Source organism: Sturnus vulgaris, chromosome 1, assembly GCF_052056855.1.
Source record: "Sturnus vulgaris isolate bStuVul1 chromosome 1, bStuVul1.hap1, whole genome shotgun sequence".
NCBI classification, from domain to species: domain Eukaryota; kingdom Metazoa; phylum Chordata; class Aves; order Passeriformes; family Sturnidae; genus Sturnus; species Sturnus vulgaris.
The window spans coordinates 70333851-70405231 of record NC_142243.1 but is presented as its reverse complement, the minus strand read 5'-3'; the positions used below and the strand labels follow the sequence as shown (position 1 = coordinate 70405231).

At 40.9% G+C, this 71381-nt stretch overlaps 2 protein-coding genes and 1 long non-coding RNA gene across 3 annotated transcripts in view; 1 reads left to right on the top strand and 2 right to left on the bottom strand.

Moving 5' to 3' along the window:
• SYCP2L (synaptonemal complex protein 2 like) overlaps positions 1-8824 on the top strand; it is a 25743-nt gene extending 16919 nt beyond the window's left edge. The window contains exons 21-32 of the mRNA XM_088169537.1: positions 301-457; positions 1117-1166; positions 1314-1410; positions 1844-1935; positions 2094-2157; positions 3691-3822; positions 4517-4641; positions 5130-5224; positions 6525-6624; positions 6705-6763; positions 7226-7295; positions 8469-8824. Of these exons, the coding sequence (XP_088025663.1) occupies positions 301-457; positions 1117-1166; positions 1314-1410; positions 1844-1935; positions 2094-2157; positions 3691-3822; positions 4517-4641; positions 5130-5224; positions 6525-6624; positions 6705-6763; positions 7226-7295; positions 8469-8525 (1098 nt within the window). The 3' untranslated portion in view covers positions 8526-8824. The remainder of the gene's footprint in view (positions 1-300; positions 458-1116; positions 1167-1313; positions 1411-1843; positions 1936-2093; positions 2158-3690; positions 3823-4516; positions 4642-5129; positions 5225-6524; positions 6625-6704; positions 6764-7225; positions 7296-8468) is intronic.
• Positions 8825-12459: 3635 nt separating this feature from the next.
• Positions 12460-63597, bottom strand: ELOVL2 (ELOVL fatty acid elongase 2). The gene is made up of 8 exons (XM_014878743.2): positions 63499-63597; positions 39243-39306; positions 33881-34068; positions 20755-20832; positions 20029-20200; positions 18214-18338; positions 16120-16254; positions 12460-15478 (listed from the first exon to the last, which is right to left on the bottom strand). Exons 1-8 carry the CDS (start codon positions 63499-63501, stop codon positions 15350-15352), a joined length of 894 nt encoding a protein of 297 aa, XP_014734229.1. The 5' UTR covers positions 63502-63597; the 3' UTR covers positions 12460-15349.
• Positions 63598-71347: 7750 nt separating this feature from the next.
• LOC148225290 (uncharacterized) overlaps positions 71348-71381 on the bottom strand; it is a 564-nt gene continuing 530 nt past the window's right edge. The window contains exon 2 of the long non-coding RNA XR_015801260.1: positions 71348-71381. This exon is cut by the window's right edge and continues 211 nt beyond it. This is a non-coding gene — a long non-coding RNA (uncharacterized LOC148225290).

The window sequence follows — 71381 nt, the reverse complement described above, 5'->3', positions numbered from 1 at the left end:
GCTGGATGCAGCTCAGACATACTGAGGCTTTCCTCCTTGCAAGAGTGCTCTTATTTTAGGCACAGGTGAGAGGGAAAGACAAGGAAGGAGGATACTGTAAAGACCCCATGCTGGCAAAAGGCAAGCATCTGCCTCTTGGTGTTTTGATACAGCTGTTTCAGCAGCTGGCTGCAGCTGTTTTGTCAGATTTCACAGCTTTACATGTTGTGTTGTGGGGAGGGAGAAATAGGATAACTTGGTAGCAGCTGAAATGGAATGGCTGAGGGGCTTCTGATGGACAGGACTTAACAGTGTTTTTAGTCCAGCTACAGGAAACATCTTTTCTCTGAAAGTAACAATGAGAATACAAGTCCTGCTCAGAGTGAGAAAAGTTGGATCCTTGACTCTCAGATACAGTCGGTGCCAAAACCTGTTGACTATACCCGAAAAAGACCCAGGGTGAGAAGTAAATTAAAAGGTAAGCTTAGTCCCCTACTGACACTTAGCTATGCATGATGTACTGTGCTGCAGAAAAGCAAATGCTTATGATAGTTGGGGAAAGGAAAGTTTGGCCAAATACTGGCTCCCCTGAGTGGGAGACCTGACCAACAGCAGACATCCCCTGCAGCCATGCTCCAGGGCTGTCTGCTGCTGTCACCACCAAATGGAAACCAAGTTATCCTGAATGAGATGGAATGTTTCTCTCCCACTCATGGAGAAATGATGCTTGCTCAGGGAGCTGTTTGATTCTGTACATATTAAAAAGCAAAAGAAAGTTGAGCTTCTAATTATTCTTTATACCATGTTTCCAGGGCAGTTGTTCTCACTCCAGTGTCAGCTCACATGTCTTGCCTGGGACTTGGGGACTGTCAGACAGGATGCTGAGCCTGTCTTTTGGGGTTTTTAAAATTTTTTTGGCTGCCCTGGATGCAGTGAGTTGTGTATGTCTGCATCATTGCATCTGCCTTTGTTAGAGAAAGGTGTTTTTTTGAAACTTAATGAAAGTGTTATGAAATTTTATTTTGTAAATGTCTAGAAAATCAAAACTGAAAAGATTTGTATTGTGGCTAACTCTGTTAACTGGGTAAAGCACACACTTTACATTGCCAGTAATCAGGGAAGCTTTTCTTCTTGCAGTGCTTCCAGTATCTTCTGCAAGTAGTGGCAGTGACTATGAGTCAAAGAAGGTAAGAAGGTGTTATGCTTTAGTGTCTCAGATTAAAAAACGTTATGGATGTTAATACCAACCATCCAAAACTCTCTCTCCAAAACAACACCCCAACCCCTACTACTGTAGTAATGTTTAAATAATGCTTAGGTTTGTTTTGTTTCAGGAGGGAGAATCAAGGCAAAGACCTCAAAAGGAGATGCTAAGGAAACAAAGCACATTTAGCTCCAAGGGAGATGATTTACCCACAGTGGATCTTGCTGGTATTTTTATTTTAATTGTCTTCAGTGCATTAGAAGAGTTTTGATATGTGTGGATCTGTACTTTTTGGATGAGGTTGTTTTTTGTGGTGGGTTTTTCTTTTTGATTTTGCCACTTTTCTTTCACATTTTTTCCATAAATATTTGCCTCACGATATCTCTTTGTAATGGCTCTGAGGGGTAGATACTGTCTGTGTTGATTAGTCTCTTGTACAAGGGGATAATAAACCGGTGCTACTGAGAGGCAAAGGAATGAACTTGACTGACAACCACCAAGAAAACAGCCTTTGGACTGAGTCTGAGCCACCACCTCTTCCCTGTGTGCTAGGATAAGAGGGTAGAGGGCTTGGGTTTTATTTTGTCATTAAACAGAGGTTTCCAGTCAATACAGGAGTCAAACTCTGTTGCCTGGGTCATTTATTAATCTCTCACACAGATGAAACGCTCTCAGAGGACATTGGAGGGAGTCCCCTGCTACTGAGTGTGCCTGCTGGGAGCCCTTCCAGTGACGTGGAGAAGCCCACACAGGTACAGAATGCAGTGCTTAGCCTCCTTCCAGTCTGCTGTCAGGCTACCTCTACCTGAAACCCGTGTATTGTGTCCCTTTGCTTCCCTTAACAAGACAAGTCCCTGGCGGCTTGTCTGCAGGGTGAGTAGCCTTCTTATTTTATTCTTTCTCTCCTTAGATGTTTCATGGTACACCGGGCAAATTATCGAGAGAGGAAGAAAGTACCAAGCGGAAGGACTCAGGTTTGCTACTCTTGATAACCCCAAAGAGTTGGTTAAAAGTAGAAAGAGGAGGTGCCAAAGCTGTTATTTTCTTTCAAAGACAAATTAACACTGACTTTTTTGAGATTACTTTTCTCTTTTTCTTTTTTTTTTTTTTTTTGCTAAATTCTGTTTCTCTGTTTTGTATATCGTGACAGATGCTTTTACATGCATTCCTGAATTCATTGCTAACTCTTAAAATCTGTCCTGGATTATAGGGGAACTTGTAGTGTAGGTGGGATTTTACAAGAGACACACAAGATAATTTCTAATGTTTCAAAAGTGGACTGGAACTTCAATTTAAACAAAACAAGCATCCCTTCAAGTTGTTGATTTTCCTTATGCCTAAGAACATAGATGTAAACCATTGCTATAAGCATTTGTTAAATGGGGACTTGGATAATGTTTATTACTGCTGTAGCTTTTTAATAGGTAAGTGGCACTTCAGGATCCTTTTTATAAATGAAACTGAACTTTCATAAACTAACTCGAAAGTGCAAGCACAGTCTTTGTTGTTGAAAACAACTGAACTTCAAGCAAGCCAAGCAGCAATAGGGTTGTTTTCATCCTAATAATTCTCAGTGCTGATGTAGTTCTAAGAGTCTGAGTTACTGTTGTGACTATGAAGTGAGTCGCTGAAGTTTTGGTCTTGGACAAAAGCATCCCTTTTCTCATGAGCTGGTTCTGTTTGTGTTCCCAGTTTATCTTTTACCTGTCCAGCATTTTCTGAATACACCTTCACTGCAATAACACATCTGTTTAATTTTGGGGGAAGGTAGGTGCTGAGGACTTCATTTTTGTGACTGTTTGCTGTATAGCCTTACAGTTGAAGAGGAGTTGTTGCCATGCAAAGGCCCAAGCAGGGTTCTGCTCAAAAATTTCAGATGTAGTCTCTGACTGCATTTGAACTCTCTGTGAACCCTAAATCCACTCCAGTGTGCTTCTCTTGGTCTGACTGCCCCCCTTGTTCTAGGCCCCATCACCTTCCATTCTGCCCTACGGGAGATGATTTGCCAAACAGACAACTTGTTGAATTCAGAAAAAGTGCACAATGAGACAATAGGATGGAAGTCTAGTTTATTTCTTTGGTTTTTAGGAGATTTGCCTTAAAGTAGAGGCTGCAGCTTTGATTTGGATTGTTTGGATTGAATCAATTTTATTTTCTAAAAATTTCTTCATAAGCAGTTTGAGAACTTGGGCTGGGAAAGGGAATGGGAAGAAGCTGGACATCAGAGATTTTTGATTAGAGTAGAAGGCCAAGAAAGGAATTTATGTTTAAGATGGAGATGTGGAAGGTTTCCAAATACCTGTATAACACTAGGCAGGCTAGTTCCCTGCTTTTGCAGGGAAGATGCTTGCAGGTGAAGTCTTATCCTGTCATGTGTGATGCCAGACCAAAAAATGAGGCTGCCTCCTTTTCTGAAGCATTGGTAATTCAAATGGTGAGCAGGCACTGTCATGTACCTCATGCAAAAGAACAGATTTCTTCTGAAGTATCTTCTGTTTTCTTTCTAGATATATTGAGTAGCACGATCATAAAAAAGCCTAAATTTTCTAGTTTGGAGAAAAATCACTTGCCCTCTGAGATTAACCATGCATTAAAGAAAATTTCTGATTCAGTAGAAGAGGAAGTGGAGATCCAGAAAGGTAAAATCTAGTGCTTAAATGCTTTCAGCTTTTCTTCTCTTGTGGCAGAAATCATAGTCATATGGAAGCTTGAAGAGATGTATTTGTAGAGAGGCCAACTTCTCCAAAGTCCAAAAGTCAAAATTAGCAGGAGGTATTGCAGAACTGCCAATGACAGTGGATACTGTGCATGTAGAAGTGCGAATAAGGAAATTTAGGTTCCATTTAGTCAGCTGCTTCGTGACATCCATACTTTCTAGTCTATCTGAATAGTGATTTTCCAGAGCTATTAAAAAACCATCAAACACAGCAGCTGAAAAGAGGCACGCAGGTAATGGACAAAGTAACTGCAAACTACTGCTAACTCTGAGTACAAGAGGATCAGGCTTTCCCTGCAATGCATAAGTAGAATATAGAAAGCAGTGGTGGCCTGACTATTTTTTGCCTTTATTCTGTTCATTTGCCTTAGTATCTGTAAATAGCTCTTTGTGTTGCTCTGTTGTGCCTATCCTTCCCTGCTGCTCTCTAATAAATATTTCTCCTGGGATTTTTGAGCCGGTTTCCCTCCTGGTTGTGAGCTCTGGAATAAGCAGCACCAAATTCCACCTCTGTAACAGTTGTTGACACATGAATGACAGTCCCTTCAATAGCAGGAAGGTTTATATTCCAGGAAGTCTTCCAGCATGATGCTGACTGGGCATGTGCTTCCTCCTAGGTCAGGAAATGGATGCTAGCACAGATGATGTATTCTTTTCCAAGATGCTTCATGAAGACTTGAGTGATTCAGGAGTGATTTCTGCCTTTGAAAGCTTTATTGGCCAACTGAAGAAATTGTTCTGGGTAATGTAAACTCTTTAAAAACGTGTGGCAATCGATCATGTTATGTGAAATTACCTCTTTATCTCAGGGAGAGTTAGTGCAAATATCCCATCTTAATTTGTGTTCAAGAGTAGGGCTTTGGTGTCAGTGCCTGTTAGTCTGGATTTCTTAGAAGTATTCTACAGAACTTGTATATTCTGAGAAGTGTTACAGGGAAGGTGAAAATGAAATTTCGATTAGGTTCTTCCAAATACAACACTGCCCTGAAAGTGGCATGGGTTACATCAAGTCTTGTTGGTGTAACTATTGTGACTGAATTAATTCAGATCATATCTGCAGCACCAATATGTGTCACCTTACTGGAGATTAAATTTGATTTAATATGGTTTCTGCTAAGATGAATGGCTACCTGCAGAGGAACTTGTTTTCCAGGGGAAGGTTTTGCAAGCTAGACTTCTAGGTTTTGGCTTGGGCCATTGCCTATCCCTAACTGTGCATCCCATGGCTAGTCCCGCTACAAAAGGATTGAGATCAACACACAGGATGCCCTGAGATCTTCAGAGAAGAACTTGTCTGCCCTTCTGAACCAGATACACAGGTGCAGGTAAGTGGTCTGGTGCTGGCTGAAAACAGCTTCAGTTTTGTGTCAATTTTGTTTACTAGGGAAGCCAACCTGACAGCTGGTTATTGTCCTTATAGTTTGTGTGGCAAAATAGCTTATGTGTGGTGGTTCTTTTTTTTCTTCTATGCAAGAAGAATTTCAGAAGTATAAGTCCTGTGATTGGTCCTAATTTTCCTGTAGGAGACGAAGATGGGTTAATTCATGCAAAGCAAGCTTGATTTACAAGCAGTTGATGGAGCAGTCCTTGGACTGTCTTCTGGTTGTCATCAACTTAGTAGCTTCTATTTCTAAATCTTTCAAGAAAGAAGACAGACCATGACTTGCTTAATGAAGTGGAGGAGAAGAAAAGGGATCTCTCAGATCCTGGATTTCTTAAATAGGAGCTAGATAAAAAATCAATTCTAATACTTATGGATTTGGTAAAAGTGAGATACTTACTTACATCTTGTACTGTACTTGTAAGTCTATCAGGCCTCTGTATCTATTACAAATTCACTTCTTTGGATTTAGATCAAATGTAGTATGAAATAGTAGTCGTTAAAATGAAAAATCCCTGGTGTCAATGGGACCTCTATGAGCAGAATTTGTTGTCATTAAGGTATATGGGGACGTTTGAGTTCCAAAGGAAAAAAATGCCATGTTTTGTGGTGGAAGATAAGGGTAGATGGTAGTGAGATGCTTCAGTGCTTGGTTGCCAAGTAAATAACTTGGATCTAACCAGGGTCACAGGATAGTGGATGCAAGGCTGTGCCAAATTTTTTCTAACTCAGTGAGGCTGAGAATGGTGGAAAAGTCAATAAAGGTGTTGCAACCACCGCCTTTCTTAAGATTTAGAAATTGCTGACATGCTGTGACAACACTGTACATATCAAATTCGTGGCAGGAAAATCCATAGAAACTGTTTGTGTCAAGATGGAATCATAGAATGGTTTGGATTGGAAGGGACCTTAAAGAGGTCTTCAGCACAAGAAATCTGTGCTGAACTCCCTGGAGGCTGGGAGAGCACACACTGCAAGTATTGTGCTGGGAATTAATTTATGTTCTCTGTCCCAGACCTCTGTTACTGGCTGCTTTTTGGGACAGGCTATTGAGCCATATTTATCTGCAGTGTGACTTTGCAGCTATTCACATGCTCTGTGACATATCTGAGAACAAATCTGCCCCATGTAGTTCAGCAGTGAATTTCTCCTCTGCCTCAAGGTAGGTTTGCTGCTGGAGGTGTTGTCCACCTTGTGTGACTGCACATTGAGGTGGCAAAATTGTTTCTGCTCTCCATCACTAGGCTGAATAAATTTGAGACCTTCCAGAAGATTGTTGTTGAAGAGCTTGCCAGCCTTGAGAAGGAAACTCAAATTCTAGCAGCTATGGAGAAGGATGCACTGGTGTGTACAACTTCTTGTGTGCTAGCCCGAGAAGGTGCTCCTTCACAGGTAACAGAGGTTTTCTCTGGGGATCTTTTTAGGATTTCTGGAATGCACAGCTGATCAAACTGAATACTTTCTGTACCCAGCAAAAGCAAAGGTATGTCTCTGCCAGCTGTCCTGCATGCTCACAGGTCCTCTGATGGTCACAGAGGGCACTGGTTAGACTGGTGGCACTCTTGCTGATAGAGGGGAAAGGATTCTAAACCTAGTATGGCATTTTCACTTGGTGTCCACTGATTGAGCTTTTGCAGCCTTGTGAGAGTTTTCAATTGGAATTAGAGTGTAATTCTGTATGGGAAGTTGTGCAGGAGAGGAGAGGAACTTTGCTCAGGAGAGCTGTACCAGGATCTGGAATGCAGATGTCAACATGACTGTGTCTGGGGTTCAGGAGAGGTGGAAGGAGGTGATAATTTCCTGTATAAAAGACACTGTTGGCATAAATGCTGAGCAAAAACCTGCTATTCTCAGGTTTATTTTTGGTGGCAAATATATCTGTTCGAGCTTCACCAGTAAGTGCTTAGTGAAAAACCAGCTAAGATCACTTTTCTTCACTTTTCAGAATTGAATCTGTTGACTCAGCCCTGGGTGAAACAGCCAAGAGTTTTGCCAACTCTGTCCAGAATACAACGGTATGTGACAGAAGCAGCTCCCTGTGGACAGGGACTGAGCTCTGGCCTGACTGACTGGTGTTGGAAGTGAGAAAATGAAACTGAAATCCTGGGAAGGGAAGCCTTTGGATGATTTGTGGGGCTGGTTCTTTGTGGGACTTCTGGTCCTGATGCATGGAAAGCATTGAGAAAGAAATGTTTGACAAGGGGAAGAGGTCAAACAGTACTTACCTAGGGGAGAAGACAAAGACAAGAGCCATCAGGTAGTGGTGTTTCTCCTGGGTTCACAGTCTGGGACAGCTTCTGTGTAGTTTGTGACCCTCAATGCATTTGCCCTTGGACTTGTGCATCCATGACAACCTGTGGCTAAGGGCTCTGCAGTCTAACAGCACCTTGCATGTTTTCTCTCATCTGATCCTTAGGTCTGATAAGTTCTAGTCTTGATGCATTCAAGTTGGATTTTTAAAAAACAATTTTTTTAATAAGACTTACATCCTGGTTAAATATTCTGTTAAAGTTCTTAAGCTCTCCAGAGTCTAATCTCTATTTTATGCTCTAGTTCTAATTTGTAAATTAGGACGAATACTCTGCTAACTTTGATACAATGCTTAGTTTCCCTCTGATTCACTCCATCAAAGGGATGTGTATTTTTGCTACTGCTGCTGTTTCAGTTCTATGTGCAGATCTAATGGCTTTGAGAGTTGAGCATTTCTGCAATAAAACTGATGGATTACTGCCATGTGTGGGATGCCAAGTGCACTCAGTGGCACTTCACAGGGCTGAGAAAGCTCCCTGTGTTGAAGGAGCAGCTATGCCTGTGGTCACCACAGTGGACTGGGCCTGGGATTTTAGAAAAGAATGTTGAAAACCAAGGGCTTGTATATTTTAGCAGTCAAAATTGGAATCCTGAGCTTTTCCAAACGGAAAAGTTTCCATTATGAGCATTGAGTTGCTGAGGGACACAGGTGCTCCTGAATAAGGACACTTAAAGAGCAGCAGGGCTGAGAAAGGAGCACTTGTGTCACAGGAGTTGTTCATCCTGCAGCACTTATTCCAGGTAGGTGCTTGAAAATTAAGAGCCGAGTCTAAACATGCTTCTGGTATCTTTGCAATTTCTTATCTTGAACAGTTTCAATGCTTGTATGAATTTTTGTGATGTTTTCTCTTACCTTTTTTTTTTGTTCTTCCCTGCAGTATGAACATCCAACGAAGAAGGAAGAAGAAAACGTGTTCATTGTTCCTTCTGACTAGAAAACCCCTGAATTCATTATTCCTCATGACATTTGAACACTTTGTGTGCAGCATAGAGAAGATGGTTCTGTGAAGGATGTTAGTCTATTTCAAATGAAAAGAAAAAAGAGGAGGAAAAAGCATTATGTTGAGCCCTTGTTTTGCCTAAAAAGGATATATAGTGGTAAGTGGTCCAGTTGTGACCCTTGTGTGGATAACAAGTTTTTCTGAAAAATTGCAAGATTAGATCCATTATATATCAAAGAAATTTTAAAAAATGAAGTAAAGATAATGATATAGCCATCAAACTGATGGATATATTGGCTTACTTTGTCTGTTCTGCTAACACCTTTATCAAGTGTAAAAGTGTTTAACAATTGATTCAAAGTAAAAGGTTGTTTGCATATGATAACAATCTCACTCTTTCCTTTAAATTGATGCACTGGGAGTGTCTGGGAAGGTACTCCAGAGTCCTGCATACCTTGCACAGGATGTGTTAGGTATAGCCTCTCCTGTGTGCACGTAAGTGTGGGAGCTGCTGGCTTGACAACATTTCCACTCAATTCTGGCTTGCAGAGTGGAAGGCAGAGCAGGATCTATTGGCCAGATGCCTGACAGCAAGCTGGAGACTGTAGAGGGCAAGAAATTTGGAGAACTGAACAGAAAATGGCAAGTGAAGCAGGAGAAATTACTTTTGCAGCCAGTGACTTTTGCCTCCAAGGAGAGTTCAGAATATCATGAACAATACTAGGATTAGACAAAACAGCATCACAGGTGTCTGGAAAGTAAGCATGAGATAACCCATGCTATTTAATATTGTCCTCTGCTGTGGCAGAACTTGACAGAGTTCCCCAGATTATAGTTGCTCTTCACAAGAGACTGTGTTCTTGCAAAACCAGTATTAGTGCTAATGCACCTTAATGAATTTGTGGGAACATAGCAGATTTCCAGGCTTTGAGTTTCTCCTTAACTTATAGAGCCAGCCTCAGATTGCTGTATGGGTTAGAGTTGAGGGAACCCTCCCTGCACAAAATGTACCTTTGTAACAAAATCCCAAGCCCTGACAGGGTTTGTCTCATAACTGAAATATGGCTGATGCTGTTCCTGCTTGAGAAGGTCACACAGGGTAGCACCAGCACAGAGAAGAGCAAGAAGCTGCTGTTGCCATTGCTTTACCATTTTATGCTTATTCCTTTATCTTAAGTAGTCCTGAGTAGGGTTGGCATGAGCTGAAGTTTGTTCATCCCCATCAAGATGCATTTGGCGCTTTCCTCCTGGAGTTGTTTAGAAGAAAATACCTCTTCAACCCTGCCCTTTCCAAAGGTCAGATCTACTGGTCTGCCCCCTCCTATTCTTAAAGTGAAGGGCTGAAATGCTGATTTCACATCCCCTGGTTTGTGCTTGTTTCTTTGAGGGCTGGCCCTGGTGACCTGGCTACACTGCATCCTCCTGCTACTCTTTAGTGTCCCTACAGCTGCTGTTTGATTCTAGGCTCTCAAAGTACTCAGCTGAAGCAGCTGTGACTTTTGGGAGATGAAGTTGTAACCTCTGTGAGCAGCTGTTCTTGAGTCCGGTAAAACTAGTTTTGCATCTTGGCAACAGAGTTTTTGGCATGCTCTGGTCCCATCAGTATGGTGATATACTCAGATGACCTCAGCAGTGCCATTAACCAAAACAGACTTTAAGATATCAGCCTGGATTATTTGATTTTATCACTATCCTGTTGCCTGGATGTGCCAGGTCCTACATTTGGGGCTTTTACTACCTGAGTGGTAGCCCAAGGCTTGGGCTGTAGGAGTGTGATAAGGCTTGAACTACCCTGTTGCTTCTTATTGTGACCCAGAGCTCACAATGGCGAATGTAAAGTGGTGCCTTGTTCTGTGATGCTCCAATTCCACGATGAGCCTTCCAGTAATTCCCACATAAACACCTATATTCTGTGGTTTTATTGTCCACTACCTGGCCAAATATGATGATGCAACCTGGGCTGTCAAGGCTCTTGATGTGAAGCAGACCTAAGAATTGAGATGAACTGCCTGCACTGTGGCTGTTCCTGTGCACTGAATTCTGCAAAGCCACAGAAACAGCGCCGAGAATTTGCACCCTCAGGGCACGTGTCATCTCCTTTGGGATGGGTGTTGCATTATTTAGGTTTGCTCATCTTCATCTCCAAGCAGTTTGCTGCCGAAAGGGAAGATTTGAAATAGGAAGAGGATGAGATGGGTGTCTCTCTCTGGTTTAAGGTGTTTTATGGTTGGTTGTGTGGTTGTTTTTTTTTTTCAAACTTTGACAGTAGTGGTTGATATTTCTTTTATTTTTATTTTTTTTATATCTGAGGTTTTTGATGGATTCATTGATCTCTTAAGTTCAAGCTGTTGAGCATTTATGCTTTGTCAGCACTGTGAAGTAGATGTATAGGAACATTTGTTTTGCTACATTTCCTTAGCCTTCATGTGTGCTGCCAGAAGGCTCTCTTGGTGTCTCCTGTAACTGTAAGAAATTAGGAATGCTTTTCATCCAAGCATCTTGGCTAGATAACAACTTAGAGTGCATCAATCTTATTTCTGTATCTTATTGTTGCATCTCTGCATAACCTATAACTATAAAGCTTGGAAGGTGAGTGTTGAGGACTTCAGAGGGCAAGGATAAAGGAGAAATCAAGGTTCCTTACTTAGTAAAAATTGCCATAATACTGTATGTACCTACACTTGGTTTTAACTGTTCTAAACTGCTGGTTGACAAGTTTGGACCCGAAAAGGCTGTTTTAATGATGGAAATGGGAGAGCAGAAAGGGATGTCACACTGCTACTCTCTATCCCTTCATATGAAACACTTTAGCTTTTGAGAAGCCCCGTGTGTCGCAGCTTGATAACCTGTGAACTACCTAAAGTGAAAATTTTGGACTTTACTAATGGCCTTTCCATCTGTAGGCAGTAGAAGTGTTTGGAGACAACATCTGGGACAGAAATGACATTTTCTGACCTTAGACAGCCTGTCTCATACCACTTCCTGCACTGCTGGGTCAATTAAACATGTTTGAGCTTAAACCTCCTGAAGGTCTTAAGTCCATTTGGTTTCTGCAACAGATATGTAATTGGGTTATCCTAAAGTTACTTTTTGGAAGGTAGGCAGCTGACCTTGGCAGGTTTCCTTTGTCTTTCCCACTTCATGCTTTTCAAAGTGCTCTTAATCCAGGTATTTATTTTCCTCCTTTCAGTGCAAATAGAGCTCAATTGTCAAACTGTTCAGTTTCCTTGACACTTCTGAGCCGGAACAACAAAGATTTAGTGTGCATGGGTCCCAGTGCAGTGGCCCATCCAAGGGCTACAGCTGCCTTGTGTCAAGGCTGCATAAAGCCAGAGAAAAAGATGTCCACTGTGGCTGGAAATGGGCAGAGGAGCTGTGTGTGTTTACCCTGGCCTGGAGACAGCCCACCCTGCTCAGTAAGGTGTGCTCAGGTCAGCTGGAGCACACAGGGACAGCTCCTGCTTCTGCAGGCAGTAGAACCACATCTAAGAGAGCAATGCACTGGAAAATAGACATGTTTCTAGGAATAAGTGAGAGCTATTGTGTATTTTCAATCTGAAAGAAATTTTATTTTTGAGATCTTGAGATTTGTGAGATTTTGATTTCTCCATTCGTTTTCTACCATTGTGTTCCAACTGAAAACAATCCAATGATCAAATGAGGACTTGATGGGCAAGTATAAGCTTTGAACAAACAAGTTACTTCAATATTACCTTTAAAAGCCCAAGTTTTTATAGGTAGAAACCTATAAAAATCACATGTAAGCTTTACACCAACACCAGTGAAAGTGTTGTATAAAATTATGGAGATTGTTTTTGAATCTGATGTGAATGCCCTAAAAGGCTTCTTTAAAAGTTGGAGAACAAAAGTAGCCTCAAGTAACCAGTTGCCAGCCCAATTTGATGCCTTAAAGAGGAGTGGAGACAGCTGATAGTAAAATTTGTTTATTTACAGTGTTATGTATTACAGGAAAATCAGTTTAAAAAGTCAATGCTTCTCTTTCTTCAAAGTTGCAGCATTTTGAAGATGTTAAGACATATCTGAAGAATTTTAAACATACCTGATTCCAGCCTTCCTGGCTGATCTGGATCTGCAAGGTCTGACACCATCTGTTTCTTTTTCCTTTTTCCTTTTTTTTTTTTTCTTTTTCTTTTTTTTTTTTTTCCCCAGCCCTTTGAATTTCAAGTAAGGCATTTATTTATTTCCTTTTATTTTGAACGAGGTTTCAACAAAACAAAAGACAATATCTGTGGGTTTGATTGCTGTAGTAAACTTTAACACAGCACAGCTGACGCTTTCCACCTTGATAGTCAAATGCATGCTTGGCCATCAAAAGATTACGGACTCCACTCGGCCTAAAATCCATGCTGGGACACACAACCCTTTTGTTGCCTGCCTTAGATGAATGGTCCAGCTCATTGCTTTGTTCACTGTCTTATCAGCTTTTTCTAATTCCTCTGCCTTTACCTTGGCTTCCAGTATCAAGCTGATTTCTAGAGAGCTCTGAAGCTCTCCCTTTACTTAGGGGTATGTAAAATATCCTCAGTCAAGCCCTAATGTAAACTAATTTCTTACATCTTGGGTTTTTTAGTATCAATCAGAAGTACCTGTAAAGGTTCTGGAAGAACCAATGAGAAATATTTTATGCATACAGTGTCTAGGCTTTGTGAATGCAGGGTTCTTGGATTTTTTTGGGGGGGTTTTTTCTTTTGGGTTGCTGCTTTCTCCCTTTGAGTGTTAAATAAAACAAAACACTGACTTTCAGTAATTGAGGTTTTGTGACCAGGATCATGAAGAGGGGAGCAAATATGAATATGCACCAGTTAGATCTAGGTTGGTGTGGTGGTGTGAAAGTGTTTGAATGTTGCAGTTATTTTGGTTACCCGGTTCACAATGATGTAGTTCAGCAGTCAGCCTGCTAAGAGGTACTGCTTCTGTTGTAGCATTTTGGGAATTTCAGTTTTCTGCTGGAGCAGATAAGTTTTGTCCCTGTTGCAATGGAACTGGAACTGTCTGGAGACAGATGGCATCCAATGGGACTTTCAAACACACTGTCAAGCAGAATTCTTGACACAGAACACCCTTCATCATGCCATTTTCTCCTCTTACTTTTGCTGGACAACCCCATCTGTTCTTCCCCTACTGCACCTCTTCCTCAGCCACTTCCCTTCCTATCCATGAATCCTCATGGCTGTGGTATCTCAGGCTGCTCCAGGTGAGGCTGGCTGCCCTGTGTCCATACTGCTGCTCCTCTGGCAGATCATCTAAATGGGGATAACTGACCTTCTAGAGGTGGAGAAGAATTGGACAGCAGGATTTGGGACAGTCTCCTCTACATATGAGCCTTCTGTGCTGGCCGAGTGTGTGTTTTGTCCTCCTGCCCTGGGGCTCTGCAAGGTGACAGGAGTGAGAGGACATGTTTCCTTTACAGAACTGCTTCAGTCCAAGGGACTTGCTGGACTGGAGTGACTCCAGAAGTTGTTTTTGTTGAGAGAATTTTGTATGTGAGAATGGAAGAGATCAGACCTACTTCACTGTGAGGAAAAAAGTCTGTGTCTACTTTTAGTAGAGGAAATTTACCGGGCTAAATGAGAAAAGGGTGAGGGCAGACCCATACAGTTAAACCTGGAAGTATTCTTCATTTCTAACTATTTAAGTGGGAGTAAATGCAGTGAACTGAAGCAACAAAAACGGTGATGGACTGAGAGAGAGACTTTATACCTGCAGACAACAGATATCTCCTTGCTTCCCCTCCAGAGGATTGTGCCTCAGTCCCATCTGTTTCTCTAGCCAGAGACTAGTCTGAGTAAGGTCCACCTGCCACAGAAATGCCTGTATAACCTGCTTTGCTCATTGCTTAACTCACTTTTCAAATTTTCTGCATCTTCCATCTATTAATATGTGGCATGACAGTTTGCTTTGAGTTAGCAATGTTTGTATAGGATTAACTTTACACACATTTACACTCAACGGATTTATCTTCGTTAAGTTGCTAAGACCCTATTTCTTTCAAAATCCATTTACCTAGAACTCCTATTAATTAGTAAGCTCAAAGTGACTTCTTTTGCTCTGTGTTCAGAATGCCATTCTGGACAGTACCAGGGGCTATCAGCACAGCCCCCTGAAACAGAAAGTCCTGCCACCCTTTTAGGCATTTGAATCAGGTTGTACTTGTGTAAAGCAAGTGAGCATGGTGCACAGCTGCCTACAAACTATGGGATGGTGCACCTGGGCTCTGCCCTCTGTCATGTCCTTCCCCAGGGCTGCCACAGGATCAAAGGGTACCTTGCTGGTGTCCATGGGGAAGGAGCATGCTTTGGGGAATTGCTGAGAAGAAGAAAAGAGGGGTATGGTGATGGAAAATGTATGATTGTCACCTTTCCCTCTCTCCTCCTTTATTTTCCTGGCCTTAGCCACAGTTTAGCTGGATGTACTGGGTGCACTGTGAAGCCTTGCCTCAAGACCTCTTGCATGCACTGAAAGTGCTCACTGTGTTAGTCTGAACAGAGTCCTAACCTTTTGAAGGCATTGATGGCTTTATCCATCAAGTGTTTCATAAGGCGTTTTTGTGTCAGCATTAGAAATCAGAAAGGTTTTCATTTTCATATGAGAAAGATCTTGGCTTTCTTTGTTCTGATGGTGATCTTTGACAAGACAAGTAATTCTACTCGTTTTGTTAAAACCTAAATAGCAGTACATTAATAAGTGTCTGGTACAAAGAACTGATAAATGTAATCAAATAGGTTTTAAGCTAAAGCTTGCAATTCAGTCTTTTTTCTTTTTCTCTTTAGAAAAAAAAACCATAGGAAACACTATACTTATTGTGCCTTCTTATTATTCTGCAATCCATTGGCAGCAGCAAAGTAGTCCTTATGGAAACCATTCTTGATTTCAGTTGTGACAGGGGTTTCCTTTACAGCTGTTCTTGAAGGTGCTTTCCGGTACGTCTATAAAAGCAAAATCCAAAGTAAACACTCGGATTAATTTAGTGCCCACCAAAACACTGCTTATGGTTAACTGTAAATGGAGCTTGTCTGCTGTTTGTTGATGCAGATGTACATATTTGCTTCAGACTGCATAAAAGGTACTGTAGTCTTTTCACTGCTGTGGGTGATGTTACTTTACTAGCCTTACTACAGGCTTACTTACATACTTCTCACTGTCAAGAGATTTCAAGCCTTGTACACTAAAATCTTTATGTATGCAGGCAGGCTAGAGCACTCCCTGCTAAAAGATGTTGAAGTAAACAAGGCAAACACAGGGTTTTTTTATTTTTTTTTCCCATAAGGAGGAGAAAGATTCAAAAATTTGCCTGCCAAAGCAAATTTAGACCCCCTATGTACTGAATGCAGTACCTGACTTGCTATACAAGTGTAGAAGAGTTGAGCTGCAATGAGGGGGTCATCACCACTGAATAACACTCACTCTCTGACATGACTATATCTGTTATCCTAAAATGATGTATATATTTTAAGACTAATGTATTTTAAGCACTGATACTCATTCTACATCTGAGTCCACCCAGACTGCTACCCAAAAAGTTCTATTTTCTCCATCCTTGTCAGAGAGTTCTCAGAAGACTGCTTACCTTAATGTAGAAGTTGATGAAGAGGATGACCAGTGTGGCCATGTAGGAGGACTGGAACATGAGGCAGCCAAATGGGAATCCACATGGCTTCACAGCTGCACTGAGTGTGTGCACAATAGTGAGCAGAAACTGGATCTGTGGAGAGAAGATAATGCAGGAATATTTGCTGAGAAAGGGTCAGTGCTAGCTAAATCAGACACAGCAATGGCCTCTAGTCCTCCTCCTTCAAAGTTCAAGTACTCCTGAAAACTATCCCTTTCTAACCTCTGAATGCATTGTAAAGGTTAACTTAAAATGGTGCTCTTGTGAAATTAAATAAAACCTTAAAGGGTCAGAGGTTTCTAAAAGTAAGTTTATAGGCCTAGTTGATGAAAAGGAAGCTTTTTTCTTTCTCTCAGAGTTAGTAGATGTTGTTCTATCTTCCAGACCTTGTGCGAGGTACAGTTGTTGTCTCTGTTACTGGGCAGAGACTGGAGGAAATGCTGAAGATTCCTGGCCATAGCTTTAGAAGTCTGACCATAAAATGCAAAACTTGGGTCTAAGGAGTTCAGATAGGCTATCACTTGCATTACTGGAGTTAAGGAGGAGACAAAGGAGGCAAAAATGAGACAGGGAAGAAATTGCAGAGACTTGTCTGTATTTAGAACTGTGAGCCCACACTGGTGCACCTGATTCTCCTCAGCCAGACACGTGTGCCCTCAATCCAGTGTACTGAGGAGCATTTCCAACAGAGCAGTGTGTTTCACCTGCAGAGATGGTCTCAGCTCAGAGAAGCAGATTTTCTAAGCAAATTTCTACACAGGAATTTTAAAGCTCACTGCAAACATCTGAACTTCCAAATTATATGCCCTGGGTTAACCTGGCTTGGCTGCCAGCTGCCCAAGCAGCAGCTTTCTTCCTTCTTCTCAATAGAATAAGGGAAGAAAATAAGATGACAAGAATTTGTGGATTGAGATAAAGGTAGGGAAGGCAATTGATAAAACTTACCTATTACTGTTAAAAGCAAAGTAGACTTGACTTGAGGAAGAATAATTTCAAGTATTGCCAATTAATAACACAGAAAGATAGCAAGAAATGAAATTTAAAACACCTTCCCCTAAGCTTCTGTTTCTTCTCAGGTTCAACTTCACTTTTGACTCCTCTACTTCCTTCCATGTGGTGCAGGGGCATGGGCTTTGTAGTCAGCCCGTCTTGCTTTGGCTTTGCTGCTCCTCTCTCCTCACACTCCTTCCCTGCTTCAGTGTGGGGTCTCTCCAGTGGGAGAGAGTTCCAATATGGGTATTTCCCATGAGCTGCAGTTCTTCACAAACTGCCCCAGTGTGGGTCCCCTCCACAGGGTCCAGTCAGGAACAGGCTCTTCCTATGTGGGCGTCCACGGAGTCACAGATTCTGACAGCAAACCTGCTTCTCTCTCCACGGGTCCACAGGAGCCTATTTCTCCTGTGGCTGTATCTTCCTTCAGGGCAAATGTGTCCATTGCTGCAGTGAGGGGTCCTCCATGGACTGCAGGTGGATCTCTGCTCCCTTATGGACCTCCATGGGCTGTAGGGGAACAGCTTCACCAGCATCTTCACCACAGGATGCAGGGCAGTTCTTGGTGCGAATTCCCTCCTTCTGCTCTGACATGGGTGTTTGCAAGGCTGTTTCTCTCATGTTTCCTGCCTTCTCTCAGCTGCTGTACTATGTTTTTCACCCTCAAATAAATATGATATCACAGAGGTTTGGCCAGCAGGGGAGATCTGTCTTGGAGCTGGTTCTGTCAGACGTTTTTTGTGACTTTTAAATCAATGTTTTTCCACAATTAAGGAGCAGTCATTTTCTATGTAATGGTTCAAAACTAACAGAATTTTGTCGACTAAAGAGTTTCTACTATTTGTTTTCTACAGAAAACACTTCTGAACATAATTTCCTTTATTAAATTATATCAAGGTGTGCTAGTGACTTATGATAAGTCACTGTATGATAGTTTTGTTATACTTCAATTCTAACTGGTTCAATTGTGTATATAACAATGTTTGCCTGTAGTTCATTTAGTCTTCTCACATTTTGAAGGATTTCTGGTAGTTAAAAATGAGAGTGAAATAAGATACATACCAGTTGTGCCTGAGTGAGGTATTTCTTCCACCAGAGATATTTGCGCATAGAAGGGATGACTGACAGTCCATAGTAAGAATACATAAGCACGTGGATAAAGCTATTCAAAGTGGGTCCAAAGAAACCTATAAAAATACATTGGGGACAAAAAAATTAAATGCCAACTGCTAAAAAGTGAGAGGATATTATTGCTTGTGATATTGCCTTTATATTGAATCTCTTGTGTATGGTAAGCATTCCTTTCCTGCTTATTCCTTGCTAAAGACATTCGTGATGTGTAGAGGTGCTCTCCTAGGGCACCAAAAAAACCAAATGATACTTCCCAGAGGGCTTTTCTCATGCTGAATATTGTATTTTTATCTCATATTTTTCTTCTCCTCCACCTTTTCCTATTCTGTAGATACAGGCTATTTTTTTTCCCCTCCCCTAAAGTTCTTCTTGCAATGAGTCTTTCCACTATTCCTGTAAGCTTTCAACACTCCTTTATGACTTTGCTGCTCGTATGCAGCTTAGGACCCTGGGAGACACCCGTACTCCTGTTCCCTGATGCAGTAGCATTGGACCAGCCTTTTGTGCATGTGTTTGATCATTGCTCTTGTTTTCTTCATTGGCTCTTCTGCTAGATGCACATTTACAGAATTTCATCCCAGATAATACCTTGCTGCTCTTATTAGTTACACTTACTGGATACTAGTTCCAGAGGAAATGAATTATCCTCTGTACTTTGCAGACTATAGAGAAGTAGCAGCACTGCTCTCTGTTGTGTGCTTTTGTGTTTGATGGCAGTGCTGCAACTACAAGATGGACTCGCCAGTTGTTCTGATTTTGCAACTGATTAATTACTTAGCTACTGATTTAATTACAGCAGCACAGTGCTCGTGCAAAGTGTGGGGACCACACATTAGAAAGCACAAACCCCCACTGATTTGTTCACACCTCTAGAAATAGCTCCTAATTTCTATGAAATCTCTGATCCCTGCTTCTACCTCTACTTTGATTTTGTGCTGTCCACAGTAAGTGCCAACAAATGTGAATTCTGCTTTTAGCTCTGAAAAAGACCTGCAACAAGTTTCTTTACAAGATATTACAATGGGCTGAGATGACTCCTTCGAATAGGTTGTAGGAAAAAAACAGTTTTCTTCAACTTTGAAAGCAGTTCCACAGGAAGTCTCTGGCTATGTGAAGCCCTGGAAAAGTGTGCCTGTTGTGAGACAGCTCAAGATTGGACTTCTTATGCAAATGCCAAGAGACCAGCCTGTGGCATCATAGATCCCTTCCTAACAGGGAAGACTATGACATTTACTATAATCTTCTGAGGATGTATGAAACAGAAAAAACTTAAACTGGTATCTTAATTAGTAACTATGTAAGTAAAACATCTTGCTAAAGCAGAGATTGATGCATACAAGAGTTGAGCCTGTGAAAGGGCTATTGATTTAATTTGTTGTGATTGGTAAAGGCTTTACCACGGTCATGACTTCTTCCTGCATCTGATTTTGGAGTAGGTCTTGTATGTGATGTCTCTTCTGTGCTCCTCAGTACTGTTATGCTTAAAAGTGGTTTGAAGAGAAGTAAATACATGAGCTGGCGGCAAAGTGAAAAATCTAGGGCCTAAAACTCAGGTATTTTTGACCTGAACTTTTCCTGTGCTTTTAACTTTCCTGTGTTCTGCAGGTGGTCAGTAGTTCTGAAAGGCTCTGAACCCTAAAGGTGCCCTCGTATGTCACAGTGACACAATTCCTTTGCATGGTGATGTGATTCCTCCCCAGCTGCAGCTGACTTAGACCCGGGGTGATGAAGCAAACAAAGACTTACTCTGCCCACAAGGTATCCAGTTCAGAACACACCACCAAATGTTAAACATAGTGGCATGGTGATACACATGAAGGAAGGTGATCTGGCTGCTTTTCTTTCTCAGTACAAAGAAGATAGTGTCCATGAATTCAATTACTTTGGAAAAATAATACCACCATAGCACCTTGGCTACCTGTACAAGCAAGAAAAAAGGAGCAGGAGATCAATATCTGTCCATACAAGTGCTTAAATACTACTGTACTTCTTCACTCCCTAGGCATGCAACTTCCCAGAAGGTATTAATATGCTATTAAAGGAGAAGCACAAGCTTCAATTTTACTTTGCTTTTCAATGAAGCAGTTTTGTAAAAAATCACACATATTTAAGCAATTGTGTAAACATAGAATTATCAAAATATAACTTAAGAAATATAGACTTTGAGGAAGGGTTTTGTAATTGTTTTGAGGGTTTTTTTTTACGAAGATGCAGTTTTGTGGGTAGGTTTCTGTTTCATTTTGGGGTTGCTTGCTTGGGTTTTTTTAAGGGTGCCATTTTCTTGACACGGAACAGATTTTTCTGCCAGATCTTTCTTTTAAAAAAAAATCTAAATTTGATACTCACTACAATGAAATATATTTCCTCCTCTAGAGTAGAGCTATTTTATCAGAGCTCAGGCTCTGTCCTAGGACAGTTCAAGACAGTTAAAACAGAAAGGATGCTGAGGGCTGAGCTGCTTTTGTCTCTCACCCGGATATCGGCCTCCCCTGCACTGTGGAGGTTCTGGCACTGCAAGTTGTAGCCGCCTTCCCACGTGGCAAGGATGAGCTGGAAAAGAAAACAGAGAGGTTACATTTGTGAACAGATGGAATGGCTTTTCCCCCTGCAGTTGTTCTGTCCTTATTGGTGGGTACCCACTCCTTCCATGAACTGATGCTCTTGAGCTAGACGACTTTCTAATATCTTGCATTTTGAAAGGAGAAAGGCATGGGTTAAGTGGAGATATGAAATGATGCATTTCTTCTTTGTCTGGCTTTAGAGCCTTCAAGGCATCTATTAAAATCTCTCATTACTTAATGCATTTCCAAATCCTCGTTCCAAAGCAAACACTGGAATATTGTATCTTTGTCCTGAAGCAGTATGAACAGAGCTTAACATAGCTACTTGTGCAAAGCTGTCCTTGAGAAAAATTCCCTGTGTGCCAAGCAAACAGAAGGCAAATGCAAAGTAGTGCAATGGGAGAAATATTTCCTAATGCCATACGTGTCTCTTTATCCTACACTCTTAAATGCTGGAGGAAGAGGAGAGCGGGCACAGTGCTGAATGGAGGCGTGAATGGGCACAGAGTTTCTTAAATCCTGTGCATGTCACATGGGGAAGCAGACAGAGCAATGAAATATCAGAGTGCCACGCTTGGGATAGAGCAGCTTGCCAGAAAAACATATGGTAGTTTTTGATATGGAATATTTTTACAGTAACAGCCACGTAAAGCATTTAGCAGTCCTTTTGGAAGAGGGAGCATCATCTCTTGCTTATAAATGCCATCTAGAATCCATTGATTTTGAAAAGATCTTGTTTATTCTCAAATAAGGGCACAGTGGGTTTGGGGACAAACTGAGCAACTCAAATTCTTGGGTCTTTCTCATCCTCTGCAGACACTGCAGAGAGCGAGGGTGGGAAAAAGGCATTGAAGTGTTATGCTGTAAGCAGAATTGCAAGATGCTCAGAGAAGTGAGTTGCTTTCAGCTCTGGAGCTACGTTCACAGGGATGTGTGTCAGCACAGAGGGGATGACTTTTCCCTCTAGTTCACACTGAAAAGAACTGTCCTGTGTTGAGTCTGTGACAGTCTGTACAAAAGTGAAGCAGAGACATTCTCAGTGATCAAACTGAATTAATTCCCAGAGTAAATACATTAGAAACTGATTATTGATAATGTCTGGAGCATTAGAAAGTAGCCTAGAACGCTTATTACAAATTCACATTAAAATGCATTGAAACCTGGAGAAGCAGAGTCTTCTACTGTTTTTATTTTGAATTCAAATTCTGTGACTGTCCCTGTATCGTGAGCTTAGCTGTTTTAGGTGGCCAAAATAGCCCATAGAAATTGAATACAGAGATGACAATACAGTAAATTAGTGTTTTATAGATAACTCATACGTAACAATTGAAACAAACACATTCCTTTACAACCAACTCATTTTTCTGCTTTGCTGAAGAAACTTGACCTCAAAGTTCTCTGCTGCAGTAGGTAAAATGTTGGTTCACAGAAATTTGCTAGGAAAAGATGAAATTTTCAATACTAGTCTATTTTACAACTGTTCCAATTTGTATATGATTACAGTGGATTTATTTTTGAAAAATTTCTTTTGTGTGTTGTCTCTTTGTGTAATAAAGGTTGGGAGTGAGGGCTGGTTGATTGCCCAGCAGGTCCCAGGTAAAGCCCTGAGACAGGAAGGTGGTGTGTCACCACATGCCAAGAGCTGCTGCAGGACTCCTCCATGGAGATACTTTGGGGATATTTTTGGTCTGGATTGATTGATACTGATTTTTTGTTTGCTTTTTTTAACTACCTGGTAAGCAGTAGAGTGAACCTTGCCAAAGAAATCTGTTGTGCTTTCACTTCTATATAAAACCTGTTTTTGATTATACCTTTGCCAGTGATTTGTTAAATGACCTTAAAACACACGTTTGCCAAAAATTGGTGTAGTCAGCAGGTTTGCAAGCAGTATCACTGGCTACTTACAAAAGCATGGAAGAAGTCCAAGTCCTAAGTTCTCACACAAATGGGCTCAGGATAACTGGTGTGATTGGAAAGCTGTGGAGGAAATCTGTAAGTTGCTAGGGGCCATATAAAGGCTAGGAATAAGAAAGTGATTATGTGCAAAATGTTAGATACCTGTCTGGAAGCTGCCTGCCACTACAGAAAAGATAATATTAAAGAAAAACAATAACTGAAAACTGAGATGGAAAGCAACAGAGTTACTACTGTCCTTCAAAATAAAACAGCTCCAGAGACAGCTACAAAAGGAACAGAAGGAAAAACAAAAGTTGAAGGAAAAAGTGGACCTAAGGCTTATGTGGGCTTCAACTCCTCCTGCCATTGTGCAGACTAGTAAACTAATTGCATCTCTAGAAAACTGGTCGGGTAGCATATGAAGTGGTCCCTGGGGTAACAAACCAGGGTTCTGCACCTGGGATGGGGCAGCCCTGGATGTACAGACTGGGGAAGGAGAGGTTGGAAAGGAGCCCCATGGAAAGGGACCTGGGGGTCCTGGTCCATGGCAAGTTGAACACGAGCCAGCAGTGCCCTGGCAGCCAGGAGGGCCAACCCTGTCCTGGGGGGCATCAGGCACAGCATGGCCAGCTGGGCAAGGGAGGGGATTGTCCTGCTCTGCTCTGAGCTGGGACAGCCTCACCTCCAGTGCTGGGGGCAGTTCTGGGTGCCACAGTATGAAAAAGACATTAAGCTACTAAAGGGCATCCAAAGGAGGGCTACAAAGATGGTGAAGAGCCTTAATAAGGAGCAGCTGAGGTCATTTGGTTTGTTCAGCCTGGAGAAGATGGAGGGGAGACCCCATTGCAGTCACAACTTCCTTATGAGGGGAAGAGGAGAGGCAGGCACTGATCTCTTCATTCTTGTCACCAGTGACAAGACCCGAGGGGACAGCATGAAGCAGAATCAGGGGAGGTTTTGGTGCAATATCAGTAAAAATGTTTTCACCCAGAGAGTATTTGGGCACCAGAACAGGCTCCCCAGGGAAGTGGTCTCAGCACCAGACCCAAGAGAGTTCAAGAAGTGTTTGGACAACACTCTCAGGCACATGGTGTGACTGTTGGGGAGTCGTGTGCAGGGCCAGGAGTTGGAGTCAATCATCCTGATGGGTTTCTTCCAACTTGATGTATTTTATGAAGCTTTCCTGCCAGTGCTAAACAGGTGAGCTCAGATAGCATCTCAAGGTTTTGGGTGTTTTTTTCCAAGTATTTCGTTCAAAGGGTCCATGTTGGAAAATGAGATGAAAAAACTATTAGAGGGTCATAAGGATCAATATTTCTGTTCAACATCACAACTTTTTAATTTGGTAATTTGGAAATCTGCAACTCCTTACAGATGGTCAGCATGTAAATGGAGAGTAAGCTTTGGGGTGAGAATACCACTCTGTCTGACTGGATGGTTTTATTTAATTTCTTTAGTTCATTCTTCCATGATTTTAAAAATGCCAGATTTTTCAGATCATTCTATTTGCTTATTCCCCAGTCATTTTACTTGGCAGAAGAGTTTCCTCTGATTTCTGTCTGCATTTCAAAAGCCAGCAGCTAAGACGAGATCTTTTTTGACTCTTTTTTAACCTCAGTCTTTCATGTCAGCTTTTCTGTAGCTCAACATTTCTATTCTCTGTTGCAGCTGCCTTGCATACTACTGTGTCTCCTTTAAAGAAAAGAAAAGAATTCACTTTGAGTTTTGACTCCTCTGCTTTGCAAGATAATTTTCAAGATTTCTGGCTAACTTCCTGATTTTAAAAAAAAAAAGTTATTGTGGAAATTTGGAAAGCCGAGAGTAATTTTTAAGGGATCCTGGTGATCTTGGCTATGACTTTCCTGTCGACTCTCAATGATGTGGAAGATAAGCAGCTCATTCAATGGTGCCAAGTGAGTCAGATGCATATCTGGAACAGAAGCCAGCACCTTAACACAAGACATTTTGGTAACAGGTCTCTTTTTTTTCTGATACCAAACCCATACATTACTTGTACCGTTTCAGTCACCTTCCCTTCTGTACACTGAGCAGTCACAACTCTGCAGAGCTGATGGTGTTATTAATTACTCAGAGATGGTACAAATGCAGGATCTATTAAAGAGATGAGAAATCCCCCTCTCTCTTTCAAAACACAAAATCTCTTCCCCTCAAAAACAATTCTTTGAATTCTTTGCATTCTTGGTAGCTTATCCTGAAAATAATATTAAAACCAGTATTGTTTGAAGCTATTTGGAAAAAGAGATCATGAAAGAGCAAAGCGCTGCCTTGTGAAAAATTTCTGCTAAGTAGCAACATCCTATTAATTAGTAGATTTTCATATTTTGCCCTAATATTGTTCTTAACAGATTCCTGTTTTTACACTGATAAATGGCTTCTATTCATCTACTCAAGTATAAACAGCATGAGAATTCACATGAGTTTTTTCCACATCAGTCCAACTCCTTCCTTATTTTTGTGAATGAGGAATCAAAGTGTTCAGAATTGAAAGCTGGTTCATTCATCAGAAGTTTCAGAGGTGTAGAGGTGGGCAGCAAGTACCAAAAGACGATGCAATCCTCTCACCTCACCAAGTATCACACTAAGCTCTAAGAGCCTGACCCAAGGGCCTGTGCCCTGCTCATTTCAAGCTTTCAACTTCAAAAATCTCAGAGCTGTAGCTTGTTTTTTATCTGTTCCCCACAGGCAGGCTAGAAAGGAAAGTGATGTGATTTTCTGAATTTATATTGCCATTTCTACTGCTGGCAGGTTCTCTGTGCTCTTTGAGTTGTAGGAGAACCTCAGTTTGTGGTTGGACTTTCTCAGAGAGGAAATGCTTGGAAGCAATTCAGTATTCCCCCTTGTCTCAGGGCAGGAGGAAGGCAGGGCGTGAGGCATCAGCATTGGGCTACATCTGGCTGGTGACCAGTCACCAGTGGTGTTCCTCAGGATCAGTTATAGGGCCAGTGCTGTTCAAAATATCTCTCAGGGATCTGGAGGCACAAATTGAATGCCCCATTAGCAAGTTTGCTGATGATATGAAACAGGGAGGTGCTGCTGACTCTCTTGAGGGACAAGAGTCCTTGTAGAGAGATAGAGTGGAGCACTGGGCAGTCATCAGTGGGATGAACTTTAACAAGTCCAAATGCTGGATCTGGCTCCTGGGATAGAATATCATGGGAACAAGTGTGAAGTGGGGAGGAATGGCTGGAGAGCAGCCCTGTGGGAAGGGATCTGGGGATGCTGGCTGGCAGCAGCTCCCCATGAGCCATCGTGTGCCCTGGCAGCCCCAAGGGCAAACCTCATCCAGCCAGGAGAGGGGATTATCCCACTGTGTCAGCATCACCCTGAGCACTGTGTGCAGGCCTGGGGCCACCATTTGAGAAGGTTGTGAAGGTCCTTGACTGTACCAGAGGAGGGCAACAAAGGTGGTGACAGGGCTGGAGGCAAGTCCTGTGAGGAGCAGCTGAGGACTTTGTGCTTGTCCAACTGGAGAGGAGGAGGCTGAGGGGTGACCTCGTTGTTCTCTGCAGCTTCCTGGGGAGGGGAAGAGGGGAGGGAAGTTCTGAGCTCTACACCCCGGGATCCAATGACAGAATGTGTGGGAACAGTTCCAAGCTGCACAGGGGAGAGTTAGACTGGGCATTAGGAAGCAGCTCTTCACTGAAAGGGTGGTGAAACCCTGGAAGAAGCTTCCGAGAGAGGTGGCCTGTGTTCCCAGCCTGTCAGTGTTTAAGAGGCATTTGGTCAGTGCCCTTAACAGCATGCTTTAACTTTTGGTCAGCCCTGACACAGTCAGGCAGTTGGATTAGGTGGTTGCTGTGGGTCCCTTACAACTGAAATGGTCTATCTAGTACCTGGTCTGTCTACATGGAAACAGTTAAGGAGGAAAGCTAAAAACTAATGATGGAGTTAGTATTCAAGTAATTAAAATTCCTCTTAAAAGTTCAGAGCAGGAGTCTGAGCACCAGCGTTTTTCATGTGAAAAAAACAGAGCAAGATGTTATAATGGGTGTGATGTTTTACTGGATTTTCTAAGGCACTCCAGCCCTCAGACCAATTAAAACAACTTGATATGACCACTATTCTCAAGCAATTGATGTCTCAGTAGACTAAGAAATGGAGACTAATCTAACTACGTAGCACAAAGAAGGACTTAACTTGGAGTGCTGTGAATCACTATTTCCCTTGGCCAGTGGAGACTTTAGTTAGTCCTTGTCAGTGGCAGCTCCTCTCTGGAACTACAGACTTGGACAAAATAGTCCTAAAAGCAGCTGCCTGATGGCCACATTACAAGGAAAAGGAGCCACTTAGGGCAGTATTTCAGGAAAGAAAGATAAATGATATTTCCGTTATTATCTTAAATGGATTTTAGAATGGAATGCCTGAGAAGATCATCAGTATCTAAAAATAGAGACCAGATGCTAATAATCACACATGTTTTTCCTTTTTTTGGTTTTTAAAGGGAGAAATCAGCTCCTTGCCTGTAACATGACCTACTTCCACAAGCATGCAACATCTGAATTGTCTTGCAATACCCAAGATGCTGGGTGAAGCACATGAAGCACACCACAAGGCCACTGAGGCCATCACACTTTTACATGATAACCCAATGAAAAGAGGAAATTGTCATTAAATCAATCTTAGAAAATACCTGGAAAGCTTTAAGGTATTTCATTTTTGGCTAAAACATTAAATTGTAAAATCATCTGTGAATAGTATTTATTAAGAATATCTCACTATAGAGGTTGCCTATCTTTAGACAAGACTCCAATAATTGTGGTATAATCCCAGATTTTAGATGGATAGCTGGGATGCAGAACAGCCTGTGTTTCCAGATTGATGCCTTTGTGCCTCCAAGATCTCAGATAAGCTGCACTCTGGCACAACTATAAACCCTGTAGGGAAGCAGCGTGGGCTTGATGGTTCAGCCCAGGACTGGGAAATTCCAGAATGTCCTTGCCTTGCAACTTGGCTAGTGCCATGGTTTCCCCAAATGTAAAAACTTAGGTGGTGGTGTTGTGCCAAACAAATCCAGGTGCTGAAGAGGAAATACCTCACAAGATTTATCACATGGGAAATATTTTGTTGTTCCTCTTTATGATGCATTCGAGATATTTTTCATGGGGACAGAACTGTGAAAAGTGTGCTTTGGGCTATTGCTTGGTGAGGCTCTCCATGGGTTTGGTTAAAGGTCAAAAAATTGCATGCATGGTGTCTCCCCCAAAAAGATTGTCTAATTCTTTAATATACCAACTGGAGTTTGCTATCCTGACCATATCCAGCACATACAGCTGGACCCTAAGTTGGATGTATCCTCCAACTGGAGCACTGTAGCTAGAAGGATACCGATTATTCCAGGGTGGATGAAATATGTGATCCTATGCTTTCTTCCTGTTTTTAGGTCAGAAAGTTCATAACATGGTGACAAAAAATAAGAGCCCCTTCCCAAGTGAAGTTCAGATAATTTTTTGAAATTTCTTTATCAACAAAAACTCTTTCAAATGTAAAGCCATATTGTCAAGAAACTACCAGCCTGTTCTATTTAATACTCTTTAAGTAAATGGGAGTCTGATAGAAAGATTAGTGAACTAATGACTTCAAAATTACTTGAAATCAGTTATGAAAGGTAATTACTTTGAGTATTGCTGTTGTCTGGGATAGTGAGATAGGCTAAAAGAAATCCTGTCTAGGCTTATTTTCCATGAGTTTTTGATTACATCTGTTCTGAATAGCTCCCCTATCATATTTTATGGTACCAATGGGGGTATTAGAAGCTGTGCACATACGGAAAACCTCATCATATGAAGTTTTATTCTTGATTTCCAACAAGGTTCTACTGAATTCTGCTTGAATGTGCATGAGAGATCCAGAGCATTGCCCTTTCCAATGATCAGGTTAAACGTTCTACTGAAACGCAGAACTCAGAAAGGTCAGTAGGAAAGACAAGGAGAACACAGAGGATGAAAACTGAGATGTGAGGACAACGTGCCCAGCTGGAATAACAGCAGGCAAGGGCAGCAAAGTCAGCTCCTCAGCTCTCCAAAGAAATTATTCGATTAAGGTAGAAGAACACCTGGTAATTTAACCCCATTCACACAAAGTTCCTACTCGACCAGAAGAGCTGTTTGCTGCTGTCCTTACATTTCACTGCTTTACAATGCATTCTCAGTGACCTTTTGCTCTCTAGGTTTTTCTTTTTTCCACTTCTCCTTTTCTTCAAATGATAGAGAAATGCACCTGATCTCTTCTGGTTTCTTTTGCTGCCCTAAGGTACAAATAGTCTTTCAGTACTAAGTAATTGCTTCCAAGGAAACTTTCACCTCAAGCGCCAGTATTGATGGATCTAGAATCTTTCCCTATTTCTGTACTTAATTTACATTTGTTAACTTCTGAACAATTAAAGAAGGATTATTAAACAATAATTTATCACAATCTTATTTAAAAAAAAAATCAAAACAAAACAAACACCAAAAACTAGATTATATTGAAGTTGGATTTTCATAGTAAAATTCCAGGACAGCTTCAAGTGGTTAGGATCTTTTTCACCTTTCCCCATCATCTGCACTGTTAAAGGCTGACTTAGGACTTGTGCTACACAAGCTCCACCTTTTTAACACGTACACAGAAAAGAAGGAAATCCTTCTGATGTGCGACATTATAATGATGGAATAAAAACAGAGTTTAAGTGCTCCTTCTATTTTTGATTTGTTCCTTTTGTTTTGCCCCATTGTGCTTAATTCAGGAATTATACTTTCTAGTAACACATGAGATATAATCTCAGTTTCAGTGGGTAGGGCTAAAAGTGGTGGCTGATAGCCCTGATTCTTCTGGCACTTCTGGGAATCCTCACACCACCTTGGCATCTATGAACATGCAAGTTAGGGCTATAATTCAGAAACTGGACTTAACGTAGGATGGATTTTCAGCTCCTAGAAACAGCCAAAGTGCAGTTGATTTACTGCTTTTTATTTTATTTAATCCTATAAGGTAGAAGACTTTTTTCTAGCTCCTCTAGAAAGGTTAATACACTGGGCTGGCAATACTTATGAGTTCTGCTCTTTTCCCTTTGCTCTGAGACGAGGGGTCCTCACATGCAAGTCCTGCCTCCCCACATGGATGTGGTTGCTTGCTTACAAATCCCATGGATTTGTAATAAGTCTGAGAAGCTACCTGGGGATACAGGCAGCTTGAGACATCACGCCACCCCTCTGCTAATGACACATATCTCTAGATCTCCTTTTTAATCTGGCCCAAATGGTGTCCTGGTTTTCTCAGTGCCTGATCAACAGAAGGACTTGGGTGAGACCTTGATGACCAGCTGAGATTTGATTTAAATAGGGCAGAGGTGATACTTATTGCTGGGGAAAGCAGCCTAGGATTGTAGCAGAGATTATGTCTATTCCTATTAGTGAGAGAGTATCCTCACCTGGGTAATTTCAGAATTCAGAGATCAGCACTGGTCTCCTGTGTTTCCAGTTTTAATTTATCACTGAACTTGTGACACTTTGGCCTCTGGTGCCTCAGGCTGCATCCCTGAAGTGTGGTTTGTAAGCACATGAAACAATTTTAAAATATGCACAGATGTGGTGTTTTTTTACAAAGTAAACCAGTAAGCTGGTTTACTGCTCATAGTTGGTAATTTTAGCACCTGAAGCAAAGATTTCTGCAGAGAAAAGGCATATATTTCTCAAGGGAAATTGTTAAAAGTTTTGATTTTTGTTAAAGTAAAAAGATGCTGGCTGTTTTTCCTTATACAGAATTTGACAATATTCTAGAAATTGTTGGATCAGTAGAGTTGATCTAGGTCTATGAGCACTTACTGGTACAGAAAAGTATGCAACAGTAACAAATTTTGGTTTCTTTAGTAGCAGCAATGGTGAAAAGAATTGTCTTTTGCCTCCTCAGTAGCCCACTTGCAGCCTGCCCAGTTTAAGCACAGGACCTTTGTCTAAGATTCAGGTACTTGAAAAAAACATGCTCCAAAACCAAGTGCCAACTTCTCTATCATATTCAACTGGGGAAGGTACACATCTTTGACAACTTCAGGAAAATCCATTTGCCTAACTCAGAACTCTAAATAAAGGCCCAGCAAGCTGCCCTTCTGGGAGGCCTTCAGAGGCATGTAATTCTTTGTTGACTCAAAAATTTTGAGACATCTCAGTGGGATGATGGCAGCTGGGCAGAGCCCTTATCTTTAGACCTCGTCCTTGGAGATCGTAGGGGTATCTGACCTTATGCTAATGGCACATCTTAGAGTTGTCCTGGAGCTGTTCCTCCGAGTGCTTTGCAGATTGGCTGACCTCAAAGCTCAGAGATAAAATCGGCTCCCAGATACTTCATGCCCACGGTGCAGTGCATGGGGGGCTACGGCTCAAAAGAGGAATCTGCCCTTGGAGATTTAAAAACAGCCCTCTTGTTATGACTCTCTGCTGTAACCTTCGTCTTCTTGCCTTGAGGTTGCACAAATCAACTGTCATGAAGGGCCAGCTATAACTAGTCAGGAGATGAGGGTGAGGAGATGAAGAATTGAAGCACAGGTATCTCCATCAGTAGGTTTACCATGTTTCTCATTAAATCCATCATGTAGGAGAGGCTGTATTTGGAGATACAACCTTTCTTGTGAATAAGGTATTTTTTCCTTTTGAATGCCTAAGAAGCAACTCTTACATTCTGGAGCTATTGCAAGAAATGCTGTGTGGCACCTTATAAACAAAACAAAGAAAGATGGTTGGTTATGGGGGTTTCTTTTGGTGGGGTGTGGGGAATGTGTTTTTCCTCTATTGTAGAGCTTCTTATTTTGTGATTTATCCCCAATAGAGAGACCAAAGGGATTTAGATGCAGCTAGAGGACGGAGGAATAAAACAACTGTTGTAGATGTGTCTAACCAGGAACTGATCCTGGATCACAGTCACTGGAAGGATCAGCTGTGTTTACATAAGGAACCACTGTGCAGAATATGCTAAATATAGGTAACTCTTGCCTTAAAGAGCTTACGGTCCACAAAAGACTGAGAGAATAAGGGGCATAGAGAGAAGCTTTGGAAATTAAACATTTTGAAATATTGAATCACCATGACACTATTTGGTACTGAAGATGATTTCTGCTCTCCCATTTGCCTACTTTTCTTTAGCAGGGATGTGCAGGCTTCCTCAGGCAGGACTGCAAGTATTAACTTCCATTCTGCTCCTTCACAGGAGCAGCTGTGATAGGAGCCAGGGAAGTAGACTAAGAGAAAATATTCAGCCAGTATTGTGGAAGTGTGTTTTGTACAGTGTAAAACCAGCCTGGCTGACAGTCCAGAGCTGAGAGTGAAATCTGCAGTAGAACAGCTGGCAGTAGAGATCAGCCATCATGTTCCCTGGGTTTCCAAATCTGCAGAATGTGGAGCTGTGAGCTGGCACTGCCAGCCATGCCCAGCTGCAATCTGGGAGGTGTAAATCAGCAGCCTCCAGCCTTAGAATCAGGCTCTCAAGCGACTAATCTGAGGACTAACACAACTCAGTGACTGTCTGCAGCAAAGTTAGCCTCAGGAAGGGTGGAACAGGAAGGCAGCTGAACAGGAGGTGGCTAAATACAGTTCCTACCAGGATATAAAGGTGGCTAAAACAAAATTTGCTTCATTCATGCCAATGAGACCTGCTAAAATTTTCTTTGTTCTTCCATTTATTTACTTGTGGCAGCCCAAATCAGACTGGAAAGGAAAGGGGGCAGCAATATTGTTTTCTATTCAGTTAATCCTTTTTGCTGAGTCCTGCTACTGCAGCCGGTTATCTGCATACCTCCAAGCAAAATGGAGATTTAAACATCAAAGTACTAATCTGAATTCTGGAATACAATCACTGTGGAGTCATCAAACCTTCCAGCAATTGTGCTGGTTTCTCCTTTGCTTTAAACCTTATCCTGCACTCCCAGGCCCCCAGAGCAGCCACTGAAGCCAGCTGGAGCATTGACCAGGATAAAGCTCTGTGTAGCACAATCAGTCCTTTGCACAAAGGCACAAACCTAAACTGCTCCTCAGCCATTTGACCAGGCCAGTCACTTGGTTTAGTTCAAATTAATTTAAAACTTGAAGTCTTTGGGTGTCCTGTTTGGCTTCTGAAAAGTTTCTTGTCCAGCTAACAGAATAAGGTGGAAACTGTGGCCAAGAGCCCCAGGAGTGAGAAATGCTGTGAGACTGTGCAGGCAACAGAGCAATGTCAGCCCACACCATGGAATCAAGCACATTTATCAGCCAGGGCTTATCATGCCCAGGGTCACTCTTCAGGAAAAAAAGAAAAAAAAGGGTTTGTGGGTTTTGTCTTCTAGTGTTTGTTTTTAAGGGCTTCAAGTAATGTATGTTAACACCTTAATATTAAAAGTACCACAGCTGTCAAAAGGCTGAGAATGAGCAGCTCCCAAATAATATCCAAATTGTGACTTCTGGCTTCTGTTTCCCTCTGCAGAGGAAAAAACCACACATGGCTGTTGAGGGGCACTGTTTGAATCCTCTGCTGTTGCAAAATCATCAGATGCATTCCATCCCCTCTTCTGGTTCTAAAGAGATCCTGAATTATATGAGCATGTTCTGTTCTGATAAGTACTTGGGAAATAATCTGTGTGACCATATTCAGCCTCCAAGCCCTGCAGCCCTTGCTTTTGGATGAAGTGGTAAGTTTTTAACATCTGTCTTTTACTGTCTGAATGTATGAGAAAAGCTTCTTAGTCCCAAGAGCAGAAAAATAATGCCAATAAAATAAATAAATTAGTACTTTCTCTCATCTATAAATCTATTCATGTTTAAGCATGGGCCTGGAAAAATCATTGAACAGATGGTCATAGGAATAAAACCCAATCTATGGCATTTTCATGGGTGCTGAAGGACAAGGTATAGGCATGTTTGAGCTGAGTGGCTGCTGTAGATCCAAATTTAATCTTGTGGACATGGTCCTGGCAGCAAAGAGCTGTCCTTGATGTGCACTATAGCTCAGGAAGGATGATAAAACATGCCAAGATCTAGGATGAGAAGGGATTTTTTAATACTTAGTTTATTTTGCTGTTGATTTAAACTTTCCTAGCAAAAACCACCTGCCACTAAGATATTTCTGCTGAAAGCTGTATCCTTCTCACCTTCCTCAGCCCTGCTGCATGGAGGAGCACTTACCTCTATGAGCATGTAGAAGGAGAGCAGTGTGATGCCCAGGTTATACACGATGAGATGAGGCCTGAGAGAGAAAGGAGGTCTGTTCTTCATGAACTTGTTGCCCAGCCATATGCAGAGTAGATATGCTCCGGTAAGGAAAAATGTGGGAAGGTAAGAGTCCAAAAGGAACCATCCTCTAACCCTGGCATCTAAAAAAGGAAACACATGGAGCAGGCTATTAAGAAAGCTATGGTAAAGCATTGCTAAAATAAGGCAGAACACATCATGAAAAGAATCAGCCATTCTTTCCCCACAAGAGCTATCCATTGCTTTCAACTTACCCAAACTGCATGCTAAGTCTCAGAGAATGTGGGCTTAAAACTGCATAGAATTCCCTAATAATTTAAGGTCACATAAATAACCAATTTTAATAGTAAAGAGAAAATGAAAGGGAAAACTCCATTCTTATATGCTTTAAAAAAAATTATTTAATGTTTTGACTTAATATTTATTTAAATCCTATCTTAATCTGCTCAGCAGACAATTTGCAGATAGTATTAAATACAAAGTATGCTGTAATGTTGCCAGCTCACATGTTATTTTAATTCTGCACTTGCCATACAAAACGTTCATACAAAGGGAAGATTTTTCCAAAATATTAAATATGAAAAGCAAGTGGCAAACATTTACTTTGATGGTAATCAAAGATTTTTGGCTGGACAAGGGCTTGCTTTCTCACAGTTTCTGTCCCACTTGCCTGGTCCTAAAATGAAATATTAAGGTCAAATCCTGCTTGCCTTATTCACACAAGTAATCCCATTGGCAGTAATCAGATAGTTCAGTGTATATGAGCAAAGCCTAATCCCAGATGCCAAGCTAGAGGCACCACTTTGTTTTCATATGAGCAACTGGATGTCATGAGTGAAAGGGATGTGCTTTCTTTTCTTTTCTTTTTTCTTTTTCCAAGATGGAGCAAAATCTAGAGTCAATTTTCCACAGCAATATTCTTCAGCCATTTACCTATGGAAGGAACAAGGGGGCATCACAGCTAGTTTTTAGAATGACTTATGGAGTAAGTGAAGAAAGAAGTCAGTGAGGAGTCATTGTACAGGTCTCATAGAAAACAGTTCTTTCCGCTCTTAGAAAGATGTTTTTGATCTTGGAAAATGTTTTAAATTACTTAGATTATTTTTTTTTACAAAGGCCAAGGTTGTGTTAAAAATTGTAAAAGAAAAGCTATTCACAGTTCATGAAAAAAGCATTTTACTGTTTTTCTGCCTGTGTTGAAATTGGAAAAGACTGGGCAATGGATGATGCACTAAGTAAATGTGCCCAAACATTTAGTAATTGATTGTAATTTTGCTGTACTGTATTATTTCCAACAATTCCTTCCTCAGAAATACATGCATGCAGGTATATGTAAAGTGAAATTTTACAAATGTTAGAGTAACCTGCATATGATCCAGGCTTTAAACACCAGCTTTCTTTCTCATCACATTTTTCCTCTGCTTCCCCCCTTGCTTCCATTGCAGTGGCTTTAACAATCACCTGTTGAATTTGGATTCCATGAGGGCTGTTAGCCGTTTTGCAGGAAAGACTTTCAACCTGGCCACCACTGCCATGGAAGTCCAGTTCTCTCCTGCTTTTGGCTCTTCCTTTTGGACTCCCAAAAACCTCTAGGAGCAGAGAGGTGTAGGATTAAAGCAGTCACAACAGCACAATCCTTCCTTTTATGGCAGCCTTGCTTTGTTGTGTATTACCAAGCCAGAATGCCTGTTGTCTGCCTTCAGATCTCAATGTTTATTAGGATCAGAGAAGGAGAAGGAAACACTCCTAATAATCTCTTAAAGCTCACAAGTCATTTGTGAAGCACTGGAATGAATATTTTAAAAGTGATTCTGCTCCCTTATGGGCTCTCAACATGACACAGGAGTCATAGGACAGATAAAGGTTGAGTGTTTAAGTGTTGATGTCTTAGGAGTGTGTTTTAGGAGCATAAGGATTTAATTTATTTAATTGGTATCCTAAATGAAGATGTAGAAAGCAGTCATGTCAGCAAGACTGCTATGGAAGGAAAGGTCTCCCATCTGAGGACTGCAACACTTGGTGCATAAAGGTTACATGCACAAAGGCAAATTGGCATCAGTAGGTAACGAAATTGCATGTTTGCTCAAAGAGGAAAAACATTCAGTAGAGTTCAGAATACAAATCAAACTACACAGAATAAATTCTGCCCCTCAGAAAGTTTTCATTCTGCTGTGAGTGGCCACAAGCATGTGGGCCGATCCACACAAAAGTAGAACTCGTGTGCTTGTTCAGGTCAGCATGTCAAGTATTTTTAAGTTCTATAGTATTCCAGTTTCAAGAGAAATTGTTAAAACATGTACCCTTCCTGAATATTTCCCACCACGACCTCAATACCTTGAATAGTAAGACAGTTTCTGGCAGAAAGTGGTTTATAAAGGCCAGCCAAGGAACGTGACTGCTTTGTTTCCACTTCCACTTATCCCTGAATGACAAGCAGAGGGAGGTTTTTATGTGTCAAGAAGGGGGAGGAAAGGGAATGTATTTCAAAAGAAGTTATCAGAAGAATGAGAGATGAAAAGTATTTCTGTTGACCGACAGTCAAATCTCCGTGTTCAAGTACTATAAAGTTACACTGTCAATAGGAGAAAGGATTATTTTTACAGTATTGAACTTGCCCAGCATCTGAAATTGAGACCAAAGCAGTGAATAAAGTCACAGTGGGAAAGCACTGGACTACAGCAGGGGGAGGAGCAGGCGCCCACGAGCTCTGATCGCTCTGTGAATAAGCTCATTCAGGTCACTGGCCATGATGTGCCAAACCCTTGGGGTGAAATCCTGGCTCCTTTTAAATGAGTGGCAGGCCTCCCAGGCTCTTTAAACGTATCAGGCTTTTATCAATGAGGTTTAGAAACATTTTGATTCAAGTTTCTGTATAGCTTTGACCAGTCAGTATCTTAGTTTCAGGCCTTTTAAAGGTGCAGAGTGTAGATGGTTTGCCCCAGTGCTTTGCTACTGATCATAGTCTATTAAGGAGAAGTGCTTTTTTTCTTTATCATAACTTTAACAAAATATATCTCTTCTTGACTACATCTCTTTCTTTCACAGATAAAACAAACAACCAGTTAACTAGGTTTAGCTCCTGCAATTCAATATTACTTAATTTGGCATAACACCAAACAATACTCTGCAGATGAAGGGTTACCCTGGAAAAATTCTCTTAGAGAAGAAAATTGCTATTTCACTCGTTCTCAATTTGCCTTGAGCATAAGAACAATATGGACCAACACCAAATTGTAAGACCACCCCTTATTAAGAGATGAAAGCAATGGGCAGGTATATGGCTGCTGTTCCCTGATCCAAAGGACTTGTTTTGCTAGTTCCAAAGCAAACACGGAGGTAAAGTTATCTACAAAGCCCAGCTGATACCAGTGAATGAAGGTACAAAATACGCTGATATTTACAAATCAAATTCAGATCTCTGATAGTCTGTCCCTCATTCTAGTTGGGCAGTACTTCTGTTAACCTGGTGTTCCCAGTGTGACAGAGTTTGCCTCTGGGAACTAGAGCATGGCTTTCTGTCTCTTCTAGTGCCCTCACACACTCCTGGTAAAGATGACAAAGACCTGCATAGTGATACAAGTATTTCAGGAGTTACTACCTAAAATATAAACAATAAATAGGGGATTGTTTTTTAAAATAATAGAGTACTGTTATCCATCCTTTTAATTCATCTTGATGCTGAATTAAGTACTGTGGATGAAAATCAGTAGAGAGAAAGAAGAAGAATGGTTTGTGGGTTTAGATGTTTGGGCAAGTTCTCAAATGCATTATATATTCATCTGTGGGGTCATTCAATTTAAAACTGATTGTAGTTTATTGTGAATTATTTATGTGAATTATTTATGTGAATTATTTATGTGGATGAACACACTGCAGGGAGATGTGCTATTCAGGAAATGTATGATACTGCGTCATTATACCACCGGTTAAATTAAAGATCATAGTGCAGAAAGCTATCAAAGCTATCTTCAGCACTGATGTCTGGAGAAGGATGGTGATGTACTTGGCAAGCAATACAAATAATACGTGTTTAATTGAAGGACTTTCTAAAAGCCCAAAGGGATCTCTGTGCTATTCAGAACTGGATCAACTATAGCTTACTCCTTCAGATAATTTGTCTGGACCAACAAGGAAGGAGGAATGAAAGAGAACATCATGTCCATTTGGAAAAAAAACAAAACCACAATAAAACAAAACACCAAAAATAGTGCTTTTATTCTTCTGATCACATTTCTTTGTTAATATTAAAATGCGCTATCGTAGAACCCATTAACAAAACCTATTCTGCTTTAACCACTTCTGCTGCAGTTCCCAAGCTATTCAGTGTTTCTTCACTGGAAATCTTTCTTTCAAACTTCACATCTACTGTAGACATGATGGAAAAGATTTTGTAGCCACTAGCCAGCTAAAAAACCCTAGAATTTATTGTGTTTAAGAGCACAACATCTTTCCCTTTTCCTTACAATTAAGCAAGAACTGTTCCTGTGACATGGCGAGTATTACTCCAGCAATTTGGGAATTCATAATCATGCATCCATCCCCACAAGCAACACCTCTGGATTTAACCATGGGTAAAAGTTTTCAAGGCAATACCTGAAATTAAACCCAGCTCTATCACCAGCAAGGTGGCCTTGCAGGGACCTACTCTGAAGACTGTCTCCTGTCTAAGCTCCTGTCTCACCCCTTTCTTGTATTTGCTTGGCTCTCTTAGCCCTGACTTTGATGCTTCGCCTGCAGTCCTGTTTAAGGTTAGGATTTTCTTTTTACTTGTTTCAATCCTAGCAAAGCATGAGGCACCTTCAACCTCCAATTATTTAGGTTACTCTTGTCCAAACTGTTTCAGAAAGTAATAATAGGAAGTCAAAAGATGTGTCTGTTCTCCCACTCAATCTACTAGTTTATTGAGATTTTGGATGTGATCCTGCAGGTTGCTTTTGCTCCAAGCATCCTTCTGAATTAGGCAATTTAATAAGTGGCTGGACCAAACAAACTGGGTTATGAATGACAATCAGTCCCAAACCAGATCTTCCACTTTCAGAAAGGTCCAGACTTTCAGGCTTTTTATTCCACGTTAGTATGTAAAATTGCATTTCTCTGATACTCTCAGAATCAAAGGAATCACAAATCATTGCATTGATAGATTTGCTGCAATAATGGTGTCTTCCTGATAATACTGTGATTCTGCCTCGTTTACATTTTTCAATAAGAAGTTACTCAGCAAATTTATTAGAAGTTTTTTGGGTGGAAATCTCTAGAAGTATTATTTCCTTAAAGGGCTGTAAGTAGATCAGCTTACCTCGAGGTCCAAACATATAGTCCACAAATGCATTTACTTCCCGGTCAAAAGCTTTCAGGGTCTCCTAAAAACCAGAAAAGAACATATGAAAAAGACATTAACTCAGGGTCACAGAGAGTATGATTTAAAAAAACTCCAATAAACTTGTAAAAATTTTGTCATGTGCAAAGATTCTCAAAGTACACAACATCATGTATACTGAAAATACCCCAAATCTCTAGATTGTGGTCTAGATAACAATACAGGCCTTATTGCTGGAAACTGCCCAAACCAGAACTCTTTAGGAAGGGAATTAAGATTTATGAGAATCAGCAAGTATCATAGTAAATCCATCTGCAATGACTGTAGTTTTCACTCTGATAAAGATGCTTCTTTGTTTTCACTATGTTTCCTCAACTGAATATCTCAATGTTTTACACTTAAAGAAGGAAATGTTTAAGTGAAGGTGAGCCAACTGAGATTTCTCTAAACTAGGCCCCAAGTTCCTATAAAAAAAGCCTACAGAAGAACCTAGAGGTCCAGTAACGAAGTCCAGGCATGTAGGGTGGCAGGAAGAAGTGGGTTACAGGGATATTGTGTTTTGAGGTCTTAGTCAATGGAGCTGCTAAGCTGGCAGATTTAGCAAATTTGTGTTTGTTTTTGACTGAGTTGGGAGCTAAGCTATGACCTACACAATCCTTCCTCCAGCTGGACATGGCACTCTCTTCCCAGACTCTGGCTCTGGGCAGTGGCTTCCTGCATGCCTTGCCACAACCTGAGGTCAGCCAGGTTCTTCCTCTCTTCCTCCCAACAGTGTCCTACTGTGCTTGATGAATTAATTTCAGCACTGAGAAAATGCAGCCAGGCTGAGGAGAGAGACACAGAGTGATGCTGAGCCTCTCTGCAGGGCAGGAGCTGCCGTGGGCTGTGAGTGCATTTGAATGCCAGATATCTCCACACCAGCCTGGACTGCAGACACCATTAACTGATTTGCCTTATAAAGAACCTTATTTGCACACTGGAAGGTCTAGCCCTGGCCTCTCCATTCCTTTACTGGGACTGGGTTGTGATCTGGGCAGAGACAAGTTCCTGGCACTCCCAAGCCCCTTCCTTGTGTTTCTTCTGTTCTTGATTTTGGTCCTCAGATTGGTTCAAAGTGGACAGATTTTGTGTGAACATGTGGTAACGAGAGGTTCTTTCAGCACCTTAGGCTATAAACCTCTGCCTCTGCATTCATGTTTTCTTGGAGAAAAAACCAACAAAACCCCCAAGACTAAAAGTAAACAAAAAAAAATATTTGCTCAAAAGAAACTGATGATTCATGGTAAAAGAAAGGTTTCTCATGCTTCACAGCACTGAGGAAATGAAACTAGCTTTTAGGAAAGTGTCGTGGCTACAACCCATAAAGAAAGGCATATTCTGAATTTCAGACAATTACCTTACCAGCCTAATGATGGCTTCTGTCACAGGAGGTGACTCGATTTCTAGATGTAGAACCTGTGCAAAAATCTGCTTCCATTTTTATCTCCTTGAGTTATACAGTAGCTCTGTTATTATTTCATAACAATGATGCTCCCTTTTAGGAAATGCCACTCTGCTGTTTGTCTGTGATGTGCCCACCTGCTGCATTAATTTGAAACAGACCTGCTCCTGTGCTTAATGGTTTTGTGGTTAGATTTAACAGACTGCTTTGGAAAAAATACTGTAACGGGTTTGAGTGACTTGTAGGAATGAGCGTGCAAAGTTTTTTGCTTTCATGCTTAAATTACATAAACAAATCTTACATGTCCAGAACAAAATAAAACACCGTGTATATTCCTTTTATATTAAAATACTGTAGACAAACCTATTCTCAGATGCATTGAAATGGAAATTAGGTACTGAATGCTTAGAACAGTTAGATGGAGGAACAGGGATTGTAGAATATTAAGAAGAAAGAGCAGAATAAAAGAAAATAATCACAGAATTTTTAGGTTGGAAAAGACCTTTAGGGCATCAAGTCCATCAGCTCTGCCAGCTCCACCACCAGACCATGTCTAGTGCCACATCTACACATCTTTTAAATACCTCCAGGGATAGTGATAAAATCACTTCTCTGGTCAGATGTTCCAGAGCTTAACAACCTCTCCAGTGAAGAAATTTTTCCAAAAACACCTAATCTAAACCTCCCCTGGCACAACTCGAGGCCATTTCCTATTGTCCTGTCACTGGTTGCCTGGGAGAGGAGGCTGATCCCCACCTGGCTACACCCTCCTGTCAGGCAGTTTTAGCGGGGGCTAAGGTCTCCCCTGAGCCTCCTTTTCTCCAGGCTCAACACCCCCAGCTCCCTCAGCTGCTCCTCACAGGACTTGTGCTCCAGACCCTTCCCCAGCTCTGTTCCCTTCTCTGGACCTGCTCCAGCCCCTCAGCGTTGTTCTTGTAGTGAGGGACCAAAACCGAACACAGGATTCCTCACCAGTGCTGAGTACTGGGGGATGATCACAGCCCTGCTCCTGCTGGCCACACTATCACTGATATAGGCCAGGATGCCATTGGCCTTCTTGGCCACCTGGGCACACTGCTACCTTGCATTCCACTGACTGTCATCTGGTCTAGGTCCTTTTCCACAGGGCAGCTTTCCAGCCACTCTGCCCCAAGGCTGTAACGCTGCCTGCACCTTGCTGGACCTCACACCATTGGCCTCAACCCATCCATTCAGCCTGTCCAGATCCTTCTGCAGAGCCTTCCCACCCTCCAGAAGATCAACATTCCCACCCAACACAGCTTACTGCTTCATTGACCCAACTGGCAACCTCTCACACCCGGCTGGGATGAGCAGACCGCATGCTGAGCAGATGAGCCAGTCTGAAATTAAATCTACCTCCTTATGAGCGTGCTGAAATAATACAGTGAGGACTTGTACCAGCTGACAACCTTGTTTCCATCTATCTTAATTAGCACCACAAAAATTCTGTGCCTGGTTTGCCTTCATGGGTAATTTGAGAGTAGAACTTTTTCCAGAAGGTGCAGCAGAGAAACAAATAGTCTTCTTAAGAATGTCCCAGCCTTTGTCTTTCTTTCAACATTGTACAGCTTATTTTAGTTTTACAGGAAGTAAAATAGAGATTTACAAGATACAGATTTGTAAGATTGTTATAGAAAACATATTGATGTACCTAAAACTAGTAGCAATAGTCTGGAAAAAAATTCTTACTTAAGAAAAGGTAGGTAATTTTGTGTGACTAGTTTTGACACCTTCCTGTCAACAATGCTACAAGAGACTATTGTATTTCTGGGTTTTAGAACATGTCATTAATAGTACCTCTGGGCAGATTAGATGCAAATGTCTTGCTCAACATGATCTGTCACATTTCTAAAGGAAAGCAAATATAACCAGTCTGAACAAATTCACGTGCTCAGACAACTCTCTCTGGCAAATCACTGTAATAGCTTTTATCAAAGAAGGTATTTGGGTTACAAGGCAAAGATTAACATGTCTTTCATGTTGTTTCTTCTTTTGTAAAGGACATTGCTCTGCGTATTAGCAATGTACTTTCCTTGGCAGGGTTTTGGACAGATTTGTGGAAGATCTATTTACCTAAACCTATTAAAAAGACAGTAGGTTATCTGAGCAAATCAAATCACCCAAATGGAAAGATCTGGAGGGAGCATAAAGTCAACGATGATAAAGCAATAGAAATCTCTCTAATGAGATATTTCAGTATTTTTGCACAGAATTTTTGTATTTTTGTAGGTAAGTAAATATTTTTGTAGGTAAGTGAATAGGTAGCTCAGTGCACATAAGTGAATTAGTTTTCATGCCACTGCACCTAAAACACAATTTCAAAGTCACTGAGTATGTAAAAAATACATCACTTCTTGTCACACGTTTATGTACCTTTGTAAGTGTTGGTCTTCATTGAGAGACCAATATCTACTGGTTTTCTAGTAGTTTTAGCAGAAGTAGTATCAGCAATGTAAAAATTAGGTAAATGCTATCTGAACAGTGCAGATATCAAATTAACTTTGATTTGTCAAAGACACCTTTGATTTCTCAAAATACCAATGATCTGTCATTAGGCATTATTTATTGCCCAGTGAAAACACTGCCTCAAGTGATTCAGGTTTGCTCTTTATATAGCTTTATAACCAAACTATTTGAATCCAATAGAAACATGAAAAAACTTTCTGAAATAATCTTCTTACAGATGAGTAAACTGCATTCAATCTTACTTATGCTATCTGGAAACCTTTTGTATTACTTTTGTTTTGTTTTTTTTTTTAATTCAAAAGTCTTGAATGTCATTCAGCGCCTCAAAAATCCAAGATATTTACTTGTTCTTATACAGCTACATAGAAATTAGAATACTCTGTAGAAAACAAGATCTCATTTCAGACTTCAAAGAAAAAGTGGAAATGGGTGCCAGCCTCTGCTCTCTGACACAGCTCCTGGAAGCAACAGTGATATTTTAAACTAGCCTGATTGAAAATACATATATGATTTTTGTTATTTAAATGGCAATTTTCCTTGATTCCCTGAAGAGTTCTGCTCTGTACATAGTTAGTGTATGAGAAGTGCTGGAATGAATCCAAATTCAGCAGCATGTTTAAAGAAACTCAGATGCTACCGTGCATATATTTAAATATATAAATATTAAAGAAGATTTTGTAAATGGTAGTCTTGGCTATAGAATGGCTGAAATAGTGGATGGAATGAAGCAAACTTAAGTCCAAATCAGAACTGCTTATAGATTAAATTGTTTAGCTTTTCATTGCTTGAAGCATTTAAAATTACTCTTGAACAAAGACCTACAATGAGGGACAATTCTCCATCACAGACTGCTTCAGACAACCTTCTAGGGTTTTGTCACCTTTACCTTCTATGATTTGTGTTATATCTGTAGGGAAAACATGTTAAAAAATCCCAAAGAAAGCACTTATTTAGGGATTTATATGTGAATTGCAGAGAAAGTTGAAGGCAGAAAGGTGAGCCAGATGTTGCTATGAATTGTGTCTTATAACAAAGGATATATTCAATAAAATTGGGAGGCAGGACATCCAAGTACTGGCAATAAACTGCTGCTTTGTGTAATTTATGCTTAATATATGAATCTCACTGCTAGGTAATCTCACTGAGAGTAGGAATAAGCTGGAGTGAGCTCATGAGAGAAACACAACCAGCTGGGGCATGAGACTGCTGCTATGTCCCATGGATGTACTGGGAGGGAGGGAGGGAAAAATAGCTAGAAGAGACATTATCTTAGATATTCCTTATTAGCATTTTAAATTAATCATTTGAAGAGACAGAAACTGGAGTCTTTACTTGACATGGTAATTTCTGTGTCCCACATTCTGGGACATTCTCTCCACTCCAGTGGTAACAGGATTAGGGGCTGTGCCACAAACGCCTTACCCAGCAGAGTGATGTTGCCAGAACTCCTAGAAGAAGCTTAGCCCTCTGTGGTAACCTGGGCTGGCTAAAGGGCTCTTTTGCCAGCATAAGATGGATCCATGGGAGATGTTTTTGCTGCTGTAGCAATCTCACTGCCTAAGTCCTTCCACATCTCCTTCAAAACCATGTAATTTGGTGTGACAGAAGTGCCTGAAGCTAAGGGAAGTGAGGGAAGTCCTGCTGGTGGTCTGGGTCTGGAAAAGTGTCCATATAATATGTGGACAACATTTGGTAATGGTCCTACTTTGCAGAAAATAGTCAAAAATAACTAAGAAAAGAACGTGTCACTAAGAGTGTGAACTACTCCATCTAAATATATAGCCATTCTTCCAGAATTCCAAGAAAAGAGAGAGCAGTATCTTTGTTCTGGAAATGCAAGCTGTACAATACATTTTAATGTAATGCAAAAATCTCAGAAAAATACAGTATGATTGAAAAAGAAATAAGCAAAAGAAGGCTGTTCCAGCTTTAGCACAGAAAATAAAAAATGAATGGTCATTGTATGTCTCTTTTCTCCTCCTATTTCTTCTGAAGGCTTTCACATTAAACTGTAAGCACTCCAAGAAAGAAAGATGCTGTTACTGTGGTCAGTAAATTATTAAAAAATCTCCAAAAGCATCTTTGAAGGTAGCATAGAATAGCACTGTCTATGTTTGAGAAACAGACAGTATTTCTAAAAGGTCTTAGTGAGAACAGTATCTGGTCTGAAAAATTTTATTTTATTTTCAGTGTTTTTCAACCAGATCATATTTTACTCCTATTAATTTTTCATGCTATGCAATGTATGATTCATTCCATTGCTAAAGCGTGCATGCATATGTGCAAATGTCTGGATATTTTCCCAGTTTATATTACCAGATTCAGCACTTTTTGTGACTTTTTTTTTGCAGTTAAGGGTTATTTTTTGCATGTATTTGGAAATGGCTGACTGCAGGTTGGCAGCCTAGGGGAGGCTGGGAGCTTGCAGGTCTGCCTGTTATCTGACAAAGCAAATTGGTGGGGGAACTGACACATCAGATAGGTTGGTTTTCCCTGGAAGGGAATTGGGACCAGCTGTTTGAACAGGGATTACAGCCAGAAGTGCTGAACACCTTCTCTTGTGCTGATTTAGTCACTGAAGAGAGACCCGAGTTGATGATGGTGTTACTGAGGATGTAAAGATAAGGGGAAGGTAGCTGCAAAGGGAAGGTAGGCTTGCAGGTTTTCCCTGAGTAGCTGCTCAGGTTACACTGCCTGGAAGAAAATGCAGTTTTCAGTGGATTCCTCAACAAGAAGACTGGCTAGCCATTTCTGATATAAAAAATGAATGGATGTGAAGTTTGGTACAAGACACAGCTAAATGTAGCCAGAGGTTTTATCTGGCATCTGAGCTGTCTAGGTGGCTTGACTTCAGATTCTCCTAATTTACTGCTGCCCAGAGAAATTTTACCACAAGGCTTAGCAGTGCCTGAAGGGAAGCATGAGGCTGCCAATAGTGTTTGCATCAAATCTGAAGCAGAATATTTGACTGCCTAAATTACCAGGAGCATGCTAAAAGATGCTCCTTACACCGGCAAACTGAATTTAATTTCATCTTCAATTTTAGTTCTGTGTTCTCTCTACTCAAACAGATCTTTCAAGAAAGAGTTGAATCATCCAAGATGCCTGGGCTGTAGTATTGTGGTGTGTGATGCTGAGAAGTCTTGATGAGCTCTATGCTCCCAAGGGAGAGGTGGAAGATCCTTTTTCAAGGCACAAGACCTGGGCACCCTTCTCCCTGCACTGTGCAGATGGATGGGCTTGGAGAGGGTACAGAAACTCCCTTTCTGCAGGGTGGTAACTGAGCAGCTGTGGCTGCTTCTGGAGCTGGGTACCTACACAAGTATTTCCCCTTGCAAACATAAACAAGATAAGAAAGCAGAACCTGGATACATGCAGCAGCCAGCATGCCAGGTGTGCCTGCAATACCAGTGCTCACAGCTGCTCTCTGTTTAATCTGTCAGTGGACCTTCAGCTTGCATTCTAAATCTGCCCTGAGCCTCAGACTAGCAGTTAACTCTACCATTTATTTTTCTGCAACTACAGCTCTTGTCTCCCTATGAAATACTTAAGTATCTGTCACAGCAGGGACTAGAATCCAGATGTTGAGAAAAATTATTTCAGTTCCATTTTTTCCCTTTTCTTTGATGGTGGTGATGGCTGCTGACTACCCTCAAAAAACCAGGGGGATGTGCCAGCCCAAGCAGTTAAGAAAGTCATAAAGAGATGTCAGATATGAGTTCAAGTTAGGTAGAAGAGTAGTTTTACCTTAAAGATCCCTACCATGGGCAGGGACCTTCCACTAGACCAGGTTGCTCAAAGAAGAAATCTTTCCTCTTGATAATGCCTCTGCTCTTTGGGGAATTAGAAATTGATCTTTTGGCAAATATGCACCCAAACCAAGTTTCCATGCAGATTCCATGCATCTCTGGTGAATAATATCACCTTTATGCAGCTCCATTTGTGCCAATGGTACTTTTTGTGGGTGTTTCCACACCCAAACTAGACCAGAACATTGGGAATAGGAACTGTGGACCCAGCAAACATCCCCTGTCATCACCCACAGTAGAGAAACAGCTCCCACAGGCAGATACAAACCACCACAGAATAGAGCAAGCCCAGAAGGGACTTGGCACAGACCTTCCCTGACTTAATTCCCATTTTCTTCTAAAGCAGCTGGCGGCAGAAAGTCAGCCCCATCCTTCAGTATCTGCTCCTGTGCTATCTTTCCTTCTGGTGAAAGGGAAGCAGATGACTTTGAGGCTTGAAGGTTGAGAAACTTCCACGCTTTGCTCTGTGGAGTGTGAGTTTGGGTGGCCTCCACATGAGTCAGAGCACACAGCTCTCTTAAGAACCCCTCCTGAGGCATCTTATGGCTCTCTGAGTATTACTCACAGAGAGCTTTCAGAGAAACAGAGCCCTTCTAAAGACAGAGCCTTTGCCTTGCTGCCCACGTGGCACTTGTGAGTACAAATTGTGGGTACAAGGAAGCAAATCTCTTTGAGCTTGCTCATCGTCCCCAAAACAGCAAGCACACTCTGCTTCAGGTCTCTGAGCTCCAGGCCAGGCTTCAGCTGGTCACCTCAGAATGGCAGGGTGACCCAAGGAGAGCTGCTACGCTTGGTCTTTCCCAAAACACGCCTGCACCCCATCCTGCTCATGGCTGTAACCACAGCACAGACACACACCCCACACCAGCTGTAATCCCTGTCCTCTACAGCTGCAATATTCACCCTCACTACTGAATTTTTTTTTGGTTTTTTTACAGGTGTGAATCTATAGACAACCCTTCCTGCTGCTGCTTGTCTGAAACAACACCTCAGGGATTGGTAAAATTATCTCACACATAAGGGAAAATGCAATGGATGATTACCCAATAAAATGAAAAAAAAAATAAATTTACTTTTGGATCTTCTAGCATTCACCTTTCTAAAAAAATGTGATACAAAATTAAGATCAAACTGTAAAAGCTTTGCATTTGTGTTTTCATTCTCTCTTCTTAGCTAAGAAAATATACCCTGCTTTCTATTTCTTCCTTGTTCCTCCAAAAGACTGGGTTTTAACTGGTGATACTGAGGTATCTCAAGAGCTCTTATGGCTCTCTGAAAATGCTAGATTTCAGCTGTAGTAAAGAAGAAGGGTAAGTTCTGTCTCGTATTGAGAAATTTATAATTATGCAAGACAAAAACCCAAACCCCAGCATTTTTTGGCTTAGTGCAGTTACATTTGAGAAGTGAGTTGTGCAACACTTTAACGTGGTGTAAAGCTCCTGAAAATGGATTGCCTGGCTTTGGGGATTGCTGCCAAAAGCAGGCACTTTGCAAGCACCTCAGTTCTGTGTGACAGGCCTTTACAGCCAGCAGATGCTGGAGGAACAGTTTTCTCTCAAGCCTGATCAGTTGTGGGTTGATGGTTGATGACTCACATTGGAAATGAGAGTTTGAGCTGTTTTCAGCTGAGGAGCCAATATACTCCAGATTTTGGCTTCTGATAAAAGGGCACTAATATTTTCCTTCTCCTTTGGAATTTTAAATTTTGTTTAACAAGAGGTCTATTTTCATTTGGTTTTGTAGTCCTGCTCAGCGCTGCACCTGCTCATTCCACACATGGGAATAAGCATGGAGGAATAGCTGCTTTATGGTTTCTGTCAAGATTCAAATCAGCTTAAAACACCATCAATAACACAGGTGAGAAGGCACTAAGAGGCAGAAGAATTTTAGTGAAAACATTGTAAGTATGTGAGTTATTTCAGACATGAGTTTTGTTTCTGGACTATGCAACCTGCCAGGACTCAGAAAATATTAACTGCTCACATAAAATGAGGCAAGACTTGTTTTACCAGTCACACTGCTGTCATATTAGTTATTGTGAGATAAATTGCTTTTGCAAAATTAATCAGCTGTTCAAGCTTTTTTTTTTTTTTAAGTACAAGGAAAAGGAATTTTGCAGATTTCTGCACTACAATTGCATGGGTTAGAAGAAAGGTGATTTAAGAACCCATTAATATTTACTTAGTTTTACAAAACCCTTTCATAATTGAAGTGCTTGAAAGCATCCCGACTTTTACACATTTTTTATTTCTGGAGCTCATTGAAAGCTGAGGGTCACAATATCTCCAAGTGAAAATTCCCCTTTCTTGAATGATTCTTTGCATGATTTCCCTTCTACAATTTCCAAAATTTTTTTCCTCAGTTCTTTGTGAACATACTAAGTAGTCACTAAAATAATGCAAGCCAATTTCAGCTCTTAAAATAAATCTTATATGGCCTTAAAAGAAGAGTAAAAAGAAAGAGTTGCTGCTGTGGCCCAATTTGTAGTATCTGTCAGTCATGTACACTCCCAAGAACCATATCTTTATAATCCATTCTCTTGCTTGTTATCAGAATTTCAAAATGAAACTGTCACCAAAGCAGATCAGTGCAATCCTTTTAAAAGTAATCCTGCTCAATTCTACCTGCTACACAGGGGAACATCAGCTTAACTTGTAATTAAAGAAGATTTCTCTAGGGAGACCTCAGATGTGGCCTGCCAGTTCCCATGAAAATGGTAGCAATTATTGACCTCATTTTCCTTTGCTCTAACAATCAGATTTAAAATGACAGAATGACCTGAGCTGGAGCATAATTCCTGTCAGTGACAATGTGACAAGAATATATGACTGTGAGGGAATAAGCAAAAAGGAAATAGGTTAAAAATGAAAGAGTAGATAAAAATTCTGCCTCCTCCTAACAGCCTCAGTGAATGCATCACTTTCTCAAGCAAAGCAACAATCCTTAGGAATGGGTTCTGGCTTGAATAACAGAAAGTTTCCTTTGGAGCAGGCAGCTCTTACAAGCAAAGAACCCCAATGAGTTTTTTTAGAGAGAGGTTAATTCTGTTTTGGTTACTTTCTTAATTGCCTGTTCAGCTCTTGTTGACATTATGAGGCGTTGGGAAGACAGATCAGTGTCAGAATTAATTTTACATCAGCAATACGAAAGCCTGCACAGCTTAACTTACCTGCTTCCAAACAACTAGGCTTGGTAGAGGATGCCTAACCAAACTGCGTATGAAGAACCAGTATACAATTTCACCTTATATAAGAGCAAGACAGCCAGGTGCACTTTGAGAAGCACAGGAAAATAAGTCTACCAAAACAAAGGAGGAAATCACCCCTTTAAGGCTTTGGATTTATCAGATTATTTCGTTTTGGAACAGAATATTCCCCAAATGTTTACTGAGTAGAGAGTGTTTGCCCAAAATATGCCACATGTGCTACTACACTTTTTTGCAGCAAGATTTTGCATCCTACATTTACACCTACAATAAATAAACCAAATGGGCACAGGGAGCAAATGAAATGGTGGGGGAGAATTGCAACAACAAGTTTACATGACAGCTCAGTTTTCTCAGTATGCCATATCTTGAAAAGTTTGTTTACCTCCCTATTTGCAGATAGATTTTGTTGCTGCTGAGAAGCTGATTTCATAAGTTAGTATAATGCATGCAGGACTTTATTTTGTGCTTGGCATACACAATTGATCGTTTTTCTGTAGAAAGAAACAGGGACAAGCTGACAACATATCCTTTCTAGTACTGTGAAAATCCCTTCATTTTCTGCTGTAACAAACTTCATGATCTAAGACAAATAGGAGATCCTATGCCTCTGCACACGATCTCATGGCTTGTCGGACAAAGAACCTTAAAAAAAACCCCAAATTAAAACAAAACCTCCCCGAAAAAAAACCAAAAGCAAGAGCTCTGGTTTTCCCACAATCCTGGCAGTGCAGGAGGACAAAGAGCACTCTATGCCAAAGAAATAGGTTTCTTGGTTGCTGTCCCAGATGTCTGCAACTGTGTCCCCACGGCAGGGATTAATGTGCAAGGGACTGCCTGCCCCTCCTGATACAGGCAGGGGGATCAAAAAGGATTTTATAAAATGTGTTCCCTGGCTGGAGCTTTCCCCCACTGAACAGTTTTGCCTGAGTTTCTTAAACAGCTCGTACCAGTGCTGGGGGGTCCTTGGCTGCTGGCAGGGGAGACAAGGCAGGAGTATTTGAAAATCTGTGTGGGCAGCATTTCTAGTTCCTCTGGGCACACTTAAAAGTAGGGCTGTGTTTTCTTCTCTTTAAAAGACAAGAAATTAAATTAAAATAATGCACTAAAATGTAAACATATAAAAATTAAATAAAGAGTTAGGGTGCTCTTTACATCTTGTAATCTTTGACAGGCAATTGTCAGCAGCCCTTCAGAAAACTGTAAGTCAAAAACTCAACTTGTAAAATATTAACTAAATAATTGCTTAATTCAGACTTTTTCCTGTAGTTTTAATTCCCTTTACAGACACACTTTTGCTAAGGACAAGAGTGGTAGAAGATTGAATACAGCCTGTGAAGCATGTAAGAAAAAGGAAAACTGTGAGAGATGTTGGAAAAATGACAGCTCTCTACATACATGTAACTAACACTTGTTTCAAACCAGTAACAAAGTCTTATAGTCAGGGTGTATGAAGCAGAATTCACTTCTAACATATAAAATCCTACAGGTACTGTATGTAAGAAAATGAATGAAATGCAGCAGATTTTGTTTGCATCACATAACCATGTACAGTACATATAGTCAATATTTTATGAATTCTTGAAATTCACAATTATTAATTTCATACTCCTGAAGTACTTTAAAGTTGTAATAGCTACAGAAAGTGTAGAGAAGCCTGTTTTAAATATAAAAGGTTCCATGTGTAAGTGGAAAATTGTAACATAGGATACTTTATTTTTTCAGAAACAAATAATAGTCCTGAAAATACTTTCATCCTCATGAGTGAAAGTTGATGCAATTATTTAACTGCCCTGAACTCCTTATAAACATACAGAAAAACTAAATCAGAGCTAAACATCTGTGGCATTTTAAGTACCATGAAGGCCCTGTGCTGGCTGGAGAGTTGGACTGCCATGCACTGGCTTCTCAGCTGTGCTTCCCTCGGGCTGGGAATGACACTGCAGAGATGTGGGCACTGCTGGTTCTACAGCTGTTGCCTATTTCAGATAAAGGAATTGGTTAATTGAAACTATCCAAACAGGAGCTCTTAAAATACACTGTACCAAGTTCATGTGAGCTGTGCAGGACTGTGACCTGCAGCAAAGGAATGGTGCTGTGTGCCTGGGAGCTGGCACAGCTGGAACAGGAGGAGAGAGGAGTTCATATCTTTGGCTAGCTTTTGTAGTGACTTCCTTAGTATAGATCCCCCAAATCAAACCCCCTCTGCCCTGCATTTTTACTGAACTAAGCCACCAAGTTCTTGTTTCCATAAATTTACACAATCTAGAAGTTAAAGTCATACTTTCAAGCTTTTCACTGTAACAGTAAAACCAGAATTATATTTAAAATGCATACCTCTAAATTAAGGTTTTTACCGACCTCTGTAAATTCAGAAAGCTCTGAAAGGAACAAAGTGGGATTAAAACCCACAAAAGCACATCTATAATAATGCTTAGGTGTTTGCTTTTTTTCCCAAACCCTCTCCCGAGTGTCTTATTTATACATTAAATCTACTAAGAGGAATTCTTCCCAGCTGTTTTTTCTTTGTGGAAAATTGCACCTAAAATAAACATTTAGTCAAACTGGGCTAAGTACCTGCCCAAAGGCAAAATCTACCCTGGCACATGCTCGGTCTAACCTGCTCAAGTTGTTGAATTATACAAGGACATTAAACCAGGACAAATTCCCATCCCCTTGCCCCTGGAAGAAGCAGGGGATTTATGAGAGGGCACCTTCATAGCACAATTATAACCCAACATGTTACAGGGAAATGCCCTGCTGGCTGCTGGAGAGACCAGCAGAGTTCCACATGGATGTAACACTCCCCTTGGCCAGACTCACTGGACCCACTGCCAGGAGCAGAGCCCTTCTATCTTCATTTCTCTTCAAAAACAGGGAATGCTGGACTCTGGCAAGGTAACTGACCTTGAGGTATGTGTGTGCATGTTTTCTATCTGCTGCTCTCCATGCAGAGACTGGTAACATAGGTCATGCTGTATCCTGCTTTAGCCACATCCTTAAAAGTAACAGCACTCAGCTGTTCTTGGTCTTACAGTTTGGGTGAAGGAGATCTGGGTGTGTTCTTTTCCCCACTAGAGAAATGGCTTTTCTTGGTTTGCAGTCGTTTGCTGTGCCATTTCTTGTGGTTTCTGCCCAGATGAATAGAACCTTTCCTGAGCTATTTATAGGGATGTAAGTTGGAAAAGGGGAAGGAAAAGAATGGAGGAGGGGGGAGGTGTTTGTAGCATGCTGCTAAGGATTAGAGAGTTCACATCCCAGCTTCTAAGGTTTCAGCCTTAATCTTCCAACACATGCAAAGCCTTTCAATTTCACTTCGAGGTCATTACCCATGTACAAAACTGTCTAACTGCTGTGTGACAAATGCAGGCACGAAACTCAGTAGAGCAAGCCTTTCAGTTGGGAGTATAAATTGTTCTGGGAGAGAAGCATGAAGTTTTAGGTAAAAATATCTGCTTCGAAAATCTGTACATTAAGTTTAAAATCAAACAGATTTCAAGCTTGTGAGTTTTAATAGACATTTATCTCTTAATTTATCATTTGATGCTAGATACCATTTTCCAGTAATTGCTGATTGAAAGAAGAAAAGTAAGATCTGAAAAATTCTAAAGGGCAAGCATGTCACGATATCTAATAGTATGTAAAGAAATCGTGATTAGAAAACATCCAGTACTTCAGCGGGTATTGGTGGTCTGGCAATACATCTTGTGCCTTTGTGATTATGTCAGTATTAGAAGATCAGCTTTCTTGGTGGAGGCTTTTCCCACAGCTAGCTTTCTTCAGCATTCAGCAAGATCATCTGGCAGGATCAGCCTAAGCTGACCTGTAAAGTCAAGTGCCATTGGAGTTGGGAATTTCCATGTGACATAACAGCTCCAGGAGAGTGCTGCACCACAGTGGCTGTCACACCCATCCAGACTGAGTGAATTGCTTCTCAGAAGAAACAGCCAGCATAAAGATTGACATCATTTGGAAAAATTTTGTTCCCTTGATAGGTAAGCATCAACGAGGTTCAGTGCTGCAGGTGGGAGGAAAACAGAGCTGCTGGCAAGGTCAGCTGGAAGTATCTGAGACCTGATATACATCACAGGCACTGATCAAGTACCACTTTCCAGAAAATTAATATCCTCACAAGCTTAGGTTTCCAAGAAGGATAAGCATCACTTCTTACTCTGCATTATATGTGTGTTGTTAGGAATAACTATTTGAAGAGAAGACAATTTCTTACAAATAAACCTAATAAATATGTTTGTTTTACAGGAGAAGTTAGAAGTAGTGCGAATGGCACTTGCAGCTGATTTAAGTTTCAGTAGCGATAACCTTAAAAACAGATAAAATGAGAACCTTCTGTACTCAAAAAAAAAACCACCAAAAACCCAAAAAAACCCACCAACTAAGGGAAAAAAACTGACTAGCAGACACAGAATAATTGTTTGCCAGTGAAAGGCATTGTCTGAAAGAGTGGCAAAGGTAATAATGACAAATCTGGTTATTTAATATCATACAGTACTAAGATGTTTCAAGCAAAAAAACAGTGCTACAAAGTTTTCCCCTGGAAAACAAACTAGAGCAAGAATATATATGTCTGTTTAAGTCTATGTGACCTATAAATGTGGTGAGGAAGTAAATGTGTGACAGCTGTCAGAGTTAGGTTAGCAGGTAAAATAAAATAATCCCAAGTATCACTGATTTTCAAGAAAATCAATCTATTTAAAATTATTTCTTTTATGAAGATTATAAGAAACAAACCAGTATAAGAAACAAACCTTCAGGATGTCTGAAGGTGTCCTCTGGTATTTTCCCAGCTAGGTATAAACACTGTTTGAGGGTTTCTAATTGAAATAGAAAGCTTCCCTCATTCTGACTGTGCATATGTCTCTTTCCTAATTTAAGTTACTGAGTTACCTGTATTATTAATCTGAGGAGTTGATCAACTGTATTTTTATCAAAATATATCCTAAAACTGGCTTATGGAGTCAAATGCATGATCATTTCAGGTAACAAATTCCCAAACCCCATCTAATGCTAGATTGATGAATGAAGTGTCACAGATATCTAATCATCTCACTTTGCTTTCTACTTTGTTATTGAGTTCAGTCTTCTTAATTTACACTGACTCATTATTTGAATAATATTGTGTCCTCTTTGCTTAAACAACCACCTTATTGCATCCAACGAAAGCCCCTGAGAATTACACTTATACCAGTGTCTTATCAATGCTGTTCATTTTTGGAGGTGGAACAGTGGGGGGACACCTTTGTAAAAGAAGAAAGAACACATAAAACCCCAAATTTGCTGAAGACCAGGGCTCTAGTATGGGTTTCTTGTTTGCAGCTGATCAGGATGTTCCTTATCCTACTGAGTGCTCAGAGCTCTTAGGTTTATTAAGTGCTTGAGTATGCATGTCAAACTTCATCAAGACCAGAGGTTTACCAAGCCAGAATACTGAAATACTCACACTCCTTTAAACTCAGGAAAACACATCCAGGGGGAAAATGGGACAGTGCTGTCTTGTTTCCCTTCTGCACCTATCTTAATGACATTGCTCTCTGTCTTGGCTTTCAACTTTGTACCTTTCCATCAAAACGCTTTCTGATTTGAATTCTGCCATCTCCCAAAGGTATCTGGCAAACAAAGAAAATTACTTGCTGATGGATGATAAAGAAATTATTTTGCGAAAAAAAAACCCCTATTAAATGTAGTCCTGGAGGGATATTTTAGTTATACCAGATTTGAAATAAAATTATGCTGCTATTTTAGTAAATGTAGAATGGGGAAAAAAAAGGTTATTTTTCTCCAGGATAGGTTATAAGGGATATTTTTTAGTTTTTCTTTAGGTTATTGTAAGCAAAATAACTTCTATCTAGCCTTTTATCTTTCAAGGGCAGGCTTACAAAGTCTATAGCAGTAAGAAAGAAGTAGCTACATTGAACTCAAAAGGTTTTCATTTCAGTTTTCACTGAAATGGAGAGGTATTTCTATTTCGCAGAACAATAAAGCTAAATGCTACCTTTTATGTTGCCCTGCACAAAGTGCCAGTTTTAAAGACAAGTTTCAAATGTGTTTCAGCACCAAGAAATCACAATCTGTATCTCAGCTTTCAAAGGAGAGCACAAAGATCCTGTGATGCTTTTGACACATAGAGAAAAATAAATAAATCTTAAAGAGAATAAGTAACTAAATTTCTTCCTGAAAACAGAGCCATGAAAATGGAAAAGAATGCTATAAAACCAGAGATGTGATGTACTTCATTTTTCGGGTTCTGGGTAGGGATTGATAGAGCAGTACTTTCTCATGGTTCTTTATCATCAAGCTGACAGATAAAGCCAACAGCTTCAGTATTTGAACAAGAAGAATTACCAGTGGTGCTTTTAAGGGTGAATCCAGATTCTTCTAATACATTTTTCAGTGGACACACCAAATTTTGGGGAGAAGATTTATATTTCTTAGGTAACTCACATAAATAAGAGGTCTACTATTCGGAGAGTGATGATCATTCCTGGCTGGAAGACATCTCTCATTTCTGCTTTCAGTAGCAGCAGGAAGTGGGAAGAAGAAAGGGACCTATAAAGACTTTGCCAATCTGAAGTGGTTTCTGATATGCTTGTTTTCTAAGTCTTTGATTTTTCTTTTTCCTCCATTAACTTGAAAATATAGCATTTTTGTCTGGCTTCATGAATAGTCTTCTGTCGGTATTAAAAGATACATCTTGGAAAAAAGTCAAGTCAAGGTAAGTGGCTACTCCTAGGTAAGAAGGGCTGATTTTAAGATTTAAATCCACAGTAAAGTCTGAGGTAATAGCAAAGCAACACTGAAATGCTACTCTAGGAAGGTATATAATACTAACAGCTGAGAGGACAGATGCAGGTGGTTCTAAAAAATACCCCCATTACATGGGTTATTTTTCATATCACACAAACATCTGATTTTGGGGAGGAGGATAATTTTGAGTAGCCAGTTATAATGCTAATTTTGTAAACTACTTATTACATAAAGATATCTAAATAATAAATTGACAAGCATATAAATATAAAAGCAGACTTAATGCTTTTTCCCTCTGGAATTGCATGGACTATTGACAAATTCTGAAAAAAACTACACCATATGCACAAAAACATGTTTCTGACACAAATACCAACTCCTACCAGATCAGAACTTGCACAGCCTCACAGCTAATCTTTTAAACCCCAGCAGAAGTAACTTGGCTGACTGCAGCCAGCAATTGGAGAGAAAGCGGGTGTGGACAGTAATATTCAGAACTGCCTTACCAAGAGATGTGCCAATTCCCTGACAAGGAATTCACTCTCAAAAAGTTTGCCAACCATTTATTCCTTGCCAATTTGTAAGCACTTTGCTTTTTGGAACAGTTTTATCCATGCTTACAGAAAAATGCAAGAAACAGTACTGTTTCACTTCAAGTTGGTTGTGAAAATGCAAGTGTAATATAAAGAAAAAGAAACAGAAGCTGACACCTGTTTTCCAAAGTGCGATTTAAGAACACAAAACAACAATTAAAGAGGGAAATATCTTCTTCTGATAACTAGTCCTTAACTTTTTTTTCTTTCTTCTGTTTCTCCCTTAAATCCTTGAGGGCAAAACCCTGTATTTCAAATGCTAATTCATGTTTTGGACTTCAGTCATGTTTAAAGAAGACTGGGCAAGAAGAGGAAAGGAAATGACAGTTGATTTTCAAGCTTAATAAAGAAGAAAACAGAGAGTATGGGAGTTCTCTTATGTCTCCTCCTCCGAAACAATTTTAAATTTACCTATTTTAAAGCCCTAAATGAACCCTAATGAACTCCAGGGACACCTCTTCTTAAAATTGTATGAAACCCAAATAACAGAGTGCTGTCTGCTGGCACACGATAAGAGGGTGCAGATGCTAATTAGCTCCCTTTCTCCATCAGCCCCAACAGTGAGTATCCTAGAGTTTAATCCACACATAACTGGAATTTTAAAGCCCAGACTCTTAAACCCATTACACCATGGAAACACCCAGACGGACACTCTCCTCAGAATAAAAATGCTAATGACTGTGCTGCATGGTAATACCCTAATGATACACAATGTCTGTAAACTGCATCAGTTATTGTCACAGAGAGGAAATCACAACAGCTGCAGACTTTCTATCATGTGTGTAAGTCAGTCCCCCTGTTAGGTTTCTGCACCACATTGTCTTTGCTGGCCAAAAAGTGTCATGAATGGTGATGACTACTGACTAGCATCCTCTAAGAGGTTCTTAAAGATCTAGAGGAAAAATGGTTTGGTTGTGGCTCCTAATGCTTGGGTTTAGGATATGAGTTTGAAATTTGGTCATCCTACTTCTAATTTCCATTTCTTGCTGTGTTTGGTTTTCAAATGATGACACAGAATATGAACTATTTCTTGCTTCATTTCCTTATCTATCCTCTTTAGGGTGAAAAAAATTGAAATCTCTCCAAATGATGATGAAAATGATCTTATTTTTTTCTCTTTAATTACATATCTTTGTATACAAATTTCTTTCAGAGAGGGTTTGATTTCCATCAGTATGGGGGAGCTGACCTTTTCCACTTCATCACAGTCAGTTTTGACAGAGAAAAAGGAAATTCAGTGCAGTTTAAAAGTCATTACCTAGATGAACTCAATATTTAAAGTTATCACTGGGTTGTTAGACTGACATCAAGTCAGAGTACTTTCAGTATTAATGCCAATATAATGTCATTCCTTGAAGATGTAAAGAATTCTAATTACCCTCTTAAACCTGAATTTAACTAGTCCTCCAAAACTAAAACCTTTTGCTGTTAGTTAGGTAGATAAGAAGCCCCACAGAAGTCATAAATATTCACTTCATTTCATACTGTACTCTACTTGCCAGCTGTGGGCAGTCCCCCGGGTACAGATGCAGTCACTCAGATATTGTGGCCCGTGTATTTAGCATATGATAAGGCAAGCCATGGAGGGTGCATGCAGATAATGGATTTACAAGCTCCACTGTGGCCAGGCACTCACAAATCGGCTGATAAATTGGTGTGCTCCAAGTCCGAAGTGTGGCATTTATAACATGACAGAGCTGCACATCCCAGGATGTTTCTTCTCTGTTATGGCTGGGCAATCCTCCTTGTACCTTTCTACCACTGCCTCACAGGGCAGGCTCGTCCCAGCAGCTCTCTGGATGGAACAATCAGCTGTACGCTTAATTCCATCCTCATAATTTCCCTCCTTCTCCATTACCTTCTTTAATTACAAATCAGGCTGCATTTGTGACATACTACTTTATCATTAAATACAGACTTCAGACTCTGTTTGTATGGGGCTTAATAATGCCTCAGCTTCTAAATCAGTTTTACAGGCAGTGTTTAACAAAACTCTCATATAGCATGGCAGGAAAGCTTAGGAAAATTTATGATGTTATTCTATTTATGATATTATTCTATTTATGATATTATTCTATTTATTTACATTTGAATTTTGCTTAGATCAGAGAATAAATCAGCCCTTTTTATTTGCCTTACTTTGGACTTTACTAATGACACAAGAAAATACTGTTGCAGGTTTTTTTTCCCAACTTTTGATTGAGTCAGAGGTTCAAATTTAAAATGTTTGCCTATGATAAACCTTTTTCTTCAATAAAGTCAAGAGATATTATAAAGTTAAATGAATGTAAAATTGAGTGCCTGACGAACAAGAGGACTGGGTTTTTTTTTTTCACAAGTCAGACTGCTTGTAGTGAAGATACAATGATCAGTCTTCAAGAATCAAAGGATCTTCCTAGAGATGAGAGGGATCAACACCAAGGGCAGCATGCAGGTTTTGGTAAGCAGGCATCTATAACTATGCAAATGAATTGGTGGACTCTTACTTCAGTTCATGGAAGGTTTTTTCCCTAATCAATTCCACCATGTGCAAAAAGCCTCAGTGTCCTTTCTTGAGTTTCTGTGCAAGTAGGGTCTATTTTTTCTGTTCTATATGCAGTTTCTCAGCATGTTTTCTCATAGCTTATTAATTGTGTCAGCTGGCAAACCCCTGCCTTCCTGCTTTGATTATTGATTGCAGGGCTGCTGCAGTCCATTCCCTCTTCACTCTGCTGGAGCTGGAGAGATCTTGTGAGTGATGTAGCACTGGATGTTGTGTCACCAGGTATTTGTGCTGAGCTGATCTCTGTCTGCTGAAAAAATGTTCTCTTCCAATTTGCATGTCACTGTTTGGGGCTAGAACACTCTTTGCAATACTCTTTCTCATGCAGTATTCAGGGAAACTAACAAACACCAATGGACAATGAGACAGGGGTTTATTTTGGCTACTGTGAACAAAGAAGTGGCGTTTTTTGCTCTCTCCACGTCCCTTTTTGCATGCTCTGCAGTGTATGCCCATGTCAAGGTCCATATCCTGATATGGTGGCCATGACGCTTATGAATGCTTACAAGAGTTAGGTGTCTTTCTGTGTTGACTTCAGATTGCAGGGGCATCAAAGCCTCTGAAGGAAATGAAAAATATATTCTCGCTTCTGTCTCTCCCTCTACCACTGGATCCTTGTAGAGGTATAGATACTGGCAGTTATTAAATACAGTCCTCATGTTTATGCTTACCTTAGTGCTACCTAGTCTCTTTGTAAGCATAAGTTGCCATGACTGTGCAATGTTATACACCCTCTGACTCCATAAAAGTGGGATTTAACCCCATGGAAAATACACTGACAAATCAAAATGTGTAATCGGTTTAAAGTTCAAGGGTGCAGCCAAATCCTGAGCCAGTGTAATTTGACCTAGATTCACTGAAGCAAGGAGAGCTGCAGTGAACTACATAAGCAGAAGAGCCAAGCCACTGTGGTTGCCCTCATACGGTGAGGATGCTGAGGAAATACTTAATGCTTTGTGATGGCAGTGGTTTCCTGCTTCAGCAAAATGTACTCTCAAAACAAACAAAAAAGTTTCATTATGCTACTTTCTACAAGTAATAGTGATTGTTGAACACCCAGGATGCTGAAAAACCTCTCAGCTGAGTTTAAAGGACACTAGCAGCATTTCTATTTCTATACTAGAGAAGGGAATGCTTAGTCAGCGTTCCCACCACTTAGGCCAAAAATCTGTTTGTCCTACATTTGCTCCTGATACCTTTGGTAGTGTACTCTGATGTCCCCATGACCCCTTGCCCCCAAGCTCCAGGTCCACCTAGAAATCGATGTGCTGTAACTTTTTACCCTGCACTAGCATCGTTGCAACAGCTTTCATCGATAGCTCAGGTTTTTCTTTCAGTAACTGTTACTCCAAGGACACTCTTTCCAACTTTTAGAGCCAAAGTAACCTTCAGCCTTTATACCACTTCAAGGACTTTCTCAGACTGGCAATTCTTTCTTCAGAATGCCTTTATGTATGAATAACAAAGCTTGGGAAATGTCAGAAACTTTTGAACACTAAGATTACTGGACATACAGAAGAGAAAAATTTGCTAATCCAAACCCATGTGTAGCTCTGAATGGCGACTTCTGGTTATTGCTTCCAGCCATTTCAAGAAAAATGCCAGGGTTAATTGAACAGCTCTTGGAACCAGAAAAAGCAGGTTAAGGGTACGTCTCAGCTAGAATTTACATTGGTACGAGGTTGCCAATGCCTATGTTACCAACTAATGCTTTCTTGATTTGCACACATAGTATAACTGACTTCATCTCAGCACTGTAAGGAATCAAGATGAAACATTTTACCTAGTTCAGGGTATTTTAGCTTTATTTCCAGCTGCCTCAGTACTCCTGAGCACCTAGGTATTACCTGTACTAATTACTGATAAATAATGCACCTTACCTTCTGCAACACCAGGTATCTTTGTAACCTTCTTCCTCTGCCTCAATGGAAGTATTATCAATATCAATGGTATTAACTTAGGCTTTGTGCAGCTATGGTAATTTACTCATAGCTTTTGTGTTTATATTCCAAATTGATAGGAAATAGGAATTCAATTATGTAATGGGGAGAATCATTCTAGGGGGGCTTAGGCAGCATAAAGTACTCCACTATTTCAGGTCTTTTCAATTGGGTCTTCTTATATCTATCACCCCAAGACTGAGCTGGTGGCAAATATAATATACAACAGAAACAGATTCAGACCTGACAGCAGGTGGGTACATGACTTTTAGAAAGAAGACTCAAGTTAATTCATGGAAAGACTATTTAGATATTATTCATGTCTGGATTTATGGGGGGAGGGAGGGTCTGAACTGAATGTTATTCAAGGAAGGCAGAATTTACTATATATGATGTAAAGACACTCGGGGGGAAAAAGTATTTTTGTTGATAAATCATATAAAAGAAAAGCTAGGCTCTGTTGTTAATCGTGTCTCAAGCTTCTGATACAACAAGCTTTGCCAAATTATTCATCCTAATGTGCCTCAAAATTTAAGGCTGCAAAATACTTCTTTGATACTGTCCTACTTTTGTAAGGCCAGCATTACGCTTAATGCATTGCTGTTTATAAACAGGATGAGCCCCTTTGGGAAAGTTACTATGACTGCAAAGACACAATATGCTGTGAGGAATCGGTCTTGCTCACTAAATAGGTGAGCAAGAACTTCATTGTTCCATTGTTCCGCTTTAACTCTTTTACATGCCGAACTGGAATCTAAAACTCCATTGTTCATTCATTACATTGGAAAAAAAAAAAAAAAAAAAAAAGTGTTCCACTACAGATTGCATGGCTAAAGCAAGAGCATCTGTTAAGATAACAAATTAAGGGGAATAATCGGTTTATGTAACACGCTCAAACGCACCTCGGAGTAGAGCAGAATGCACCTGCTCGGAGCGGGGCAGGGCGCAGGGGGCCCGGGGAGATGGATGCTCAGGGGCTGCGCACCTCTCGCTCCCTCTCTCCATCCCTCCCTCCCTCCCTCCACCCAGGACCGCGTTCCTCCACGTGCCTGTCCCCGCACGCCGCCCGGCTCCCCGCGCTGCGCGGATGCCCCCGGGGCTCCCTCTCCCCCATCCTTTCTTCCCCGCTCCCTGAAGCTCCTCTGTCCCTCCCTCCTTCCCTACAATGCCCAAGCTCAGCCGCTGGACCCGACCCGCGCGGGCGGCTCGGGTGCCTCGCGTAGGGGCTGGGGGCATCTGAGGCCATGCCACCCCTTTCCCCCCGAAAAATCACGCCCCGAATGTGGCCCGTGGGAGCGGGGGCAGCACAGAGGGAGGAGGGAGGGCGGGCAGCGGGGGCTCTCCGGAGCAGCGGGGGCCAGGGAGGAGAGGGGCAGCGGCGGCTCGGGGGCAGGCGGCGGCGGGAGGATGTGTGCGGGAAGGGCAGGGCAGGGCAGGGGATGCGGGGGACACTCACCATGGCGGCGGAGCGGCGGCCAGGCGCTGTCCAGGGTATCGGCGCGGCTCTGCCCTATAAGGCACCGCCTCCTCCCGGCCCCGGTGCGCCCGCCCCGCTGCTGAGGGCGGGCACGGGGCGGGAGGGACCGCCGGGGCTCGGCCCGGGGAGCGCAGAGCCGGGCGGAGGGATGGCGAGGCGGTGGGCAGCAGGATGTGAGCGGGGGGAGAGGCGGCGTGGTGCCGTTCCATCACCCAGCCGGCTGTGACGGCAGATGGCGGCCGCTTGCCTTTGTTGGAACCCGCCCTGTTGGGAAGATTCAATTCGCTGTCGGGCTACTTTGGGAGCAGACGGGGTCACTGAATCTGTTGGATTCAACTTGGGTTTGGTCTATGGCCCAGCACTCGTATTTACAAGCTGAACTTTCACCTGAAGCCCTGAATCCTCCACACACTGTGCCAAATCCACCACCCAATGGTTGCTGGTTGGACTCAGTTACCTCAGAGGTCCCTGCCAGTCTAAATGATTCTATGATTCCAACTGTGGCATCTCCCAGGAGAGCTGTCTGTTAGGGAGGGATTGATAAGCAAATGTTTAGGCAGGCTAGGAAGGAAACAAAAATCACACAGAACAGGAGCTACTGATCCCATCCCATCACAACTCAGCCTCTGACCCACAACAGAGAAAGAGTCAGGGAAGGAAGTGGCTTTGTGCTTAGTGTAGCAAGCACAAAACCTCACACCTTCAAAACTCATTTTTGTTCCAAGTGCTAACAAAGTCTTACAGCCACTATAAAACGTTTATTTAAACTACCAAAGTTCATCAAAAATTTCCTGCTTCTTTATCCCTGCTTTTAATAAAGAAATATTTGGTATGCAAAATCAAAATAATATTTCTTAAACTATTAATATTTTTCATTTTTATTTTATTTTCTAAAGGAAAACTTGTCAAGAAATTACACATCCATACATGAACTTCCATTGCTGCCTTCTCAATTCTGTGTTCACAGTTTGGTTGACCAGAGCTCAGAGATGTGTTTCCTGGTTTCAGTAAGAAAAACAGCAGAAATAAGGAGACCACGTGTGGTGCAGGACTGGTGTCATCTTCAAAAGCTCAAGTTTACTTGATGTACAGATATGCTATATTTGTCCAAAATGTAGCACTGATGTTCTGGACATTGAGATTTCCTTCCTGATTGGCTCTTTGTCCATGCAGTCTTTCAGCCCTTGCTTTCTCTTGGATCTAGACACAGAGGTCCACCAAGGGCAGTGAGGATGGCGATCTTCCCAGGGCTGCTGCTTGCCAAGAAATGATATTGCCAGGAGATTCACGTGAAAGCGTGTCCTTATGTAATTTCTAACCCACTTTTACACACACAAACTTGTTTGCTCAAGCTTCCAAACTCCAGCACGTTAGTCTACACTAACTGCTGCAATTCCTGAGGTTGACCTGCCGGCCTTTCCCCTATTTCATCCTTTCCATAGGTTGTTGATTTAATTCTTTGTGTGTCATTACAAACCATCTTGAAATACTGAGGAGAAATACTTTTTCATACCTATTTTGTCCCCAGAGAAATTGTTCCCTAAACAGAAAATTGTCCTCTTTGTCCAAAAACCTCAGCACTCTTTAGGTGCTGTAGAGCAAGGAACAGTTTGGAAGCTGACTGACAGAGGAACATAGAAATGACCCAGTGCATTGCAATGCCTTGATTTCACAATTTTTATTCCAATTTCTATATAGTCCAAAATAATCTGGGTTAGTGTGTCAAGACAAATCTAGACCTAAGAATATGGTAATACAAGGTATTTTTGTCTTTATTCTTTTTCCTCTTTGTCTAAAACATAGAAAGGAAACATATATTCAAGTTTGGTAAAGATGTCACATTTCTAATTTCTTCAGTTCCTTGATCCTGACACATTATATTCATACTAAGTGGTAGTTTTCTTCCTTAACTAGTTTCCTTCTATAGCAGCAACTTTCTTTTTTATAAAAACAATAGTGTCACCACTGAAGAACAAATAGGACTCTGGTGGCATCTAAGAGAAGCTGTAATAGCATTATGGATATTTTTAACACCTATCTAACACCCTGAATTTGGAGATTTAAGGGCTGTGGCAGGATTTGGATTCATCTGTTTTGTAGGGAGAGTGATGCCATGAATTTAGTTGGATCCCAGGCATCAAGCACAGCGGATCTCTGCCAGCCAGCTTTCAGTGATTGTTGAACAGCACATTGTCCTGAGATATAAGGCAGAAAAATAAGTTGACATATGGACAAAGAGACTTGCTTAGTTCCAGCTGAAATTCCCTGAAAACAAGCAGAGTAAGAAGAGGCAATTTAAACAGCACTTCATTCTGGGGCAATGTTGTTACACAACCACCACTGTTCAAAGTGCAATACCACAGGGAGTTAGCTTAAGCACTGCTGGTCTAAGGGTTGTACTTTATCACAAACTACCTAATGTACAGGATCACAGACTGGTTGAGGTGGGAAGGGACCTCTGGAGATCATCTGGTCCAATCGACCTGCTCAGGCAGGGTCTCCTGCTGCCAAAGGTGGTGTCCAGTCAGGTTTTGGGTATCTCCTCATCTTAGGAAAAGCACCTTTGAGTTTCAATGACTTCAGAGCTGACAGGTGCCACCGGGCTTGTAGCTCAGTAGGAAACAGGGTGGACAAGGTACCACTGATCAGTCAACTACCAGCAACACTCAGCTCCTACTAAGTTTCAATCAGCAGGAGAAAGTTTTAGTTCAGGAAAGAAAAGTCTTTCTGTCTCCCATTACCATGTCACCTATTAGCTCTCACTGCTCTTGACCATGACTTTTTCCAAAGCTTGGAATTTAAACTTAGGACGTGCCTGTTTCACAAAATCGTTCTGTCAGCAGCATCTATCTAACTCACTGGCAAAATGTCTCTTCTGTCTCTGAGCATCTAGCTCAGATGAAAGAGGATATCTTTCTTCTGTTATCCATCCTTTTTCTGTATTTTTTTGGCACAGGACAATGGTTATGTACCTGCAGATTTCGATTTTGCTAGTGACACTATGGGGAGTTACAAGGTCAGTGTGACAGAATTTTATAGAATCATGGAATGGTTTGGGTTGGAAGGGACCTTAAAGATCATCTAGCTCCAAGCTCTCAGAAACAGGGGTACGTTTCTTTAGATCAGCTTGCTCATGGCTCCATCCTTGGCCTCTGCCTGGGATGGGGCATCCACAGCTTCCCTGGGCAACCTGTTTCAGTTCCTCACCACCCTCACAGTAAAGAATTTCTTCTGTATGTCTAACCTAAATTTCTCCTTCTTCAGTTAATTTTTATTAATTTCTGTTAATTTTATTAACTCTGAACTGACAGTAATAAAACTGTATGGAATCAAATCTAAGTAATCAGCTGAAGTGAAAATTTGGAATTTTGTTCCCTTGTTTTTCTCTGGTGTGGTTAGGTCTTTCTAAATGTTATTTTCAGCTTTGAAACTCCAGTGTTTCAGTGTAATGTGTCCATGTTTCAAAGTGTTACGGTATAATATGTCCGTAAAGCTAAAGCTTGTATTAAATTGCCAGGTGCAAGCAAGTAAGATAAAAACTAAGTAAAAAATTTATGCAGGTGGAAGCACTGAATTGAGCAGTTGTGGAGCTCTGAAGATTTAGTAGTAAATATTTTGTTTTAGCACCCTCTCTCGGACACAAACCAGCTCTGCTGGTGTTTACTCTTAAAAGACTTAGCTAAAGCTGGAAAGCATTTGCAACAGGAAAAGTCCTTGGCTGCAGTCAGAGATACAATTTAGTTATGTATTTTTGTATGCTATAAATTAACATAAGTAGAATTTTCTCATCCCTCTTAGGCTTATCATCTTTATACAAATAGTCTGTGCTGTTCATTTAAGTCAGGCAAAAACTAGAAAAGCATGAGGGCTCCAAAGCAAATACTGAAGGTGAGCTGTTACAAAAGACCATATGTAGTTCCTCACTGTTCCTTGCTGTCTGCACGTCTCCTGTGAGGAACCTGCTGGTGTTAACTGTTGTGTGTTGGAGTCAGCAAGACCTAACCCCACAGTTGTGAATTGGGGATGAACCTGAATGTTTTCTCTTACAGCCGCTAGTATTTGGTGTTAGGGTAGCTTGGGGAGTTTGGGACCATGGCCTTGCTGTGTTGAGTCCTCCATCCAAGAGCTCACAGTGCCAGTAGCAGTGTAATGCAGAGGGAAAGGGGTGGGAGGAAGCTTTCCCATCATGGGAAGGATAAGTATATTAATGCCAAAAGAAAGTGAGCAGTGGGAAGCTGAATAAGTATATTTTGAATAGCAGAAGGTGCTACAGTTTGCACCTTCTGCATGAACTCTAACTACCTGCCTGGCTTCTGGGGTACAACTGATAGGCAGTCAAGTTCCTAAACATTATTTTGGCTCCAGTAGTTGATACGGTTGCCAGTTACCTTCAGAGATACTGTATGTGCCAAGAGAAGGATTAAAAATTAGGACGCTGTAGAACAAAAACTGACTGGATTGCTTTAACTTGCTCTTCCTGCCCATATTAATTTTACTAAGCCTTATTTGCAATAATAGCCTTCGGCAAGATTCCCACTTCATCAGTGCAGGATGCAGATGATAATAAACAAACAGGAGGCCATGAATGATGCAAGGATTTGGAAAAGGACAAAAAAACCCAACAAACTTAAGCGGCTGAAATTCTTTTTCAGGACAAGAATAAATGCCTTATATAGAATAATTGCTATGCTGTTTACATATAAGTTTTCACAGCTAGTCAATTATTTCATTCTTCCTTCTGCTGTGTCCCTCTAGGTAACCAAGTGTGGGTTTGTCGAAGTGCTGAGCACTTGCAGCAGTACCCAACATCAGCAAAAACTGTGCTACAAATTAAGAGAGGCATGAGATTTTCCCCACATGCCGGCTCAAAAGCAGGCCAGAAGAGGCAATTAAAAATCAGTTGATACTTCAAATATGTCTGACTGCCTCAGCCCTCTCCTAGGTGAGGGAGGAATAAAAAGATCCCTCCCCTTGTCTTGCTATGCAAACACAAACAGTGGTTAACTGTCTGCTGTGAAACAACTGGTTGGTCTAGATGCATCAGCTCTCACATACCGAAAATAAGGTTTGTGCCCTCAGTGTCTGCACTCCTCTACCCTGAGCTTAAGAGTCTTTAGCTCTCTTATTCACAGCATTATGGGGCCTTCCTGCTTTGAGGAAACGTGTCAAACGCTGCTGCTGTGAACCAGCCCATGGTTTGTGCACTGCTGGGCAGAGGCTCCCTGAATGCCCCGTCACCAGTCTGGTGCTGCAATCCTTCTGCTGCCTGAGCATCTTCTTTTCCCTACCCCCAAAATATATCTCAGTGTGTCTGTGGTTGCACACACTGAGAGAAGACGTGGGAAGATTGATCAGTGTTGAGCATCACAGGAAAAAGTGTTAAATGTAGAATATTGATAGTATGGAGTGAGCATGTAACAATAGGATGGAAAAGTCATAATGTAATGAGTGAGATTTTTCCATCCTCCTCAGGGAATGGATGAGCAATATCCAATTCTGTGACTCCACATCACACATATACACTTAAGGAACTGGACATACCAAGATTAGATTTGTATAAGTAACTTTATATCTGAACTTCAGTGAATAGAAAACCTCATATGTCCAACAGTAGTTCTGTTTTCTTTTGTGTGATTTTATAGGTTTTTGAAAAATAAGCGTCCACATTGCAGCTCACCTATCCCAAGTGCATCATCATTGGTATTGTACAGATTTTTGGCACATTAGCACATGAAATGATACCTAGTGGGATGGACTCATATCATTTACCTTTCATCTGAAGAAAAGTCTAAGGTAAAATACACATAGTATGTTTGGGGTTTTTCATTCAGATGAAATCTGCATATAAATCTTAAGTGGCTCAAAAGAAAGGGTTTGTTTCATGTATTGGGAAAAATAGAATAACAAAGATTGTGTTGACGAAATGGTTGGAAGAGGAAGAGTTTCTTCTTTTATCTCATGGCTTGGTTGTAACGTAACACCCTCGGTTACTCCTCAGTTATACATCTATCTCCTATTGAAGTGCCCTGGCCATTATGCCAGAAAGTCCTTTTCATGTCTGTCCTAAGGCATTCAGCAGTCTCAGGCAAGAGATTAGAGGGAATGTCTAATGGAGCAAGGAAGACTTATCCTCCGTGGAGGATGACCTGGTTAGGGGACACTTAAACCAAATGGAAATATCTTAAGTTCCCAGGGCCTGAGAGGTTGTGTCCTCGACTGCTGAGAGAGCTGGCTGATGTCACTGTGAGGCCATTCTCAATTAGCCTTGAAATACGCTGTTGACTGGGAGAGATTCCTTCCTGGAGAGTGGATGAGACCAAGTATCTCTTCTATCTTCAAAAGGAGCAAGAAGGAAGGTCTGGAGAACTGCAGGCCAGTGAGCCTCATCTCAGTCCCTGGAAAGGTCATAGAGAAAATCCTCCTGGAATTCATGAGGACTCCCAAACCATGAAGGTCAAGGTAATTGTGACTAGTCAACATAGATCTATGGGCAGGAAATCATGTCTAACCTGATAGCCTTCTACAACAAGGTGACAAGCCTGGAGAATGAGCTAGAGAAAGGGACACCTAAATAACTAAAATTAAGGTTTTCCAAAGTGAACATACATTGATTAGAAGGCTTTTACCTTATAGAACATAGAAGAACTCTAATTGCTACTTGTTTTCATTTTTTACTGGAAAGGACCCATTAGGATCATTGAGTCCAGCTCCTGGCCCTGCACAGGACACAGGACACCCCAAGAATCACTGTATACCTGAAATTCCATACTGCCCTGAGCAGTACTATATATGTTTGATCACGTATGTATGATCCATGTATATATATATATGTATGTATGTATATATTCATGTATATCCAAGGCCTATATACATGGATCACATATATTTATTGCTCAAAAATTACACGATTCTAAGATTAATTATTTCTTCAGTTCTGAATGCTGTGTGGTTCTGCAATGCTTGGGGATGTGATGTGAATTAATCTATTGTATTATTATTATTATTATTATTATTATTATTATTATTATTATTATTATTAATAATATAGCAGTTTGGAACCATAGGATGACATATTTGGAATATTTTAATAACCCTAAAATGTGACAGCTATCTTACAGAAAAGAGAAGGTAGCTGTCCCATATCCAGACAACTTACTCTAACTGTAGATGATAAGCAAAAACTCAGAGAAATAGAACAGTGCAGCTAGGAGGAAGCTTATTTTTAAAAAATAACATGGTACCAACTGTTACTACTTTGTTTTGTTTGCAATACAAAAGAAACCTTGCTTAAGTATATGCAACAAGTGATGAGGTAACAATTATACTATCATTTAAAGATCGGGAGTCATGTCAAAGTTAAAACTTGGAAAATAACAGAAAATATGTTTCAAATTAAATTATGCTTGCAAAAGGCATGCTAAGTGGTTTAATACTCCAGGCAGAGTATTCAAAAGGGCTTGGAATGTTGGGAAAAGAAGGCTAGGATTAGAAAGAAAGAACTCTAGTTTGATTTGGTGAAGTGACAGCAAATTTAAGGATGTGGATGGAGGACTGAACATGCAAGTAATTTTGGTTTACGGGGAATATTGAAAGAAGGAGGCATGCTCAGAGTCCAGGAAAAAAAAAGAAATTTTTAGCTTGTCTTAAATAGGGAGATTTTTAAGTACTACATAAAAGAAACAAAGAAGTGGACAAACTTTCTGTGACATGTGACGTGTCACATTTCTCTGACAATGGTGGCATGCCCATGGGAAACTAAGTTTCTGTTAATACAGGATTTACATAAGTTTCTAGTAGTTTTAAGAACATTAACCAGCACAATACAAAGGAAAATCATATCTTTATTCCAGTGGTAACAGCAA

Excerpts from the sequence above, each read along its gene's own strand:
- ELOVL2 (XM_014878743.2), bottom strand. Across the intron at positions 34,069-39,242 it reads CTATATGTTTGGACCTCGAG|ATGCCAGGGTTAGAGGATGG; the intron begins GTAAGCTGATCT and ends TTCCTTTTTTAG. Across the intron at positions 18,339-20,028 it reads CTGGATACCTTGTGGGCAGA|GTTTCTTTGGACCCACTTTG; the intron begins GTAAGTCTTTGT and ends GTATTTTTATAG.